At 41.8% G+C, this 72,089-nt stretch overlaps 1 protein-coding gene across 1 annotated transcript; it reads right to left on the reverse strand.

Moving 5' to 3' along the window:
- LOC109718688 (transcription repressor OFP13-like) lies at positions 22,341-23,319 on the reverse strand. The gene has a single exon (XM_020245044.1). The coding sequence runs from the start codon at positions 23,132-23,134 to the stop codon at positions 22,406-22,408; it is 729 nt and encodes a 242-aa protein (XP_020100633.1). The 5' UTR covers positions 23,135-23,319; the 3' UTR covers positions 22,341-22,405.

Genomic DNA, 72,089 nt, shown 5'->3' on the forward strand with positions numbered 1-72,089 from the left:
AATGTTGTTAAAGCTCAAAATTGGAATAAATCTAAATTTAAACTTAAAGTATCAAAGTTTTAATTTACTTTTAATTTAAAAGTCAAACTTCATGTAATTAAAATTTCTAACTTTTTAAAATCAAATTCATATTCAAAATCAAATTTAATTTACTTTTTTAATGTCCATAGATTTCTTTTATAATTACAACATTCAAATTAAAATTTATAACCTAAATTTAAAATTTAACTTTTTCTTTTTTATGTTCATGGATTCCTTGAATTAAATTTTAGACGAATTAAACTTGTATTTCAAAAATAAAAAAAGCGGACCTTTTTCTTATATACTACGTACTCAAACAATAACTTTTTCTCTGCTGTTAATTTTTTTTAATATATTTTAAAAATTATGAATTTTCTTTTCTTTGTCGGCTCTTTACTTAACAACTTAAAGTCATAAAATTAAATTTTGGCTTTAGAGCACTAATTATTAATTAGAAAATGTTGTCCATATTTAGGTGTATGTATTCACTGGTGTAGGCAATATTTTGTATTGCGTGACTAAACTTCATGGTAGAGATCTTAAAATTGAAATGTAATTCGTTAAAGATGTTTTAGACATTTATAAGGCATATATATATCAAAAGTAAAAGATTTTAGAATTTAAAATCCGATAATTATTAGATTTTAGAATTTTCTCTTTTAAGATTTAAGAGTTTAGAATTTTATAACGGATCTTTCTCTGCCATCAATTCTTATATTTGCTTTGGTGATTGGATTATAATTTTTTTTGTAAATAAATAAAATTTTCTATTTCGGCTTTTTAGAATACGATGTATATTATATTTAATAGAGTAGATGCATGGTGTATGGAATGTACATGTACACCCGGTGCAAGGAACAAGTTTTCATTTGATTCGGGGTAGAGGGCAATCCCACCAAATTGGTGCGTGCGCCGCCATTTCATCCGGGGAGAGCAATTCTCCGATTTTCCAAAGAATTTTTCTTTTCATTTTTCGTCATAACATACAGATCCAAATTCAAAATACGTATTTTAAGATATAATACAAATATATTAATTTATAATGTATGTATGTACCTACGTAAATATATAGTTTTGCGTTTGTGCGTACATATTAATGTTTAATATTTGGATCTCAATTTGATTCACCAACTAAATCCAAAAAACTGAACTACATAAATTATAACAGTTAAGGTGCCGTTTGGCTAGTATGAAAAGCGTAGATTTTTTTTTTTTCTAGAAAAAGAATTTTCATGGATATATATATATATATTTTTTAGTTTTTCCTCCGTTGCATTTCGAAAACCTACCGTTTGTGAAAATTGATTTTTCAAATTTCACGGCAAATTAATATTTTAGTTTTTCGAATTCTTTTTGGGAAAACAAAAATGCCAATTTTCTATAACGTTTGGAAAAAGCCGTTTTGGAAAAGTTAGTTTTCTTTGGTACTTGTTGATACCACCAAAATAATGCCACGTGGTAGACCCCGATACGCTGAGCGACTAGTTCATAAGGCCAATAGATAAGCAGCATGCGGTGCACTAAGAATAGAGTAAAATAAAATTAAAACCGAAAGACGGTTAATATTGATGCAGTTAGGATCGGCTGGTAGTGGCCCGCGGAATTACGGAAGTGGCCCATCATGTGTCTAACTAAATAACGTCAAGCGGAGTTATAAATAAACAAAAGATGCTTGATAAGGAGGTCTTTTTTCCTGGCGAACAGAAGACCATTTCAATGCTATGCATTTTTTTCTTATTTTTCTAGGAATAAACTACTTGTAACCTTTTTACTTTTCCGTATCTATTATCTTTTCTAGGAATAGTTGGTAGAATAGGTTTTCCTTTTGTCTTGTCTTGTAAACATTTTCTGAAATTTTAGTGATATAAGCCTCATTCGGCACTTTTGCCGAACTAGAAATCCCTGTGCGGTCCGTACACTCTACTGATCTAGCCGAACCGAATTTGTTGTTTTGAATCGAACTCGGTTTATCCGATCCCGCATCAACCGAATCACTTGATCTGTGGTGGGCACAAACTTCGAGGGTTATTATTCGTAGCCGTTTCATCTCCCCACACGTTTCTTGGAGGATCTTCGATCGGGTCAGCGGTTGGAGAATTCGGCTCGCAGCAGTACCAAACGAATGGAAAATTGAAAAAGGGATTTTTCTATGAAAAATTTTTATCGAAAAACTTTTTTGGCCAATTTGCATAAAAATATCACTATTTTTGAGATTTTGCAAAACTGAGCTACTTTTCAGATTTTGCAGATTCGGCTTGAATTTTTAGTAAACTAACCAAAATATCCTTATTTCTTTTTCTCTCTTCTTTTTTATTGTTTCTTTTTCTCCGCTTTTGGTCCGTCTTCCTTATCTTCAACGTTTCTTCCTCTCATTCTTTTTTCACTTTCTCTCTATTCTTCTTCTTCTCTACTACTCCAACATTGACGCCGCGCTCCACTCTCTTATCTCGTCCACACCTCCGCCGACGGTGGCTTAGATATGATATAGATTGTTGGGAATCCGGTACTCGCCCCGGTACCGGATCTCGTGAATTCGCAACCCGCTCCGATACCGACTGCTGTGGATCCAGTATCGATTGTTGGGATTCCGCAACGAAAACGTCAAATCGAATTTTTTACCATAAACCCGTCTCCTCAGCAAAAGCTGATACAATCATAAAAGAGAAAAATATGCAGGTAAAATAAGATTCATTAAATAAGAGAAGATTACACCTGACTTCTCTTCTGCAACTGAGTAGCTACAACCCGAGCCCTCTTCCTGAATCTTTTCTACCCTTCTCTCGTCTTTTATAAACCTAAAAGACAACCCATCTACGTGCACCCGTGCACTAGGTGCACTAAATAACTCTCTCTCTCTTTTTCTCTCTCTGGTACGGCACCCAAGCTTTAGCCGTACTCACCTCAAAAGCAAACCCACAAAGAGTTATTTATAAGGCTCCACTCGAACGTACCCCAATCCTAATATATTTAGAATTTCTACTCCAATTAATATCTAAATCTATCTTAATTAATCTCTAATAGATTTAAATATTAATCCTAATCTAGTTAGATTTTATCCTCTAATTAATATTTAAATCTTAATTTATCTCCAATAGATTTAAATATTAATTCTTATCTAACTAGGATTCAACTACAAATCTAACCAAATCCTAACATAGATCACAGAGACAAGCTTACAGCGGAGCACATGGCCGCGGATGACGACAATGACGAGGACACCGAAGAATTTACGGATGACAGGATAGAAGAGTGCGTCTGACGGGTGCGGTGGCTGCGACAGAGGGTGAGAAAGGGGCATGTGATAGCAAAAAAAGATACAAAGGTGAGAGAAGAAGAAGAAGAAGAAAAAAATATTAAGAAATAAAGAAAAATATTTTTTTCCTGAAAAGACCATTAAGTGTTGTTGCTGCTATAAAAAAAGTTAAGAACCAGAAAAGAAAGAAATAAGATGATAAAATTACACTATTAAGATGAAATTATATTATTTGAGACGATAATTGCACTCTTTGAGGCGAAAATTACACCGTGTGAGACGAAAGTTGCATTGATTGGGTGAAAGTTGCATTATTGAATGAAATTTGTACTGTTTTAGACGACACTTGTAATTTTTGAATGAAAGTTGTATTATTTGCGATGAAAATTATAATTTCTGAGTTAAAGTTGCAACATTAAAATTATTTGAGACTAAGTTGCACCACATAAAATAGAAATTACACTCTTTGAAACTAAATTGCAGTATTTGAGATTAAGTTATACATTTTAATGCTTACATCATTTAAAACTATTTGAAACTAAGTCCAACAGTGCAACTTAGTCTCAAATAGTTTTAGATGATATAATTTAGTCTAAAAAAGTATAATTCCTATTTTATATGGTACAATTTAGTCTCAAATATTTTTAAATGGTATGATTTTCGCTCAAAAATGCAACTTTTGCTCAAACATGCAACTTTCGCTCAAACAGTTAATTGTTGCTCAAAGAGTGTAATTTTTGCTCAAACAATGCAATTTTTTGTCTCAAACAATGTAATTTTCACTCAAACAGTATAATTTTCACTCGGACAATACAACTTTCGTCTAAAATAATATAATTTTCATCTCAAACATTGCAACTTTCGTCTTAAACTATGCAACTTTAATATAGTGCAACTTTATCATTTTCTTATTTCTTCTCTAATTTTTTATCTTTTTTGCAGCAGTGACGGCATATAATGATCACTTTAGGAGAAGAAATATTTTACTATTCTTTCGTCTTTTTTCTTTTCAATCCTCTGAATCTATTTTCTCTGTTGTGCCACCTCTCTTACCCTCTACTATGGCCATTGCCCCCGCCCAACATGCTTTCCCTCCCCGTCGTCCTTAAATCTTTCAGTATCCTCATCATGGTCGCCATTCGTGGCCATGCATTACGCCGCAAGCTCACTTGCGCAATCTATGTGTCACGCCCCGAGCCTGCCTATTTGGTCGGTTTCGGGCACACTAACAGACCGCCGAACGGATAGGATTTTTCTTGTGCCGCGGACAGAGTCTCCCCTGTACATTCAAGGCATTGCAATTAATACAATGTACGAAGTTCCAACTAGGAACACATTTCAATCAAAGATTGAATAAGGAAGTATCATAAACATAAATGCAACTAAGTTATTACAATCATTCAACTCACATATATTTACATATTATATCTTTCATTCTTTTTAGCTTCCAAATACAATCTAACTTTAACAATATTATTACAACTTGATTCTTTTCATTTTCTTACATCCCTAAGTAACCGACTCAGGGTATTGCTATCTCTAGTCTCGGTGGTGGGGCGCTATCTATGGAGCTACGCTCTCTCCTCGCGCCGCCGCGCCGCTCACGTGTGAACTTGTAACACCCCAAAACAACGTGGAGTGAAAACCAACTGCATGGTTCCCAATGGGTACGGCCACCCAAGGAAAAAGCTCGACCAATAGGTCCAAGGGAGGCAACTGCAACAAGTTAGTCCAATAACATATAACAGATATTTATACATTTACTCGATATTGAACTACATGTTATGCCTCGCGATATGCAATATGAAATCATGCAACTATATAAGTAGAATAAATGATTTTACTTTCTATCATGCTATCCATAGCTTTTCCATAATTTATATATCTTGTCACTTTACATCATTGGTTATTTGCTCCTAAGGTTTTCCTCTACCTTAGCCAAACTAACCACCCGACTCGATCTCGAGTCAATCATCTGCGGAATACCGCATGTATCTAGGCTCGAGGTGAAGGACGTCCCACATGCACCTCAGCCATAAATTCACTCAACTGGAATACCAAATCCATAGCTCATAATGCATACTTTCACACATTCACTTTGGCCTTTACCCAATCTTTCCAGGGTTTATCAAGTTCGCCCTAAGCTCACATCTCACATGTCCCATCTACCAGGATTGGCATTAGGAAATGCCCCGAGGGATCCATCCCGTCTACCGGGGAAGGTATAAGGCACTGTCACCCGAGGGATCTTCGTCGAGCACTCTCACCCGTGGTGTCTATACTCTGGAGTATACCACCTGTAGAGGAGCGACCTCGCACAAGCCGGAACCGATACATGTGAGTACGATCCCATCCTCAATTTGAGGAGGTATAGCCAACCTGTTCCATATCTCTATGCCTCAATGCCAAATGATAGGTTTTTACCTAATCATGAATATACCGCTAATACCAAGCCACAATGTCACTTTGGGTTAAACTTTGTTTAACTACTTTCTTTAACACTAGGTTCATGTCCAACCTATGTTCTTTAACGCTAGATTAAATGCCACGCATGATTCCAACCTATGTTCTTTAACACTAGGTTCAATGCCATTTGATATCCAACCTATGTATATTCACACTAGGTTCATATGTCCTTCATGTCCGACCTAGGTTTACTAACACTAGGTTCATATCATTCATGTTCAACCTATGTTCAAGATACTAGGTTTAATGCCACTCGATCTAATGTATATAGATTGTCCAAACTAGCATTCTTTACAACTTATCATTATACATTACACTAGTTTTCCAATGTCGAGTTCTCTAATCAACCTAGAGTTATCGACCCCAAGTTTAACATGTAAATGTCAACTAATATAATCCTCTATATGTCAACATGATATATACCACTAGCATCACATGATATGTCCTTTACTTAGCATTCTTATTTTAGCATCCCTAAAACATGCTTATCATACATGGACTTAGTATTTTTATCATGTCATCATCTATATTCTTAGCATTAACCACATGCTTGCATTTATTATTTTTATATCATGCTTATCACACCATTACTTAGCATTATCCACATGCATGCTTATCATGTATACTTTAGCATTAATCAATGCATTCATCTAGCACTATTTACATATATCAACATGAATTCACTTTGCTTAGACATACAGGCGACCTAGTCGCTTCGGTAAGCACTACCCACCTCAAGTTGCTTTCCGATTGCTTGTCGACACTTGCAATCGGCCTCCCGCGGCACCCGTAACCCGGTTCGGCCCGACTTTGCTAATACTCACCAACCGTGTGCCGAATCGAGGCACCGAAAATTATAGGTCTTCGGTTATGTGTCACGGTGCTCCAAATCCGTTTTCATGATTTTACGATGTCGCCTCGACCCTCCAGGCGGAAACGAAGCCTAAACGTCCGTTTCTTTAATAACTTCGCGTAGGCTTGACGAATTGACGAACCGACTTTGCCAACGCGTTCGTTTACCTAGCAATTTGATTTACAGAGGGTCAAATGAGATCAAACCCTACTATTTTACAAAACCCCATTCGGAGTCCTAATATGTAATTAACCTCTAAATAATCCAAATTAAATGAAGAGAGCATGTTTAGAATACTCTAGATACTACTAGAACATTATTCATGAATGATTTAAATAAAATCCCAAAAGCTTACCAAAATGTGAACGCCGCGACAAAAGCACGCCGCTCCAACGGCCGTACGAGAGCTCGAACCGACGCCTGCAACGCGTTCGCAAGCTCGCTCTCCGCCAACCCTCAAATTTTTAGAGAGAGATCTAGAGAAATGAGAAAGATATTTAGAGAGAGAAATGAAAGTTTCTCTCTCCTCCATTCCATGCGTGTGATGGTGGTGGTGTGGTCGGCTGTGGGAGAAGGAGAAAAGGCAAGCTTCCATACATAAATAGCCCCCCAACACTATTCACTTCGGGCAGTTCAAAATTTGATATCTTTCGCCGGAGCTTTCTGATCATCCGTTTGAGCTCAAATTTGACAGTCATGTTCAGTTTTACTTAACGAGTATAAAGAAATTTTAATATTTTAGTTTCGACCCCGTTTGATCACCGAAAACTGTACCGAATTACAATCTTTATCAGATAGCTGTCGGATTTTATTTTCCACCTTCCGGGTGTCAGAATGACATGAAACTTTAAATCTAGCCTCACAAAAATAATTCTAACTAATCCTCCGGTTTTTATAATTTTCTGACACTGTGCATTTTCTGCTAATTTATCTGTCCCGTTTCCAACAGAAAATTCTAAATCTTCTGTTTTCATTCCGATTTCAGTACAAGTCACTTCTGACTTATGTTTTACTTTTCTAAATCTAATAAAAATAGTATCTCACACTATTTTTATTTATTTTTATTTTTGTACCAAAATCTGGTTTGTTACACTATGCCACATCTCTTAAGAAAAATATTAATAACAATCTGTTAGATTTTATTGGGTTTTTTGGTAATTTAAAAACTATTAGGCCTCTTGGACAGCTCAATACTTAATGGAAATTAACTGGGAGCCCAACTAAAATTTTCACATATGAGGATTAGTCCCATACTGAAAACTAAAAGTATGTTGTTGTTATTTATATACTTCTTTATTCTCAAGCTAGTTACTTAGGAGAAAATGAAAATTATACTCTCGACTAAACGCACGTACTGTGACGCATTGGACCTTTGCAAATTGCGAGGTTCGAGTGTTTGATTTGTGTTCTGAGCCTTTCCACAGTTTTTGGAGGGTCGTAGATAGTGTTCCGACCCATGGCTCATATCTCGAGAATTGAGATTTTAACTTAGCACCAAAATTCAGAAGATTAGATTAAGTGGTCTACTCTCAAGTGGCCTCTGCAGGGTTGTGTACCGGTACAACCTTGATGGTTGTACCGGTACAGATATGGGTTATGGCCAACCCGAGCCTTGGGTTTGTGCATTCGTGGGATTTGTACCGGTACACTTTCCCGTGTACCGGTACACTTTGCCAGAATTGCAATTTCGCAGCTTTGAGGGGTGTAAAGCTTCTCTACCTATACCCCACGCCCCATTGATGGTTCCCTGAGCTTGGACATAGCAGGGATCAAGGTAAGAAGCCCTCCACTTCTTCCCTTTTGATTTCCTTGCCCTTTTGATTGGATCTTTAGAGATTAAACTTCTCTTTTGCTTCTTGGTGCATATTCCACCTTGGGAGAAGCTTGGACTTCGAGTTTGGAGCTTGATAGGAGAAAGATCTTCAATCCTAGCGGGTTTAGGGCTTGGTGTGAGGCTTCTAAAGAGGTTAGTTACATACTTCTCCTCTTTAGATCTTGAATTACTGGATTTTATGTGAAGAAACCCTAAATATGAAAACTTAGGGTTTATTTGGGCATTTTGGATTTAGGGCTTTTGGAGTTTTATCTCTTAGATTAGAACCTTCCTCTAGATTGGATTAGAAGGGTTCTAGTTCTCTTTTGGAGCTTGTGAAGGATTTTTACTCTATAGGTGAGTTTTTACCCTTTCTTGGCTTGTTTATTGTTCGGACTTGGTGTTGTTCGTAAAGTTCGCTTATCCCTCTTAGATTTACCTTTAGGGGACTAGGAGGCTAGAGGGCACCTTCGTCGGCGCAAACGAAGGAGATTTAGCGGAGCTTCAGTGGGTTTGATCTCACCAAGAATGAGAAAATCTCATTTTTGTTGATTTGAGGATCGTAAAATGGAAAATTATGCATTTTCATGTTAGATACATTATTTATGAATTTTAGAATACTTAAAATGCTTATATTGTGTACAATGCATTTTTGGACCTCTATGTAGTAGAGAGCTTGTATGTGGGGTTTATTCTTGAGTTTAGAATTCGCATTTGGGACTTGGAATCATATTTTATTTAGTGAAATTGACATTGTAATATGCCCTTGGACTTGCGAGAATTCATTAGGCCAAAAAGAGGCTTGAGATCTGAATAACTTGTAAATTAGTGTGCTAATGTCATAAAGCGACATTGAGCTTGGGTTATATATGAACCTAGTAAATAATGCCATAAAGAGGCATGAGAATTGAAATATGCTTGGATATAGTAATGTTGAAGTGTCTTAAAGAGGCACTAGACTTAGTGGATGTTGGAACTTCACCTTGTGATATAGAACTAGACCGTTGATTATTAGTGGCTATTACCATGTTAGAGACATGATGATTGGATACTTGAGACGGTGACTACGCTTGCTTGCCATTTGTGCTCATTCGCACATACTTGTGAGGGTCGCCCCCTACAAGCCGGCACTCCGGAGTTGGCCTAGCGACTTATGTTCGCTCGTGCGGTATCGAGAAACCTACGGGGTCGGGAAGGATAGACTCATTCCTAGAGTGGGAATGCTGGAGCTACCACCGATACTTAGGTGGCACAAGCTGTACTACACTTGTGTAGGTCTTAGAACAAGATTGAATAATGACAACAACCTATAATGATAATCACTACTAGATAGGATGTAGTAGTTCGGTTATCTTGACATGCTTATTGCATACTTGTGGACATTTGAGACATGTAGTATACTTAGTGATATTGTATTATAGTATACTTGCTTGCCATGTTGGATCATACTAGTTATGTATTGGACATACTTGACCATGGTAGAATGAATGTACCATACATTGTCATCATATTGCTTATGGCATAGTAGTTTAGCATTTATACATGCCTTCATATCTGCAGTTTATTTCTATTGCTTTTCGTATCTACCTTACTCTTTTGGGCCTAGTGGTGCATTGTGCTGAGGTTAGTAATTGCCCACTGAGAATTATAAATTATAGTTCTCACGCCCCCTATTTCTTGTTTCCTTTCNTCAACATTCTAGAACTAAACACATTGAAATTAGACATCATTTTATTAGAGATCATATTCAAAAAGAAGATGTCACTATAGAATTTGTGGACACTTATAATCAATTAGCGGACATTTTTACTAAACCACTTAATGAGGATATGTTCACTCAACTTAGAAGAGAATTGGGAATGATTGACTTATCTGTTTGATTTTCTCTTTTTGGTTGACTGTTATGATTGCCTTGCAATTTCTTTTGGATACACCTTTTTGCTTTGCGAAAATTCCGGACGAAAATTTTTGGGCGCCCGAAACATGCGTTGACCGCGGTGCCCCGTCTGATCGACTTAACGGGTTACCGGGTTCCGGATTCGGACGACCGACCCGACCCGCAACTCGCGCCCAAAAACCCGTTTTGACCGCCGCGCCGCTTTGACCGCCCTGGCGGGTTCCGGGTTGCTGATCCGGGCGACCACGTCGACTCGCACGAGCGCCTGAAACCTGCTAGCGGGCCCCCTTGTCGTCCCCAGCAGCCCGACAAGCCCCATTTTCCATTTTTTTTTCTTTCTTCTTCTTCCTCCTCCCAGTCCGGTCGCCCACAACCTGCGCCCAGGATGGTCCGGATCTGCCCCACACTCCTCCAAACCTCGGATCTCCTCTCTCTTTTTCCTGAATCAGTGGTATTTCCTCTTTTTTGTTTAATTTTTTTTCTTCTTCTTCTTCCTGTTAACCCTAAGCTTGCATTATTATTATTATTTTTTTAATCTTGTTTTTTTGCAGATCTCTTGTACTTCTTGCACCATAATCTCATCCTCTACCTAGATTTACATCTTAGCATCTTAGATCTTGCATTTTGTTCATCTTTAGCATAAACCCTTTTTTTTTTCTTTCTTTTTCTCCCTACTGTTAACCCCAACTATGTTCCTCATTTATTTATTTTTGTATTTTGTGCAACATAATCTTTTCCTCTACCATAATCTTTACCATTGCATCCTAGATCTTACATTTTGATTCTAATTTTTTATAAATCCTAGCTCTTAGTTTAATTAACACAAAAAAAAGCAAAACAAAAAAAAAACAAAAAAAAAAACAAAAATGCCTAGGACTAAAAATGCATCTAGAGGCTCTTCCTCACATAGAGATGATCAACATGAAGATTTTGATGCTTTTAACTTTGTATTTAGAGAAGCTCAAGATAAATATCTTTTAGGTCGTCCCGTTCAACCTTGCCGTCACATTCATCATTTAAATTTTGATTGTTATGAACTTTTGGATAAGCTCACACAAGTTGGATGGGATTTCTTTGTTCAAAATTCGCGACCATTTTATCCGGATCTAATTAGGACTTTTTATGCAAATGCCACTTTTAATCCCGAATTTACTAATATTACTTCCTACTACCGGGGACGTGTTTTTGCCATTACTCCTATCCTTCTTCATACAGTTTTAAACATTCCTAATGGCGGTGTTTGCTACTACCAAACCAACACTTGAAACTTTTTCGCATTTTCTGAGGCGCAACTCCGCAATCATTTTCTTTGTGAAGAATCTACTTCACGAGAAGATTGCTCTCATCTTTCCTTTCCTCATCGCCTCGCCCACTTTTTACTTACTAAGGTACTTCTTCCTCGAGACGGTCACCACACCGTTGTTCAAAAAATGGATCTTTTTCTACTTTATCATCTATTTGCGGGCATCCGGGTTAATTTGGGGTATATCATCATTCGCCACATGGCCGTCGCAATTTCTCATCCCTCGCACTCACTTCCATATGGCTCTTTGCTCACCGCTCTCCTTGAGTTCATGTCGTTTGACCTTTCCGACGTGCGGCCGATGAAGTACCCTTCCGCCATTTCTACCGCCACTTTTTCGACCCTAGGCTTCAAGAAAATCGTCATGGCATTTGGGTAAGAAAGCATGTTGTTGATTCGCCCAGCGAGCATGGTGATGACATTGACGACGCCGAGGATGATCCTTTGCCTTATGAGCCGCCACCTCGAGCACCTTCTCCACCGGTTGAGCCGCCGCCACGAGCATCTCCTCCACCATTTGAGCCACCCCCTGCTGTGCCTCCGCCCTATGCTCCTCCACCTATGGATTTTCAAAACCAGGTTTTTGATCGACTTGATAGGATGGAAAACCATATGCATGCTCTCCAGACGGATGTTTCCGGCATCAAGGCATACATNAGACGGTGACTACGCTTGCTTGCCATTTGTGCTCATTCGCACATACTTGTGAGGGTCGCCCCCTACAAGCCGGCACTCCGGAGTTGGCCTAGCGACTTATGTTCGCTCGTGCGGTATCGAGAAACCTACGGGGTCGGGAAGGATAGACTCATTCCTAGAGTGGGAATGCTGGAGCTACCACCGATACTTAGGTGGCACAAGCTGTACTACACTTGTGTAGGTCTTAGAACAAGATTGAATAATGACAACAACCTATAATGATAATCACTACTAGATAGGATGTAGTAGTTCGGTTATCTTGACATGCTTATTGCATACTTGTGGACATTTGAGACATGTAGTATACTTAGTGATATTGTATTATAGTATACTTGCTTGCCATGTTGGATCATACTAGTTATGTATTGGACATACTTGACCATGGTAGAATGAATGTACCATACATTGTCATCATATTGCTTATGGCATAGTAGTTTAGCATTTATACATGCCTTCATATCTGCAGTTTATTTCTATTGCTTTTCGTATCTACCTTACTCTTTTGGGCCTAGTGGTGCATTGTGCTGAGGTTAGTAATTGCCCACTGAGAATTATAAATTATAGTTCTCACGCCCCCTATTTCTTGTTTCCTTTCAGAGCCTTCCAAACCGGGCGAGGCTAGGGGCCGCGGAAAGGGCATCGCCTCGAGCTAGCTCTTTGGCGAGGGATGTATCGATAGGTGGTCTACCTCTCATGGGTTTTATTTTGGAGAGGTTTGTTGGCCTAGTGGCCCTAATCGTCTATTAGATTTTGATGATAACAAATAATCACGATTATTGGACTAATCTTTTATCTTGAGTCTTGTGTTTTAGATCTCTCTATCTTCAAAAAGGATTCAAGATGGGTAATATTCTAGCACCAAGCTTCACCACTTGAAGCTGTGTTTGCTTCTTTTGTCAAATAGACAAACTCACTCTCTCCATTCTTAATTGACTAATATTATGCTTATGATTAGAGTGAGAAACTTTGAGTTAAGTTTAAACTATTCATCTTATCACCTTATAGATCACTTAAACAAATTTCTAAATTTATGATTAGGTGAAAAGGACTTTTAAATATTCAAAAATTGCTCAAATTCTGTGTTCTGTAAAGTTGCAATTTCTGGACCCTGTTCTGGGCGCCCTAAAGTGGATCCGAATCTTTTGAGACCTTTTGGATCCTGCCTGTTTGCTGTTCGGGTGATCCAGAAACACCAAGACTATTTGACTTGACAGGTTGCGACAACAGGCGGCGCGAAATCTGGGCGCCCAGATTTTACGGAAGCAGCGGCGCACGCAATCTGGGCTGTCTGGCAAGAAAGTCAGCACGAGATCTGGGCGCCCACAACTTTTGATGGCTCGAATCCAGAAAAACGGCGCATGTCAGAAAAGTTGTTCCTCGAGATCTGGGCGCCCACAATTTCTGATGGCCCAAATCCAGAGGAAGCGGTGCGTGTCAGAAAAGCGGTTCCTCGTGTTCTTTGCGCCCACAACTTTTGACGGCCCAGAACTTACGAAGTCAAGAAAAGCTGCGCGTGTCAGAAAAGCTATCCCTCGAGATCGGGGCGCCCACAACTTTTGACGGCCCAAACATACAAAGTCAAGAAAAGCGGCGCACGTGATCCGACAGGCAGCTGGCGTGCACAAACTTCTGGGCGCCCGGAAATAGTTTTAGGGCGCCCGAATGTACAACCGACAGAGGCTGCCCGAGGCTATAACTAGATGGTATTGAGGCCTCTCTCATAAGCAACTTGATAGTTCATTTGAGCANTGTTATGGTTTATTATGCTGCTTATGTTTTATTATGTTAGGCTATGTGAATCTCGTTTATATTTTGACATTTGCCTACATGATTGCTTACTTCTTTTATTGTGATATATGCTATGCCTATAACAAGTGGTATCAGAGCCAGAGGTCACGGGTTCGATTCCTGCATACTGCAAATGTGTGCAGGTGGTGGAGGGGGGATTGTTGGCTTAAATGGGCCAGCATCCTGCCATGTGGGCCGAGTCATGTTCGAAATGGCGTGAGGCTGGGTTGGGCCGAGTCATGTTCGAAGTGGCGTGAGGCCAGGTGGGCCGAGTCACAATCGAGACCCGTGGGTGCTGTTTCTGTACGCTTTAAGTGAATTGGTTGCGTATTTCTAACAGCTCGAGCTTTTGGGATTAATGGTTAGCGCCAACGATCCGACAAGGTTGAGAGTTGTACCATGTATAGAGACAACCGATTTTGTAATTTGAGACAGTTGATGTTTTTACCTTACATTAGTGGATTAGTTTACTTTTTTTCTACTTGTTGTTAGTATTTAGCTGCTAGTTGCTCTGATATCTATTGTTGTCTTACTTTTCCTTACTTTCATATCTCTTTTGTTATAGACGCCTTATATGTGTAGGCATATGGCAGGTCTGGGCACGCACCGGGTGGGCCTACGCAGTGTTCCAGGGTGTGACACCAGGAGGCTAGAGGGCACCTTCGTCGGCGCAAACGAAAGAGATTTAGCGGAGCTTCGGTGGGTTTGACCTCACCAAGAATGAGAAAATCTCATTTTTGTTGATTTGAGTATCGTAAAATAGAAAATCATGCATTTTCATGTTAGATGCATTTTTTATGAATTTTAGAATACTTAAAATGCTTATGTTGTATACAATACATTTTTGGACCATTATGAAGTAGAGAGCTTGTATGTGGGGTTTATGCTTGAGTTTAGAATTTGCATTTGGGACTTGGAATCATATTTCATTTAGTGAAATTGACATTGTAATATGCCCTTGGACTTGCGAGAATTCATTAGGCTATAAAGAGGCTTGAGATCTGAATAACTTGTAAATTAGTGAGCTAATGTCATAAAGCGACATTGAGCTTCGGACATGTATGAACCTAGTAAATAATGCCATAAAGAGGCATGAGAATTGGAATATGTTTGGATATAGCAATGTTGAAGTGTCATAAAGCGGCACTAGACTTAGTGGATGTTGAAACTTCACCTTGTGATATAGAACTAGACCGTTGGGTTACTAGTGGCTATTACCATGTTAGAGACATGATGATTGGATACTTGAGACGGTGACTACGCCTGGTTGCTATTTGTGCTTATTCGCACATACTTGTGAGGGTCGCTCCCTACAAGCCGGCACTCCGAAGTTGGCCTATGCGATTTATGTTCGCTTGTGCGGTATCGAGAAACCTACGGGGTCGGTAGGGATAGACTCATTCCTAGAGTGGGAATGCTGGAGCTACCACCGGCACTTAGGTGGCACAAGCTGGACTACACTTGTGTATGTCCTAGAACAAGATTGAACAATGACAACAATCTATAATGATAATCACTACTAGATAGGATGTAGTAGTTGGGTTATCTTGACATGCTTATTGCTTACTTGTGGACATTTGAGACATGTAGTATACTTGCTTACCATGTGGGATCATACTAGTTATGTATTGGACATACTTGACCATGATAGAATGAATGTACCATATATTGTCATCATATTGCTTATGGCATAGTAGTTTAGCATTTATATATGCCTTCATATCTGCAGTTTATTTATATTGCTTTTCGTATCTACCTTACTCTTTTGGGCCTAGTGGTGCATTGTGCTGAGGTTAGTAATTGCCCACTGGGAACTATAAATTATAGTTCTCACGCCCCCTATTTCTTGTTTACTTTCAGAGCCTTCCAAACCGGGCGAGGTTAGGGACCACGGAAAGGGCATCGCCTCGAGCTAGCTCTTTGGCGAGGGATGTATCGATAGGTGGTCTACCTCTCATGGGTTTTATTTTGGAGAGGTTGAGAGTTGTACCATGTATAGAGACCACCCATTTTGTATTCTGAGACAATTGATGTTTTTACCTTATATTTTATATTAGTAGATTAGTTTACTTTTTCTCTACTTGTTAATATTTAGCTGCTAGTTGCTCTGATATCTATAGTTGTCTTATTTTTTCTTGCTTTCATATCTCTTTTGTTGTAGACGCTTTATATGTGCAGGCATATGGCGGGTCTGGGCACGCACCGGGCGGGCCTACGCCGGGTCCCGGGGCGTGACGCCAGGAGGCTAGAGGTCACCTTCGTCGGTGCAAACGAAGACCTTCGGCGGGTTTGACCTCACCAAGAATGAGAAAGTCTCATTTTTGTTGATTTGAATATCGTAAAATGAAAAATCATGCATTTTCATGTTAGATGCATTATTTATGAATTTTAGAATGCTTAAAATACTTATGTTGTATACAATACATTTTTGTGGGGTTTATGCTTGAGTTTAGAATTCGCATTTGGGACTTGGAATCATATTTCATTTAGTGAAATTGACATTGTAATATGCCCTTGGACTTGCGAAAATTCATTAGGCCATAAAGAGGCTTGAGATCTGAATAACTTGTAAATTAGTGAGCTAATGTCATAAAAGGACATTGAGCTTAGGTTATATATGAACTTAGTAAATAATGCCATAAAGAGGCATGAAAATTGGAACATGCTTGGATATAGTAATGTTCTAGTGTCCTAAAGAGGCACTAGACTTAGTGGATGTTCGAACTTCACCTTGTGATATAGAACTAGACCGTTAGGATACTAGTGGCTATTACTATATTAGAGACATGATGATTGGATACTTGAGATGGTGACTATGCTTGCTTGCCCTTTGTGCTCATTCGCACATGCTTGTGAGGGTCGCTCCCTACAAGCCGGCACTCTGGAGTTGGCCTACGCGACTTATATTCGCTCGTGCGGTATCGAGAATCCTACGGGGTCGGGAGGGATTGACTCATTCCTATAGTGGGAATGCTGGAGCTACCACCGGTACTTAGGTGGCACAAGCTGGACTACACTTGTGTAGGTTCTACCTTACTCTTTTGGGCCTAGTGGTGCATTGTGCTGAGCTTAGTAATTGCCTACTGGGAACTATAAATTATAGTTCTCACGCCCCCTGTTTCTTATTTCCTTTCAGAGCCTTTCACACCGGGTGAGGCTAGGGACCACGGAAAGGGTATTGCCTCGAGCTAGCTCTTTGGCGAGGGACGTATCGATAGGTGGTCTACCTCTCATGGGTTTTATTTTGAAGAGGTTGAGAGTTGTACCATGTATAGAGACCACCCATTTTGTATTCTGAGATAGTTGATGTTTTTACCTTATGTTTTACATTAGTGGATTAGTTTACTTTTTCTCTACTTGTTATAAACGAGCCGAACACGAGCTGGGGTCAGCTCGGTCGTGTTTAACTTGATAACAACTCAAATACATATTTTTTATATTTATATTATTTATTTAATTTATATTTATATATAAATAAATAATTATATATATAATATATATTTTTATTATTTAATTTTTAGCAAAATAAAAAATATAAAGCGAGCTTAATTATAAAAAGACTAATTTATAAGTAAAGTTTCAATTATTAGATCAAAGTCTAATAGATAAAATTTTATAAATTTATTTTTTATATATATTCAATCTAATCCTTTTAACTTATTATTCGTTGGCCAGCTCGTGAGCCAGCTCGTGTTCGGCTCGTTTATTAACGAGCCGAACATGAGCTAAATTTTTCAGCTCGATATTTTAACGAGCTAGCTCGTGTTCGACTCGTTTATTAAACGAGTCGAACACGAGCTGGCCTCGGCTCGATCATGTTCGGCTCGTTTACACCCCTAGATGTAGGGATTGGATTGCAAAAAAAAAAAAAACTGGGGACCAAAGTAAAAAAAGTGCAACGGTTGAGATTTAGGATTTATCATATTCTAATAATTCTTCATAATTTTTGTTAAAATATTTAAATCATTATCACTTAATTAACTAAAGTTGGGCGGGTGTAAAAGGTATTAGTATAAAATAGTGAACTCATTCTAGATTTCTTTGTAGAAATATAAGATTAAAAGTAGGCCCCTCCTGGGGTTTCGTAGTTTCTTACTTTGCACCCCTGTAGTTTAAAATGTATCAATTTTCCCCCCTATGATTTTGTTTTTATCTTTTTCTTATCAATTTCATTATTTTTTTTCTTAAATCAGTGATAAAGTTAAAATTAAAGGGTAATAAAGTGAATATTTGATAAATCTAGATGGGTATCTGAAGCTTTTTGTATATAATTTAATGAAATATTAACGAAAAAGCTACGGAAAAGATAAAAACGAAACCACGTGGGGGCAAATTGATATATTTTAAATCACAGGGGGGCAAAATGAGAAACTACGAGACCACAGAGGGGGTTTTTGAAGTTTTCCCTTAAAAGTATAAGATTATCATAACTAAGATGCATTCTGATCTCCATTCTTATATGAAAATCATTAATAGTACGTCTATTAAGAAGAGTATAATAATTTTTAACAATCTCTTAATTCATAGATAATATTTTTGAAATATTACGAATCTAGAACCAAATGGTCTCGTAATATCTTAATATATTTTATCTAAACCCACACACAAGATCCAGCTAAGCGATGGATATTTAATTTAAGCAAGAACTAGCTATTATAAGGATAGGTATAAGTATGGAGATAAGAAAAATAGTGTTTGGATGAAAATTAGATTGTTTCCGAAGATAAGAAAAATAACGTTTGGATAGATAATATGGAATAAAAAAAATAGTAGATAGTTATATATAAAAAATGAAAGTGTTGGTGAAAATAATTATACCAGTTTATTTCAGGTAGCCGAGAATTACTATTCTCGGATAAAAAATTTACGTTTGGATATAAAAGGGGATAAGGGATAATCCCTCCCCTTATCCCTAATCCAAACGGGCCTAAGATGAGATTCTTACAAAATCAGGACCACTCGTTTATTACCATCATTACGCTGTATTTTTAAACCATATACTTCGCTGGCATATATGTACCCTGTGAATCCTCCGGTACTAATAATGCTAGCCAATTTGTGCACCAGAAACTGACAAGATGGCTGTTAAAGGGCTCAAAAGGAAGTTATTGTAGTTTCATTTTTTTTACCATAGATTTCATTTTACTTTTCCAATTAATTTTTTTTTTTGTAAAAATTATCCCTAGGCATTTGAAAATTGTTTATTAGTAAAAACGAGCACTTGTCTATATATTCTTGTATAACGTTCGTGACGTTATATCTACCATCAAAATCATCTGGCTTCAAAATAAGGATAGATATATACGAGAAAGAGAAGTTTTCAGAGATATATTTGAAAAGACGAAATTAGAACTCGATTATAAGGGAGGCCAAACTACAGATAAATCAAAACTTTAGCAAATAAATGAGATTTATATAATTAAATTTTTGATGAGGAAATATGTTGATAAATAATTAGTGTAAAAAAAATATTACCCTTTTTTTAATTTATACTTATTTAACTTCTAATTATTTTATTTTAATTATTTAACTCAAATAATTTTGCAATTTACTAAATCTAATAATATTCAGTTAATGATTTAATTTCTTAATTTTTAGTAAATAAAATTATGACAATTAGTGGCTATTATTTGATAGAGCTATTAAATTTAATGTAATCTTTAATTTAATTAAATAAAAAAATTATCTAAAATATTTAGAAATTATGAAGGTATTAAACAAACAAGATAAAAATAAATTTAGAGTTGAGAGAGCACTATATTAGCGCTAATTAAGAGCTTTCTTAAAAGAGTTGTCTGTTGATATACTTTTGAGATTGTATAGACAATTTATGCAAATTATGAAAAGTTGGGAAGGCATGCACTACAACAAATCTTCCTCTCCTTCTTTCTCTTCCCTCTTCTTCATCGTCGACGAACCCGACCTCGCGCCGCCACCGTCGTCCTCTTCGACGGCCCAAAGAGAAAGGGAAAGAGAAGGGGAAGAGGAATATTTTGGAGGGATATATTTGTGCGGGCAAAAATGTCATTTTATAATAAAACTGTTAAAAAATAAACAGTTCACTCACGGATGTTAACCAGAGGGACATATCTGCATAACTTATGACTTTTGCAGGGATAACTTATGAAATTTTTGTTTTGCAGGGATATTTCCGCAATTCACTATGTTTACAGGGATGTGTATGCAAATAACCCTTTATGCAAATTATGAAAAGTTTGGAAGGCATGGCCTCCCTCAGTCTATCTATACGTACGTACGTAGCTCCGCCCCTGGAAAGGAAAGGTAAATAAAAAGTTATAAGAACACAGAAATAATATTTATTAAAAAAAATTATAATAAATCCATGTGAACTTTATATAATCCAACTGGACTCGAAAAGAAAATGTTGAATTAGTCGTTTTCCTCCAATCCTAAGATCAATATAGAGATGTTAAGTTATTTTATTTTTGGGCAATTGCTTATTAAAAGTTTCTGACTTTTTTATTTATCCATTTCAGAAGGTTAATATTAAAAATATTCTTTTTACGTTTCAACTTATTTCAAATATACCTTAGAGTTAAATTATGTTAATAAACTGTTAGCGATGGCTGTTATCTATATGAAATTACTATTTTGCTTTTTCAAATATATCCTTCCATCATCAACGACTTTTCTTATTTGCTCCTAAATTAGGGGCACAAAAAATATTTGATTTTTGATCTTTCAAATATATCCTTCTACCATCACCAACATTTCTTATTTGTCTTTAAGTTAATGGCAAAAGAGGTATTTTGATTTCTTTTTTAACTTTAATAAATATTTAACTTATATTTAACCAAGTTAATATAACGGATAGTAACTGTATGGGTATTTTGGAATATAGAGAAATATATGAGAGGTATATTGAAAAAAAAAAAATAGGAGTAAATGAGATATTTCTGAAGTTTTGAGGGGTATATAAGTAATTATTTCTTGATTTATTTGTATGACGGTAAATATAAATTAGGTAAAATGACTGAAAGTTTATTTAGCAATTTTGAATTATTTGAAATCACGATGGCTAAGTGTGATTGTATCAAAATTCAGCGATATTAATTATGCACTAGTAAAATAACCTGTGTGATGCGACGGATAGATAATTAAAAAAGACTAAATTACAAAAAAACCCCTGTCAAACCCGATTTTTCATTTTTTCACCTGTCATTTAAAAACTACACTTTACCCCTTTGTAAAATGAAAAATGTTCACAGGGGATACGGTGTGAACTGTAATGATAAAATAACCATTTTGTCCCTCACCATATTCATAGGAGAAAAGGCTGAGGGCATTTTTAGCATAAAAAAAAAATATAATAATGTTTAATAAACGGAACCCTAACGGATTACTAACGGTAGGGGGTGAAATGAACATTTTTTATTTTACAAGGGTGAAATGTGTAGCTTTTAAATGACAGAGATGAAAGTGAAAAATCAGATTTTGACAGGAATGTTTTATATAATTTAGCTTTAAAAAAAGTTATAAAAATATTAAAATATAGATATTTCATAATTATTAAGAATAGTACAGCCGGTGACGGCACTGAGAATCATCCTTATCAAGAACACATGAGGAGCAACCAATGAAGGCCGAAGGGCTCCGAACGATGAGCGACAATAGAGGAGAAAGAAAAAGAAAAATCTAAAATCATACGTTGAGAGGGAGAGATATCTTTATTGGTTCGGAAGATAAAAAAAAACAGAGATGGACGGAAAAGAAAGGAGAAAGAAAGAGGATTGAAAAAAGTGATTGTGATTGAGAAAATTGTTTTGCTAAAATAAAAGAGAATAAAAAAATTAAAAATAATAGTCGGTCCCACCACCCTCAAATAAAGATGGTACATCTATATGGATTTAGAATTCAATATATAGGTATAAATAATTTTTTCAAAAAATAGCTTTTTTGAATTTTAGAAAAAAAAATATTAGCGTCTTCATGCAGCACAATAAATTAAAGCTCTCCAAACTGAAATTTCTAGTTTGGAAAATAAAAATCATAATTTTGCTTTCTGCTGTACCTGAAGCTTACAGACTTTTCTGGTGAAAAACAGGAGTAAGGCGCACAGCACGAACTTTAAATGTAAGACAAATTTTAAAAGTTGTCGCACGTTTAATTACCACCAGTTTGATCAGTCACTTGAGCACAAAAAGTAAACATGACACATCATTACTACATATACGAGTAAAAGAGGAGAGAGATTAGAGCGAGAAAACATGTATTTATATTATAAGAATTAATGCTTACTTAAGAAACTTAAGAGGTACCATGTACATCACTTAATTCAATTACGTTTTCTAGGGCTACTCATCTCTCTTCTTATTTTTTGCAACATCACCCCTCAAGGAACCAGAATTTTCATTTGCGTTCTCCATCTCAAATGAGAAGGACGAAGAAGAGGACGACGACGACGACGACGACGACGAAGAAGAAGCGTCGGTGGAGCTCGCACTGATCGCCACGAGCAGATCCAGGAAGGCGCCCACGATCACGCCATGTGTCGCCTTCCCATTGGCCCTGAGGTACCACGTCAGCATCTCCTCCAGCCAATCCCAGCCCTTCACGCCGTGCGCCGCGACCATCGCCTCCATCGACGCGCGGAAGTCCGCGTACAGGTCCTCCGAGTCCACCGCGACCGCCACTCCCCCCTCGAACCGGTCCGGTTCGGGCTCGACCGGGTCCGCCGGCTTCTTAGCTATCGAGCTCGAGCCGGAGCCCGGTTCGAAGAAGAGCCGGTTCGGGTCGGGCCGGAGCCCGCGGATTACGGCCTCGACGGCGTCGTCGGCCGCGCCATTTTGTCCCACGGAAGCTTCGGAGATCGTCGAGAGGCTCTTCTCCGACTCGCCCGAGGAGGAGCTGCTGAAGCACGACTCGGCCGAGTCGAACCGGGCCGAGTTGACCCGGTTGGCTCTGGAGGAGCGGGTCTCGGGGTGTTTGCAAGAGGGCCATGGAAGTGGAGGGGGAGCAGTACTGTTGCTGTTCTTGTGTAAGAGTACTGTGGTTGAGCTAAGTTCCCTAGCCATTTGGTTCATGGTTTGAGTGAGTACTTAAAACTTTTTCCTTTTTCTTTGCCCCCCCCCCTCCCTCTATGGAGAAGAGAGTGGAGTGAGTACTATGGAGAGCGAAAAACTATCATATATGGGGCTAGGTTAAAGGGTGTATGTGGGTATTGGTGAGGCTTTAAAAGGAGCTGGGATTTAGTTGCCCTTGGGCGCTTGGTTTTAAAGAGAGAGAGAGAGAGAGAGAGAGAGAGAGAGAGGAGGGAAAGACAGGAGAAATTATTGCTTGGACTTGGTTCACAGCATCAGTTTTGGACAGCTTAGTGAATCTACTAGACCTGCTGCAATGTCTTATATCAATTCTATCTTTAAATTTATTTTGACAGTCGTAAGTTATTTTATTTAAGAACGTACTATGTAAATGGAAAAGTTGAAATTAAAGTGGACTTCAAAGAAACGAGTGAACACGCAAACATCTAATTGGCTTGCTAGAAGAATTTGGGATGCCGTTATGTCGTCCACTGGCATTTTGTTTTCTTTCAATGGCGATTGGATTACTGAGTGGATTGATGAGGGTAAAAGTCTGGCGGTGGTCCAGCAACAATTTATCCGCGCCTTGATAGCCAACACTTTTTGGCAAATCTGGAAGGAACGAAATGCCAGACAATTCTCTAACAATTCCTCTTCGATCCAGGTCATATTGCGCCATATCATGCATATGACTTTGGATTATATTTCTAAAGTCCCTTCGCACACTATTGAACACTCGAACGCCAACAAATGGTGTCCGCCACCAGATGGTTGGATTAAAATTAACACCGATGCGTCCTTCAAGTCTGAAGAAGGCACTGCCGCTATTGGTTATATAGCTCGTACTAATTTAGGCCATGTTGTATTTGCTGCAGGTAGACAGATTGAGGCAACTTCAGTACTGGAAGCTGAGGCAAAGGCAATGAAGGAAGCTATTGCGGAGGCGCATCAACATGGACTTCAACAAGTATGTTTAGAAAGTGATTCCTCTCTTCTTATTCAGTGCCTGCGACATGCCCAATCACCTCCATGGCCTCTGAGAGCTCTTGTGCTTGGCATATCTAGCACCATGAAGAAGTTTGCTGCTACTCAAGTCCTTTTTGTTGAAAGGGAGGCAAACATGGTAGCCGATTGGCTGGCTACTATAGCTAACTTGCCTCAATCTTCTGTATTTACTAATGCAAATCGACATCCAGAGTTATGTCGCATGTTAGATAAGGATATAGAGCCTTTTTTACTTTTTCGTTGACAAAGATGTATTTTTTTTTGAACTCTGCTTTGAACGCCGATACTTTGGTATCCTGTTTTGTTTGGCTTCTTGCCATATTTTGGTAATGAAAATTTAGTTTTCTTTGAAAAAAAAAAAAAAACATCTAATTGGCTTTAATTAGTTTTAATTCTGCTCTCATCATCTATCAGTAACTTGAGATGAATGTTTGATAATTAAATATTCTAATATCCTATAGAGTGCGCCGTTGTTAATTAATTAAGCACCTCAATGAGAACTCCTTAAACCATGTGATTTATTATGTGTTCAAATCTGAGAGTTCTATTAATTCAACATAAACGTTTTCTATCTGAACCTAAAGATCCTAATAGTGGACTTGGTGCGGGGGGCCGATGTAGAAGAATGAGGTGCTGGTCATCAAGTTTCTTTCCATTCTATAGCTTTTGTTTTGGTCAAAACTGAAAAAAAAAAAAAAAATCTGCTGAATCTACGAAGCAAAAGTTTTGATTTAGTGCTTCTAATTAAGTTTGCTATTGAATTTAACAGTTATTGAAAATACCACAATGTAATGACTTTCTTAATTGATGGCAAGTACTCAATCAAACAGATCTAAACTCAACCACAGAATCAAACATATATATCTTACATCACAAAGTGGTGCATGGCTGAGGTGGTGGAGCATGTCCACCACTAAAGTAATTAATTTTTCAAAGGAGAGGAAGGAGTGCTTCTGCAGTGCAGTGGGAGTAACACATGCATGGTGTGGGCATTAAATACAGGTTGGAGTGGGGGAAGGACAGTATTGAATACACCATTTTTTTTTTTTTTTTTTTTTTTTTTTGAGAGAACAGTATTGAATACACCATTGGAGGGTGGTCGCTATTTGAAAGAGATATATGCATATTTGGTGTGGTGTTGTGAAATAGGGCTAGTTGTAGTTTGTTTGCTAAGCATGTGTAAGGATGCAACTCAAGATATATACACATTTTGTCATGAACATATATGCAGTGTGTGTTTGATTGCTTTTTTTTTTTTTTTTTTTTTTTTTTTTTTTTTTTTTTTTTTTTTTTTTTTTTTTTTTTTTTTTTTTTTTTTCTTTCATGGATTCATGTTAGCTTGGCCTCATGGCCTGTTTTGGTAGGGAGTAGCTGGGGCACGGAGAGTGAGAGAGTAGGGACTTTGAGGGGTAATTTGGTAAATGAAATCAAGATATATTTTTTTTCAAAAAAATTTAGGGTTTACTATATATATAGCACAATATAGTCGCAACCATAAAAAGAATAAATTAGTTGGTTAGTCATGGGTTTAAATCCCCTTTAATATTGATCTTGGATTTAAATCATACTTCATGCATTTGATGCGCGTAAATGTATTCTCTATAAATATTATCTGTGAATAGTTTTTTTTACCCCTTAAGCTGTTCATTTTGTTTGCATGTGTACATCCATGAATGCGTCTAAAGTACAAATTTTAAAGATCGCTTATCTGAACTATTAGTTTCTCACCACTTTCATATTATTGTTAACAAATATAAAATTTTAGACAGAAGTGAATTAACTTTACTGAGAAGCACATATTTGTGTACATATATTATTGGCAGCCGATTCTCCTAATCCCTGACCCGGTCAAAGATTCTCCTCGGAAAGCGCGTCAGGGTGAGGAACGGCTGCGAATAGTGACCCTCGAAGTTTCCACCCTTCGACTGGATCAAACGATTCGGCTGATGAGGGATCGAATCAGCCGGGTCCGAAAATCTTCACTATAAAACTGGTTCGGCTGGAGGAGCCGAATGTACAAACTGTATAGGGATCAATGTTGGCAGAAGAGCCGAATGGAAGAAGTAGTCGGCTGAAAGAGCCGAATAAATAAAATACACAATGATTGGTCGGCTGAAAGAGCCGAATGCGTAAATATATATATTAATAAAACAGAGTGTGCCCGAAGGGCATACAGACTCTGCAAATATTTAGTTTACAACGGAGTGATGCCCGTGGGGCAGACAAACTCTAGGGTTCTACTTAAAAACTACTCCTAGAAAAGCAGTAAATGCGAAAAAGAAAAGATTACATTTAGACTACTCCTAAAAAGCAATAAATGCAGGAAAGGAAAGATATGAAAATGCGGTGGTCTTCTCGTTCAGGGGAGAGAAAGACCCCTATTGCAGGCTTCGAAATTACTATTTATAGCAATATCAACCCACAGTATTGGTTGGTTGAAAGTAGTGGGGGGAGTGGTTGTAACCATGATCGTGGAAGTTACGCCCACTCCTCATGAAAGTTACGCCCCATCGTGGAAGTTACGTCCCACTTCTCAACCGTTACCACCTAAAACCTTAAAGCGCCTTATTGCCGACTCCTGGTGTACCACGTGTCCTTATTGGCTCATACGTGGGTTAGGTCGGCATATTAATTTCAATTTTGGCATCAACATACATATACATCTCAATGATATAATTCTCATGCATAAAAAATTAATTAGGATTATAGTTTTAATTTATATTCTTAATTTTTAAAAATTTTATTGATATTAATATGAAAGAAAAATCTAAAAATTAGAGACATGGTTTCAAAAGTTTCAAATAAGAATTAGTTTATATTTGTACTATTTCTCAAAAAAAAGTATATATTTGTACTAGAAAATTTTTCTTTTTTTTTTTTGAGAAAAATGTAGCAAGTTATTGGCTTCATTCATTAAGTAAAATGAACTGAGCGTACATGATGGAAGCAGCTTAAGCCTCTGAATAAAATATGCAAAGGAAGGTTAGGAAAAGAAGCGCGAGACAGTAAAGAAAGAGGGGGCGAGGGGAAGGCAGACTAGTGTAGTCTTCTTATAGCAGCGTAGTTCAGTTGCTTATCAGGAGGTTGACACGTTCTAGTGATCGGTAAGCGTTGACCGGAATTTCCTGAAAAACGAAGTTGTTTCTATCCCTCCAGACCACCCACCATATTGCCGCTAGAAGGGTCAGGCATTTAGATCTCAACGATTCAACATAAATGTCGGAGATTCTATCCCAGATATTCAGAACATCGCTCGGGGTGTCACTAGGAGCGATCAATCCTTCCACTAATCTATCACGCCCCGGGACCCGGCGTAGGCCCGCCGGGTGGGTGTCCAGATCCGCCATATGCCTGCATATATAAGGCGTTTACAACAAAAGCGATAAATAAACTTGATACAAACATCTAGAGATATCAGAGCGAGTATATAACTAGGTTCTATCAACAAGTAGAATCAAAAAAGACTAAACCACTAAAGTAAAAAGTAAGATAATACAATCCAAGTCTCATGATAATATAATGGGTGGTTTCAACAAAATGGTACAAGTCTCTCAATCTCTCCAAAAAGAAAGACCACCTATCGACAAATCCCTCGCTAGCTAGTCCGAGGCGATTCCTTTCCCGCAATCCCGAGCCTCTCCCGGAGTGGAAGGCTCTGTAAGAAAACATAAAACAGGGGGCGTGAGAACTATAATTTATAGTTCCCAGTGGGCAATTACTGATCTTAGCAAAATGCACCACTAGGTCGAAATTAATAGCAGATATGGATAATAGAATGTAAGTGCGGAAATGGAAGCATATAATAAAATGCTATACTTCTATGCCACAAGTACACGAGATGTTAACATAGAGTACATCTACTCTATCATGATCCAATATGGCAAAACATGTCTAGTATGCTTTATCACGGCATCCAAGTATGCTAAAATGCAATAAGCAATACTATCAAGTATAGTAAATGTCCAAGTATCCAATACACATCTAGTATGCACTATCATGGCAACCAATTATACTATATGTCCTAATGTCCACTGAACCCAACTACGATATACTATCAAGTAGTGATTATTACATATATGACTCCGTGTCGATTTTCATTTCCAATTAAGGATCTACACAAGGTAGTCCGGCTTGTGCCGCCTAAGTGCCAGTGGTAACTCCAGCATTCCCCCTCGAGGAATGAGTCTAACCCTCCAGGCCCCCTAGGCTTCTCAATACCGCACGAGCGATCATAAGTCGCGTAGGCTAACTCCGGAGTGCCGGCTTGTAGGGAGCGACCCTCACAAGTATGTGCGAATGAGCACAGATGGTAAGCAAGCATAGTCATCTTCACAACGATCTGGTCATCATGACTCAACTATGGAAATGATCGCTAGCAACCCATAGGTCTAGTCCAATGTCCCAAGTGAAGGTTTAACCATTCATTATGTCAATCCCCCTTTATGGCATTATGTCTCACTATGCCCAAGTCTTGTTCCAATACTAATGCCACTTCATGACATTAGATTTACTAAGTCCGTACATATTTCAAGCCTAATGCCTCTTTATGACATTAGCTTGCTAAGTCCAATTCCGAGCCCAATGTCTCTTTATGACATTAGCTTACTATACCAATTCCGAGCCCAATGTCTCTTTATGACATTAGCTTATTATACCAATTATGAGTCTAAGTCCAAGAATGCATTGCACTTGTCATTTTTACTATATGAAACATGATCCAAATCCACACATAGGAGTGCTATCCATAGGCCCAAGCCCAACATGCAAACTCACTACTATATATAGGTCTAAAAATACATTATACATAATATGTGCATTTTAAGTATTCTAAAATTCTCGAATATTCTATCTAGCATGAATATGCATACATTTTCATTTTACGATAAGTAAAAACCATCATAAGGATGATTTATCTCGTTTGGTGAGGTCAAACCCACCAAGGCTCCTCGCAACTCTTTGTTTGCGCCGACGAAGGTGCCCATAAGCCTCCTAGCTCTCTAAAGGTTAAACTAGGAGTGTTACACGAACGTTACGAACAACGAATAGGTTAAACATTAACCAACTCAATAAAAGGGCCAAAACTCACCTATAGTGTAGAAAGTCCCTCACAAGCTCCAAATGGGAGCTAGATCCCTTTCAATCCAATCTAGAGGAATGTTCTAATCCAACCAATTGAGCTTCAAAAGCCCTAGTTCAAAAATTTCCAAATCACACCCTAATTCACATTTCTAGGGTTTCATCTAGCATAAACCGACAAAACACGAATCTAAGCTTGAAACATGTTACTAGTCTTTTAAAAGCATCAAATAAGGTCCACAATCAGCTAGGGTTGATGATCAATCCTCAAGCAAGCTCCAATCTGAGCTTCAAGTCTTCTCCTATGGTGGAAATGTCACCAAAGCAATAAGAAGACAAAAAGAGATGTTTAATCTCTAAGAAAATCCAAGCAAAAGCAAAGAAATAAAAAGGGAAGGTGTGGAGAGCTCCCTACCTCCTTCTCCTTTATTTCCAAGCTCAAGGAAACACCTATGGGGCGTGGGGTGATATAAAGAGAAGCAACAATGCAAAAACACCTCCGAAAAACTGCCAGTTTTCAGTCTGGCAAAGTGTACCGGTACACGGAAAAGTGTACCGGTACAAAACCCTGTACGCGCCAACCCGAGGCTCGGGTTGGCTGAGAAATCGCATTTGTACTGGTATAACCATCAAGTTGTCACCGGTACACTTTCTGTACCGGTACAACCATCAAGGTGTACCAGTACACAGCCCAGCAAAATATAACCCGAGAGCAGCCTAAGTCCATCAATTTGGTGGCCTTAGCGCTACTTTAAATACTACAATTCTCGGGATACGAGCCATAGGTCGGAACACTGTCAACGACCCTCCAGAATATCTGAAAAAATTCGGAACACTGATCAAACACTCGAACCTCGCAATTTGCAAAGGTCCAGTGTGTTACATTCTCCCCTCCTAAAAAGAAGTTTCGCCCGCGAAACTGTGGGTCAACCACGAAACAGACCCATCCGAAGAGGATGGAAGAAGCGCTCCAGTAGCGCACCAAACAGACCATGAAGGTCTCAAGCATGCCGGAATGCTCCACGGCACAACACAACAAAATCCCGCGACTCTAAGGATTTGGCATATCGCAAGCCAAACCCATAAAAGCTCCTCGAACTCAAGTCTGCACCGGGAAGATCCATCTCAAATCCACGCTTAATCAAAAAGCCGATCAGTTGGTCCTCACAAACCCAAGTGCTCGCCAAGACTAAATTTCAGTTCTCACTTTCCTCATCCAAGCTGAGGGCAAAGCCTAGCTCTGCTTCGCTTTACTCATAATATAGAATTCCATCATATATCCTCTTGAAGCGGATTCAACGACGCTGTCCTTAGCAAGAATCCGGGGGTTACACCCGTTACCCCATCCATCCAAAACTCTATCGGAGTACTCACATGATATCAATCACCAGAGAGAGGCGATGCAACAACTAATCACCGACTTAATCCCAACGGTGATCTCATAACTCAAAATCAAATCCCGTCACGAAATTGCACAACTAGGTGCCACTCTATTCCATAATTAAGTATGGTGTAATTCCACGTAGCTACCATTCCAAATTTCTTGGCACGAATGGCTCTACAATCAACATCCACGGCAACAATCCTTCCTATAGCAACGGAAATCGACGAAACGTCCAAATTTGCTCACCAGAGGTGATTATTTGATTCCTCAATCGGCATTGCATCACAATGCCTCCAGATCAATCTTAAATCCTCTTCTAAAAACATGGTCGTGGACCAAAGTTCAGTAACATCCTCAATCCACTAAGGTCATCCCATTAGTCTCATCTCGATGTTCTCAATAAAACTCTTCGTAAGCCTAAGCGAAGGGCTTATCTTCGATAGAATGTCTCGCACATTAACTGTTCGGTTGCTCAAGGAGAATCACTCAAAATTTCTCATTCGCAATGCTTTCCTTAGCATCGGATGCTCCAGGTGTCCATAGCCACCGAGCTCAACTCAAGTGATAGAGAGAATTCCATCCACAATTCAAAAATAGCTCTCTATTAACGTCACCATAACGCGACCAGCAGCCAAACGTCCATCCAAACAGCTCTTTCACGCAGTTCCCAATTCCAAGATCTGGATTCCTGGTGCATAAATCGGACAAGGAAAAATAGCAACTTGGTACTTTTCCTTCTCGAGTTTTTCAACCACTCGATCCAACAGCAAGAGTTTCACACCTCGATCACGACAATCTATCTCTGCAGTCAATCCTCACAAATCTTCATCGGAATGGTCGTGGCTACCCACGACCGACTCCACAAATCCATCCAGAGGTCTTGGAATTATCATTTAGCAAGTCCCTAATACTGGTGGAGTACCACGGGCTTAGGCAATATCACAATAATTCTCGTGATGTTCCAACCCAGCATCAACATCCGTTTGAGGTACAGCCTCAAACTCCAACTCATACGGTAGTGCTCAGATTGCATCATAATCTTATCGAGTACCCCTATAGCTCAAGGCTAATTAAGAAGATCAATAAGCCTCAACAATGGTCCAAACACCCAATCATGATTCAATTTAGATCACGATAGTCGACATGTAGTCGAAACGACCCATCCGGTCCCACAACAAGTGAGGGTGCTTCTCCACAAAGCAAAACACTAGGTACGAACCTCCCCGCCAATTGAGCTCACGCTTCGTGTCTCAATCGGGAAAACAACAACAACTCGAAAGATATCCTCCATTACGAGGATTCTCGATCAACAAATGCTAACAGCCAACTAGGCCCCAAATCCTCTCCAATTACCCGATTTAAGGTAGGGAGACAGCCATCGCAACTAGCGGAACTAGATCCTCAAATCGCACTATTTCGTGCACAAAACCTCAAGGCGAGTCAAGTCAGCTCGCAGGACTAAAGGTACCAGGTATCCACGATAACTCCACACTAAGTAAGGCCAATCCATTCGTTGGCGCACAAAACCCTCTCACAAGGTAGGGTGTCCAAAACGACACACCGGATCATCCGATCGTCCTACATGCATCAAAAAAGATCAATGCTAGCATCCTCGGGTTGGGTCACCACCCACTCGGTGTATCCTCGATCTCACGATCCAATGCGTGGCATTCCACGCTCCAAGGTCTAAGCTCGGACTACCGTTCTGGCCAAACTCTGCCCTACCCGTAGGTACCAGGCCGCCGTCACTCACAGCTGTCTGCGCCTGCCCAAAGGGCCCAAGCTACACAGTCCACAAACGGTCGAAGCACGGTCGTCTCCAAGCACCATCCGGCAAACAGCCGATCAAGGGATGCAAATAATGCAATCATCGTGAGATCTACAAGGCATAGCAAAACATGCTACCCACAAACCTGCAAATCAACCGCTTAGCTCGAGAGGAGCTACTCGTCATCGCAAAGAGCGAACTAACGGGATGCCATGCAACTCGGCAAATAGCCGATCAAAGAATGGATGCAATGCACCAGAAACCAACGAAACACGAGCTCAAAGGCCACACAAAACATAATGATACCTGCAACCCCAATCTCGGCTGCTGTCGTCTCCTTAGTCTGGTCCGCATACATCCGCCTGCTCGGGACCTGTCGTGACCCCTCCGTCTGTCTCGGATAGGTCGTCTCTCGGCCTGGTAGCGAGCAGAAGGTGTCCCCTTGCTGGGACCCGGTGAAGCTGGTGCTGATGCCGATGATGGCGCTGGCGCTAGTCCCCTCGGGCAGTCCGACTGGAAGTGGCCCTCCTGCCCACACAAGCAACACCTACCTCGACTGCGTGGGCACTGCCGTAGTTGATAAGGACCACTGCAGATCACGCAGCGCGGAGCCTGTCGACGGTCTGATCCCCCATGCTGAGTAGATGAGCTACGTCCTCGCGACTGGCTTCGGCTCCTCGGGTGTCTCAGCGGCCTCCTAGAGTGCGTCTGGCTCACACCCTCAGCTGCGGGCCTTTTGCCCCTACCCTTATCCAAGCCCTCACGTCGCTCCTGCAAATCCGCCGCGCTGCTCTCCACAATGAGTGCACGGTTTACCACATCTTGGTAAGTCTAAAGATTGGAAGATTGCACCAACCGAAAGATCGATGGTCGAAGTCCTCGCTCAAAAATGCGGGCTTTGTCCTCGTTGTCCCGCACAACAAAGGGCACACAGTGCAAAAGCCGAGAGAACTCCCTCTCGTACTCGGCCACAGTCCGATCCTCCTAGCCTATACTGCGCAAATCCTGCTCCATCTTCCTCTTGACACTGTCGGGGAAGCAATGCTCCAACAAGAATTCCTTGAACCTCTTCCAAGAAATCGCTGCAAGGTCGGTGTTGGGATTATCCTGGATACCTAACCACCAACTATAGGCCTCGCCGTCCAAGTGGTAAGTGGCGAGCCAAACTCTGTCCCTCTCCTCCACGAAAGTGTCACGGAATAACTTCTCTATATGCATCAACCACTTCTCTATGATCCAGTGGTCGGCTTTCTCTCCATCAAAGATCCTAGGGCTACACCTCGTGAACTCGTTGAGGCGATTCATGAGCCGCTCCCGCTCCCCTCCCTCAACCTTCACGGGAAAAACCGTCGCCGCTACAGGCACCTGAACTGGTGGTGCCGCAAATACCTCCTCCCAAGGCGCTACCGTAGGTGCCGTCCGCGAAGTGTCGAGTGTAGGGGACGACCCCCTGGGTGCAACCACCTCTACCGGTGCGGGGGGGTATAGGGACCTGAGCCTCTCTAGCAGCAGCCTGCTATAGTAGAAGATCCTTTAGGCGCAGCATCCGTGCCTCCTGCCGACGCGCTGTATCTGCCTGCTGCTGAGCCGCCACCGCCTGCTGCGTCACCAAGTCAGTGAGGGCTGCAAGCTGGCTCCTTAACTCATGGACCTCGCTGGATTCGGAGGTAGCGGATGTCTCCACTTCCTCAAAAGTCGCCGCGTTGTCTGCTCTAACAGACTTAGAGCGTGTTGTCGGCATTAGCACTACAACATCATAAAAGTGTAAGTTAATAAAACTCACGCTATCGCAACCCCACTCAAATAACTAACATCCAAATCATGCGAAAGTAAGGAAGTGTCCTTTACTACTAACCCCCAATGTTACGTTGTCGGCCGCCAACGTAACCTTCCGCGAAGTTAGAAGCCATACACTTCGATCAACTCCAATATTTTTAGAGTTATCACAAAATCCAATCATGATACTTTCGCTTAAAAATCAAATAGATCTCGTCTCTCACGAGCCTTTTTCCTATAGTCCAACCGGCCTAAGGTTTACTAGGTCCACTAAGACTCAACCCTAGGCTATGATACCAAAATTAATCTGTCACGCCCCGAGACCCGACGTAGGCCCGCCCGGTGCGTGCCCAGATCCGCCATATGCCTACACATATAAGGCGTCTACAACAAAAGTGATAAATAAACTTGATACAAACATCTATAGATATCAGAGCGAGTATATAACTAGATTATATCAACAAATAGAATCAAAAGAGACTAAACCACCAAAGTATAAAGTAAGATAATACAACTCAAGTCTCATGATACATATAATGGATAGTCTCTACAAAATGGTACAAGTCTCTCAATCTCTCCAAAAAGAAACAAAAGAGAGGTAGACCACCTATCGACAAATCCCTCGCTAGGTAGTTCGAGGCGATTCCTTTCCCGCGATCCCGAGCCTCTCCTGGAGTGGAAGGCTCTGTAAGAAAACATAAAACAAGGGGCGTGAGAACTATAATTTATAGTTTCCAGTAGGCAATTAATGACCTTAGCAAAATGAACCACTAGGCCCAAAACAATAACAGATATAGATAATAGAATGTAACTGCGGAAAAGGAAGCATATAATAAAATGCTATACTACTATGCCACAAGTATACGTGATGTCAACATGGAGTACATCTACTTTATCATGATCCAATATGCCAAAACATGTCTAGTATGCTCTATCACGGCATCCAAGTATGCTAAAATACAATAAGCAATACTATCAAGTATACTATATGTCCAAGTGTCCAATACACATCTAGTATGCACTATCATGGCAACCAAGTATATTATATGCCCCAATGTCCACTGAATCCAACTATGATATACTATCAAGTAGTGATTATTACATATATGACTCCGTGTCGATTTTCATTTCCAATTAAGGATCTACACAAGGTAGTCCGGCTTGTGCCGCCTAAGTGCCAGTGGTAGCTCCAGCAATCCCCCTCGAGGAATGAGTCTAACCCTCCAGGCCCTCGTAGGCTTCTCAATAACGCACGAGCGATCATAAGTCGCGTAGGCTAACTCCAGAGTGCCGGCTTGTAGGGAGCGACCCTCACAAGCATGTGCGAATGAGCACAAATGGCAAGCAAGCATAGTCATCTTCACAACGATCCGGTCATCATGGCTCAACTATGAAAATGATCACTAGCAACCCATAGGTCTAGTCCAATGTCCCAAGTGAATGTTTAACCATTCATTATGTCCAATGCCCCTTTATGGCATTATGTCTCACTATGCCCAAGTCTTGTTCCAACACTAATGTTACTTCATGACATTAGGTTTACTAAGTCCGAACATATTCCAAGCCTAATGCCCCTTTATGACATTTGCTTGCTAAATCCAATTCCGAGCCCAATGTCTCTTTACGACATTAGCTTACTATACCAATTCCGAGCCTAATGTCTCTTTGTGACATTAACTTATTATACCAATTATGAGTCTAAGTCCAAGAATGCATTGCACTTGTCATTTTTATTATAGGAAACATGATCCAAATCCACACATAGGAGTACTATCCATAGGCCCAAGCCCAACATGCAAACTCTCTACTACATAGAGGCCTAAAAATACATTATACATAACATGTGCATTTTAAGCATTCTAAAATTCTCGAATATTCTATCTAGCATGAATATGCATGCATTTTCATTTTACGATAAGTAAAAACCATCATAGGGATGATTTATCCCGTTTTGGTGAGACCAAACCCACCAAGTCTCCTCGCAACCCTTCGTTTGTGCCGACGAAGGTGCCCACAAGCCTCCTAGCTCCTTAAAGGTTAAATTAGGAGCGTTACACGAATGTTACGAACAACGAATAGGTTAAATATTACCCAACTCAATAAAAGAGCCAAACTTACCTATAGTGTAGAAAGTCCCTCACAAGCTCCAAATGGGAGCTAGAACCCTTTTAATCCAATCTAGAGGAATGTTCTAATCCAACCAATTGAGCTCCAAAAGCCCTAGTTCAAAAATTCCCAAATCACACCCTATTTCACATTTCTAGGATTTCATCTAGCATAAACCAACAAAACACGAATCTAAAGCTAGAAACATGTTACTAACCTTTTAGAAGCCTCAAATAAGGTCCACAATCAGCTAGGGTTGATAATCAATCCTCAAGCAAGCTCCAATCCGAGCTTCAAGTCTTCTCCTATAGTGGAAATGTCACCAAAGAAATAAGAAGACAAAAAGAGATGTTTAATCTCTAAGAAAATCCAAGCAAAAGCAAAGAAATAAAAAGGGAAGGTGTGGAGAGCTCCCTACCTCCCTCTCCTCTGTTTCCAAGCTCAGGGAAACACCTATGGGGCATGGGGTGATATAAAGAGAAGCATCAATGCAAAAACACCCCCAAAAAACTGCCAGTTTTCAGTCTAGCAAAGTGTACCAGTACAGGGAAAAGTGTACTGGTACAAAACCCTCTAAGCGCAAACCCGAGGCTCGGGTTGACTAAGAAATCGTATTTGTACCGGTACAACCATTGAGTTGTCACCGGTACACTTTTTGTACCGGTACAACCATCAAGGTGTACCGGTACACAGCCCAGCAAAATGTAACCCGAGAGCAGTCTAAGTCCATCACTTTGGTAATCTTAGCACTAGTTTAAATATTACAATTCTCGGGATACGAGCCACAGGTCGGAACACTGTCAATGACCCTCCAGAATATTTAGAAAAACTCGAAACACTGATCAAATACTCGAGCCTCGCAATTTGCAAAGGTCCAGTATGTTACACATTGTGAATTAGGTATCTGACAAATACACAGTTATAGAAAAGATGATCGTAGCTTTCCGTTAGAACAGCGCAGAAGACATAGTGTTGGTCAACGAGCATGCCCCGATTGAGCAGTCTGTTGGCGGTGAGTAATCTCTTCCGGAGCAACAGCTAGATGAAGATTTTAATTTTGATAAGAATTTTCATCCTCCAAATGTGCTGGTTCGTCGGGTTTCGCTATCCGACATCAGTGATGAACTGGTTAAGGGATTTGACTATGAATGTTTGGTTTGCTGTCCACCGCCATTTGCACGAGTCCAGACTGTTGCTAGGGGAGTGGTGGAGGGGCAGGTGTTTAAGCATCATCAGCTGTGTACGGTTTTCAGCAGAATGGGACGCCACAAAACCACGGCAAATGAACCGCCATCGCCATCCATTTGCTTTCTAGCACTGAGATAGACGGACATCCTTGTTTGAGATTTTCGTAACAATATCCGGGAAGAGGGTGCGGACTGGGGTTTCTCCAATCCAAATATCGGACCACATCTTGGTATTATGTCCGTCACCTAGCTCGTAGGTTACTCCACAGATGAATACCTCGTGGCATCGGACCACGCCTTTCCACCATTGCGAGTAGGGTACAAAGGCTTGACCCTCATGTAGTGGCCTTCTTCTGACATAGTATAGAGATCTAATTAATTTACACCAGAGCATGCGTGGCTCATTAAAGAAACCCCACCACTATTTGGTAAAGAGGGCTAGATTCACGGATTCCATATCTTTGATCCCTAATCCTCATTCTCTCTTACTTTTGCACAGAGATTTCCAGTTGACCAGGCATGCGCCAATAGGAATTTTGGAGCCCTTTTTCCAAAAAAAGGCCCGTCTCAGTGCTTCAATCCGATGCAGTACCCACTGCGGCGCTTTGAAGATGGAGAAGAAGAGTAGCAGCAGGTTAGAAAGTATCGAGTTGACGAAGGTAAGTCTTGCCCCAAAGGAGAGGAGTTTAGCTTTCCATCCTTCAATTCTCTCCTCTATACGATTGATGACCAAACCACAGTCCTCCTTATGGAGTTGTTTGTTGTGGAGCGGAAGTCCCAGGCAGCGAAAAGGTCGATTGCCGACTTTGCATCCTAAGATACTAGCTAGTCTTTTTGCTTTGCGTGAGTTGGGCCCGATGTAGTATAATGCCGATTTGTCCTTATTGATCCTGAGATCAGAGGCCTACTCGAAAATATTCGAAACAAACAGCAGGTTGTGCATAAAACATTTTCTTGGCTCGTAGAAGAAAATTTGTCGTCAGCGTATTGGATAAGCACCGTTTGGCAGTCTACGGATGGTCCAATTCTGCATTGCAGGTTGTTGCCCCTCGCAGCTTCAGTCAGCCTGGCAAGACAGTCTGCTACCAGTAAAAAGAGGCAAGAGGAGAGAGGTTCTCCCTGTCTGAGCCCCTTCCTTGCTTTCATCCACCTAGTCAGGGTGTTATTCACTAGGGTGGCCACTTTGGCGTTGCAGATGCATTGTTCAATCCAAGCCCATCACTTATCACTGAATCCTAGCCATTGTAGTATACATTTTAAGAAAGACCATTTGACGTTGTTGAAGGTTTTCTCAAAATCAACCTTGATGCTTGCACAGTCCCTACCAGATTTGGAGCACCAGTTAACTAATTCACTTGTAGTGACAAACGAATCATCCAACAGTCGATCTTTAATGAAGGACGATTGCATTGAAGAGATGATGGATGGTAGAGAGAGTGCGAGTCTATTGGCAAGGACTTTGGAGATAATTTTCTGAATTCCATTAATGAGGCTAATGGGTCGAAAGTCGTTAGTCTTGCGCGCTCCTTCTTTTTTAGGGATGAGGCACACAAAAGAGTAGTCTATCAGTCCAGTGAAAAGTTTGTCGTCCTGGAGCTCGGTAAAGATCTGGAAGATATCTTCCTTGACCGATTTTCAGAAGGTTTGGAAGAAGAGAAGTGAAAAACCATCCAGGCCGGGGGCCTTGTCACTGCCTAGTTGAAAGGTGGCAGTCTTGACTTCTTCGAGGGTAAATAGTACCGTCGGAGAGTCGGGATTAAGCAATCTGTTAGAGTGGTAGAGCCCACTCCAGTCTCTAAAAGACGGTGGGTAATCCTCTGCTCGCCCGAACACTCGCTTAAAAGATTGGAAGAAGTAGGATATCTTAAGCTCTTCATTGGAGATTTGCTTGCTAGCATCATCCTCGATAACTTCGATCGTGTTGTTACGTTTGCGAGTGTTAGCGATGGCAAGGAAAAACTTGGTGTTGTTGTCGCTTTCCTGTAACCAGAGCTGTTTAACCCTGGTCTTCCATAAAATTTCTTCCTCTTCTAAGATTAGCAATAGTTGTGACTTGAGCTCGGCCCGTTTTTGAAGAGTTTCCTGGGATAAGTTCTGTTGTTCCTCAAGTTGGTCTATAGTTTGGAGTTCCATCAGTAAGTGCTTCGTGGTTTTAGAGATACTATGGAAGTTCGTCCTGCACCATTCCTTAATCCGGACTCTACAGTGTTTAAGCTTGGCAGTTAAAGTGAGGATAGCTGAGCTCTTGCAGGCATTTTTGTTCCACCAAAGTGGAACTTTGGAAAGAAGGTCCTCATTAGTGAGCCAAACCCTTTCAAATTGAAATCTGCGCGGCGCAAGAGGAAGACCCGTTGATAGAACAATTGGGGTGTGATCGGAAGTGATCCTAGGAAGAGCTTTAACCTTGCAGAGATGGAAAGAATGGTCCTAATCCGTTGAAATGAGAAATCTGTCAAGCGTGGCCAGAGTGGGTTCCAGTTGCATATTCGACCATTTGAAACTCTGGTTAGACATGGGGACATAGGAAGGTCAATGACCGCAAGATTGTTGATGAGGTCCGCGAACATGGCCATAGCTTTAACACTCCACAGATTTCCTATTCTTTCAAGCTGGTTTTTGGTGAAGTTAAAATCTCCGCAGATTACCCAGATGGAAAAGCATATGGCATTTAGAGATAGGAGTTCTGAGCAAAATTCGTCTTTGCCATTCCATGTTGGAGGCCCGTAGACGTTCGTGATGTAGGACTTCCCACTAGCGAGGTGAGTCAAGTACAGAGTCAGCAAGAACTTTCGCACTAAAACCTCCTCGCACCGAAAAAATTTGAAACTCCAACAAGTGATAATACCAGCAGAGGCCCCTATTGCAGGAATAAAGTGGCACCTGTCGAAGCTAGAGCCGCAACAAGAGCGAAGGAAGGATCAGGAGATGGAATCCACTTTAGATTCTTGAAAACAGACGACGGAACAGAAGAACTTAGAGACTACACACCTGACACATCGACGCTTGGAGAGGTCATTAAGACCGCGAACATTCCAACATAAAATGTTAAACATCAAGAAAGATGACACACACCAAAAAGAACAATACAGGAAAGGACATCACAAACACCAGGAACTTCCGGGACCTATGCAGCTGCACGGAGGAACTTGCGGAGATCCTTTGCTTCAACGTTAAAGAGGTTGACCCCCCAGAGGAAGCTTTTCGATTTAACTTGCTTTTTTGTCCATTTGCGTGCCGAAGAGCAGGTACCCAGCGACTTACCCTCGAGTAATCGTGCTTTCCTGCACATCGCCCTGCTGAGCGTGGAGTCCGGCCCCTAGTTGGTTAGCCTCACGCTCGCCCTGGGCAGTGTGGAGTTGTCGCAGATGTCGCTCGGGGCAGACACAGAAGAGTCAGGTAGGACCGCGGCAAGTAAGGTCGGTCCAACATTGTCAGGCAGTAGGCGAGGGAAGTACAGGCCATCAGCGTGAAATCGAGAAAGACAGAGGAGATTGGATTCAAATTAAAAGATGGTGGGTTGGTTGGGCGGCCTGGTGAGTGCGGGCAGCCTGGTGAGTGCGGGCCCAACCTATCAAAGACCAAGTTGGGCAGAGCTCAAGGTCCCCTAGTACTGGAAGGGATAGTGGGCCCGAGCCCACCGAAACTCGGTTGGGCGGTACGCCAAGGCCGCTTAGCGCATGGAGCAGGAGGAAGGTGGGCCACGTTTGATTAGGAAGGTTGGGGGCGGTCCAAAGGATAGCTGTACTCAACCCGGAGAGAGAGCGCGAGGGGCCCAAGAAGGTCGATCCATAATTAATGCTCCACAGGTTCGCTCAAAGAATAAGAAACCCCTTTATACCATTCTTTGCGATGATAGCAGTGAGAGGATCCTGAACGTTGACTTGGCAGCGTACCACTTCGGGTAAGGTAGCAATAATGACGTTGTTTGGGCAGAGAGCTTTTGGGGTTGGCGAGGGAGGGAGAGAGCCTCTTGATGGTTTAGTACAATTGCCGGCAGAGTTGGCAGATAGCGAGGAAAAGGAAACCCCAGCCGGCGAAAAATTTGAATCTGAACTGGGTGCATGCCAACCGACCGCGGCGCCGCCGACCGGAGAGATAACGGCAGGAGGCCCCTTCCTCGGCGGCGGAGCAACATGTGGGGCAGAGCGAACGAGGCTTCCTGTCAGGGTGGAGTTGCGCCTATGATCGCGTATTTCCGAGGAGTTCCAAGAGGCATCAGAATCGGATGCATCACCGTCTGAGGAGCGTCTCCCTCTGTTCGCACCAGCAGAGCGACGATCGACGACGGGGTGTCTCTCAAGAGGATTGTGTTGATCCGAGCGCTCGTTGTGGGGATGCCCACGTCCATCATCGCCATCAGCGTGGGCCCATCTTTGTAGTTGGATGAGCACCGAGATTGTCGAGCCACCAAAAATAATCTCTAAGTTTTCTGGTATATCGGAAAGGTGGTTCACGGCGATGAGGCACCTGTAGCTGGAGAGGTCCACCATGCGGACACTGAAGTCGTCTGCACTAATGAACTGACCCAATTCGCCTACAAGTGATGCCACCATTCAAGACGACTAGCATTGAAAAGGTAGGCTGACAAGCCTAATCCACGCATTGGAGGTCAAAGCTGGCTGTCTGCCGCTGCGGTAAGGATCCCATGCGAAACAGCGTAGGTCGCATTGCACCCAATCGGGAAAGAAAATGACGAAGTCCCGCTCGCTGTACCGAGCAACGTGAAAGTCGAATGAGTATCCGCCGAACTGATTCGCGAGTCCATTGGAGATGGTCTCTTGAGGAAAATGTCCGAGGGGCGTTGGGGGAACCACATCGACCAGAATGGCGTTGCGGCAGTGATTTTGATTGTCGAAGAAGTCCTCAAAAAGTGGAACGAAAGTGCTAAGGTAGGCAGGGCGGGCGCGCATGGCCCTATAGACGTTAAGCGGTAGTCGGTTCATGCAGTATCTCGCCTTGTGGCCCTCCTTGAAACACCTAGCTCACCGAAGGGGGTCGCGGTAGTGAGAGGCTCTGTCGTCTCTACCCAGACACCTGAAGTACCGGCCCTTGAAAGAAAAATGGCCAGAGCTTGATGGAAGCAAGGTGGGAGCCCTCTGCGGAGCGCGGGTGCGGGGCCGGGGCAAGGAGGTAGAGACGGGAGTGAGGAGAGCCTCTCTGTATGTTTTCTTTAAAGGGGGTGGTGGGAATAAGGTTGCAGGTTGATTGCTCCTGTGCTGTCTGTTGGTCTGATGCTTGTCCCCGAGTTGCAGTTTATCTTGGGTCCGAGGTATGGAGGTGTTTAATGATCCTTTGACGGAATGGGTGTCATCATGTTTGAAGTAGATGGTGTGAGTTAATGCGTTGCCTTCTATGTGTGCCCAAAGGACTTTCTTGGCAGGGGGCGTGCTTCGAAACTAGAGGGTCGAAGGTAGCTAGCCTCAGTAACTCCATTCCTTGAGCAACATTCGGTTCCGGTAGTTCTAGAATCCGGAACATGGTTCGTACTGCCTGCGAAGGAGCTGCAAGAGTATCCACGCCGAGCTCCAGGCCTGCTTCGTGATGCTGACTTCAAGTTTCTCGGTCGCAGGGGTTTTGCCGCCCTCACTTCAGACCACTTCCCCTCTGGATGCACCAGCTTTTCCTTTCCTTTTCCCTCTAGCTGCTCCAGCTTCTTTTCAAAACCGTCCAGGTGTGCGAATAGCTTCTCCTTTCCTTTCCCCTCTATTTTCGTCGGTAAGGAAATGTACGTTTAAAAAAGAAAGTCCTAGCCGTGATGGTAGTTTGACGAGCTTGTCACCGCTCGATCGATGGAGGCGGCGGCCGGCTTGGGGCTTGGAGATGGGGGTGGCTAGGGCTTCGCGGCGAGGCGGAGGCGGTGTGAGGCGGCTTGGGGCGTGGAGGCGGCGGCGGCTAGGGCTTCGGCGTGAGGCGGCGGCGGCTAGGGTGGTGGTCCGATGAGCTCGCTTGATTTGAGGGAGCTCGCTCGATGGTGGTGGTCCGACGAGCTCGTCGCCGCTCGATCGATGGAGGCGGCGGCCGGCTTGGGCGTGGAGGCGGCGGCAGATAAGTTTTTAATTTTGTAAAATTTTGATATTTGATTTTGGGGATTTAGATGTTTTTAACTTTATTATAAATAGGGCCGGCAGGTTTTTGTAGATGGAGAGTTTTTGAAGTTTCTTAATTTTTATTTCCTCACAATACAAAATTTTTTATCCTCTCTCTCGCTCCTTGTTCTTCTTCATTTTAACAACATAACTTTTACAACTACATCAAATTGTAACCTACAGTATTAGAATTAAATAGCAAATATATATGTGAGGCTCTAAAATTTCAAGAGCTTTATCAGTTCGGGAAAAAAAATCGGTAGAAAATCACACTATTTATATCTATTACGGCAAATAATCTCATTATCATAAGAGCTCTCATAGTTGTGATTACTACCATAGATACTCTCACTCCACTTTCCATATTCTCCTTAATTATGCACCATTAGTGTAGTAACCCGTGCGATGCAACGAAAGTTAATTGGAGAAAAAATAGAAAACGACGACAAAGAAAAACAAAACGGCATGGAAGAAGTGATGATAAAGGGTGGAATTCATCTTGCCGATAAATGAGGGTAATAGCCGAAGGAAGAGGAAGAGAAACAGTTCGGCCTAATATAGAGGTATGATTCGGTTCAATTCAAGCAGAAAAAAAAAAAAAAAATCCCATTCGGTTCAAGCAAAAGAAGAGAAAAACTTGAATCATTTTGGGATGGAGCTCACACTCGGCAGTGATCAGTTCGATGCAAGCACAAAAAAAAAAAAAGAAGAAAAAAAGATTCAAAGATGGAAACATGTGGAGCAGTTAGGCTGGTTTGGCCCAATGCAATAGGTTGACCCGGTTCGTAATAGGATTTTGGTTAGGTTTGTAGTTGATTTTCTAGTTGTATAAGAATTAATATTTAAATCTATTGGAGATAAATTAAGATTTAAATATTAATTAGAGTATAATAACTAGATTATGATAAATATCTAAATTTATTGGAGATAAATTAAACATAGATTTAAATATTATTTGGAGTATGAATCCTAATTATCCTAGGATTTGGGTACATCTTGGGTTAAGCCTTATATATAGCTCTAAGTATGCAAATTGGTGAATTGTGCCTAGGTGGTGTACGGATGAGAGAGAGCTTTTTATGGTAGTGACCGCACCGTGGAGAATCCTAGGCCCAGTTGTATGCACCTAGGGCACGGGTGCATATGAGAGAGAAAAAGAGAGAGTTGTCTTCTTGTGGATTTATAGAAGATGAGAGAAGGGTAAGACAGATTCAAAAAGAGAGCTAGGGTTGTAGCTACTTTGTTACAGAAGAAGAGTCAGATGTAATCTTCTCTTATTCATTGAATTATATTTTACTCGCATATTTTCTATTTGGCTTTTTCTCATTTTTATGATTGTATTAGTTTTTGCTAAGGAAATAGAATTATGGTAGAAATCGGATTCGACGCTCCTATTACAGAATCCCAACATCTGGTACCGGATCAACAGCAGTCGGTATCAGAGCGGATTGCGGATTCTCAAGATCCGGTACCAGAGCGAGTACCGGATTCCCAACAATTCTGTTCAAGCAAAGAAAGAGAGAAACCAGATTCGGTTCAAGTTAAAAAACAGAAAAATATGGGAAGACTTGAGTAGAATTGGAAGAACTCGCACTTAACAATGGTCGATTCAGTTCAAGCAAAGAAAGAGAAAAATTCGGTTCGGTTCAAGCAAAAAATTAAAGAGAGAAATCTGTGGAGGACTTGAGCTGGTTCGGGATGAAGTCCATACTCAATAATGAAGAAAACGTTGTCATGTGGCAAATTTAGGAAGAATAATGTATAGGTATTGATATTGATCATTTATTCTTTTTCTTTTTGGGTTGATTGATTTGATATTCAAATACTTATACGTGTAGACTTTACACTTTTATTATATAAATAGTGAAAACGGCCTCTCATGAACAAGATATCAATTAAGCCCAATCCCACTTTTTCTTAGTCATTATTATGGTATAAAGGCAAGTGTACTCCAATTACTTATCTTTTTCTCATGAGAAGTTTTTTGAAAGGAAAAGGTCTTCGAAAATATATTATGGGAGAATACAAATGTGATGAATGCTCCTATGTTGCTATTGAAAAGTAAAAGATTAATAACAATAAAATATTAATTTGGATTGCTAATTAATACCATTAGTCCTACTATTAGTATGCAGTTCAGAAAGTTTCATAGTGCAAAAAAGGTTTGGGATTTTTTATCGCCTCGTTATAATCAAACCAATTTTGTACACAAATACAAGCTTGAAATGGGATCAATAGAGTGCTTTTAGGATTTTTATCTATGTCGCGATCTCTTTAAATTTATGGAAAAAAAAGGTAATCGAACGATTTTTTCAATAGAGAAAGCTAATTGGACAGTGACAGATTGAGGGATTGGTTTGGGAAACGAAAATCCTAAACCTAATTTTTCTTTTTTTTTTTATTTTAATCTCGAATTCTTACTGCGTATCCATTTAGAATTTAATTTATTTGTATTATTTTTGATATGGTGGTTGTATCAATCAGGGATTTAATTTATAAGCATTATTTTGATTAATTTAGAGGTTAATTTTAATTTCATAATTGATGTGGCAGTTCTGGTCTGCAACTTCTTACCACCGCATGCCCAAAATGTTAGTTTATAAGCTTGTTTTATTTGTTTATTTTTATTTGAAGAGTTGTATTTCTTATGAAAGGGTGTGTCCTTTTGTAAGGGATGTCTCTTTCGGTTTAGGGTCATGTCCTTTAGTGAAAGGTTGTATTTTTTCGTGAAGAGTTGCGTCGTTTCATACTCTATAAGTAGAAAGCATGTAATTTGTTATGTAGAGTTGTGAAGTGTGGATCAAATTGTATTATTCAGTTGTAGTGTACTGAAGTTTATTTATATTAATAAAGTTTGTTATTTTAGTGATAAAAACTTTTGTAATTCATTTATATATTTGCCTGCCAACATTTGGTATAAGGGCCAAAACAAAACTCTATTAAAAAATGGCCACACAACTTGTCACGCCCCGGAGCCGCCAATTTGGTCGGTTCGGGTACGTCAACAGACGCCGAACGGACAGCACCTCCCCTGTCCGCCTAAGGCTCCAACAACAAGTATAATACAAGCAATTCAATACAAGATAAATGCAATTATACAAGATTTGCTCGAGGGCAAACAACAACCATGAGTAGTGAAAGCTCTAAGCTACTACACTAAACATACATCCATATACATGTCATTTGATTATATTTTAACCAAACACAAGTAAACTACACATTTTACATTCATTCATGCACATCAATTACATCCAACCCAAAATATAAGGTTTACATCTTTTTACATTTCTAGTTCAACATACAAAAGTTGAATATTTACATAGGGAATGCCTACAACTCCGATGGCCGCTAACTACGGCGCTAGACCCTTGCCTCGATCCTCCGCCGCCCTACTCACGGCAGGGTTAGTTGTGGTGTGAGAACTAAAAGAAGTTTCCAGTGGGTTCGGCCGCCGACCTCGCCAACTCGTCCACTAGGTCTATTCAGGCATATGTATTTCAAGAAAAAGTAGATAGCAAACCAACTAATGCTACTAATACAATGCCTGCAAGAAAGCTGTCAACAGATAGATAATCATGTATATGATAATTATGCAGGCATGGTTTTCCTCATTCTCTTTGGCCTTTACCCAATCATCCCGGGGTGCTCCTGGTTTACCCCAAACTCACAATCCAAATTCCCGTCTACCAGGGAGGCACCTAGTATAACCACCAGAGGGAATGATGACGGGGCACTCTCCCCGTGGTGTCTACACTCCGGAGTACACCGCTTGAGGAGGAGCTGCCTCCCTCAAGCCAAAACCAATATGAGTACGATCCAATCCTCAATTTAAGGGCATAGAGCCACACTTGCCATAATCCACGATGCCACAATGCCCATGATAGGTTGCTACCTTATCATATATACCATTCATTAAGCCACAAATGTCATGATGCCACAATAGGTTAAACCTTGTTTAGCCATTCTCATTCTCGGTGTCAATCTCGTCGCTAATGTCAATGTCACCTTTGTTTACCATTGTCATAGTCTCTTTCATACATTCACACACATAAGGGTTTTCACATTCATAGTTCACATGGTTCTATGTCAATTCATATGTTCTCTAGTCATATAATTGAATCTCAACCAATAATGTACATCACACTACCCTATATGCATGAATGCTACAATTTCAATATGCTCAAATAAAGGTAACACAGACATAGGAGGAAATTCAGTAATTTCGAGTAGCACCCCCCACCTTGTAGGAATGCTAGGATGCCACGATCCAATTCTCATGATTTTAGACATCTACGCCGCGAGCTGCGGCAATCTGTACCGAAAAAGTCTTTTTCTTCAATTTCTTCGCGCACACTCGTCAGATTGTCAAACCGAGCGCACCAACGTGTTAGAACACCTACCAATTAGGGTAATAAGAGATCATTCCCAAGATTAGACCTCACTTTAACCAAACCCTAATATTAGGTCCTTATACAATGTCATCTTCCCCCAATCAAGTCCCTAGACATGAGAACATGGGGAAATCTACCATACACACCTCCTAGAAGCATGCTAGAAGGAATTAAACCGAAACCCTAACTCAAAACCATGGAAACTCACCTTAGAGTCCCAAGCTTTCCTCCAAAAGCTCTTGTACAAGCTAGCCACCACCTTGACAAGCTTCTTCTCCAAGCTTAACTCCTCCAAAGCTTTCCTCGTCCAAGCTCTAAAGAGAGAGGAAGAGAGAAAGAGAGGAATTTTTTTAGAGAGAGAGAGGGAGAAGTTCTAATGGTATAGGTGTGAGAAATGAGCCCTAACATTAAGCCCTCACACATAAAACCACTCACTATGTCACATATGCACAAAGCCCCCTCAACTTTCCACAATTCATGGCAGCCCAACTTGGGCAAATTTCGCATATGGGGACCGATCCCTCCTCACAGGGACCGGACCCCGAGTGCACGATTTCTAGGACTTAGCCAATTTTTCACAAATTTGGCAGAGCAAGAAGAAGCTGCATTAATTATAGCCCGACGAAACGATTTGAAGGATTTAAGAAAAAAGGACAAAAAGGCGATCTTCTATCTTTACCAAGCAGTAGACGAGTCGACATTTGAGAAAATTGCCGAAGCAACTTCGAGCAAAGCAGCATGGGATATTCTTGCCACCATCTTTATAGGAGATGACAAAGTAAAGCAGATTCGTCTACAAAAGCTTCAAGCGAAATTCGAAGCAATCCGAATGAAGGAGTCCGAAAGTGTCGTGGACTATGTTTCTAGTATTTTGGTAATTGCCAACCAAATGAAGCGAAATGGAGAAGAACTAAATGATGAACGAGTTGTAGAAAAGGTTCTTCATTCCCACACATCAAAGTTTGAGTATATTGTTGTCACCATAGAAGAGTCAAAAGATATCAATACTCTTTCTATTGACCAATTGACAAGATCCCTCCAAGTGCATGAGCAAAGACTATAAAAGGTGTCTAAAGAAGAGTCGACTGAGCAGGCTCTCAAGTCAAAATTGAAACTTGATAATAGAAAAGGCAAAAATCATGGAGAAAATAATTATAATAGATATAAGAATCAAAAGAGATATAACAATGACCAGCAGAATAGCAACAACATTGGTCGCTATTCACGACATGTATATGGACCAAAGAGAGCGGACTAAATAACAATTGCCTAGGGTCTTATGATGGTGCAAGATCAAATATACAATGCTATAATTGTAAAAAATATGGTCACTACAGCAAAGATTGCTGGTATAAGAAGACTGAAGGAGTGAATCACTACATCGACAGTACAATAGAAGATTAAGTTGCAGAAACATCATTGTTACTTGCATGTCAAGATGAAGTTAAAGATCTAGAATATGTATGGTTTCTGGATTCCGGTGCTTCAAATCATATGTGTGGAAGGAGAGAACTATTTGTTGAAATGGATGAAAATGTTGATGGCAATGTGAAGTTTGGTGATTCATCCAAAGTACCTGTTAAAGGAAAAGGAAAATTTATGTTTAAATAAAAAAATGCTGAAGAAGAATTCATCTCCAATATATATTATGTGCCCGAATTAAAGAGCAACATACTGAGTATCGGACAATTTGTGGAGAAAGAATATATCGTTCATATATAAGGCTCTCTACTCTGACTTTGAAGGATAAGAAAGGCAAAATGATTGTAAATGCGCATATGTCGAAGAATTGAATGTTTCCTATAAACATAAAGTCAGAAATTGAAAGGTGCCACTACTCTGAATTTAAAGAAGAATCAGAATTATGGCATTTGAGGTATGGGCATTTAAATTACAATAGTTTAAAATTATTATCATCTAAAAGAATGGTACATGGTCTTCCCGTTATCAAACATTCAAATGCAATATGTGAAGGCTGTATAATTGGAAAACAAACAAAACTTCCTTTTATGAGTAGCAAAACAAAATTTGCAACGAAACCTCTGAATTTAGTGCATATTGATATATGTGGTTCTCTTCCTGAGTCTCGTGGAGGAAATAAGTATTTTATTAGTTTTATTGATGATTGCACTAGAAAGATATGGATTTACTTTACTAAAGAGAAATCTGCTGCATTTTTTACTTTCAAAAAATATAAGGCTTTGGTAGAAAGGAAAAGTGGAAACAAAATAAAAATATTAAGATCTGACAGAGGAGGAGAATACACTTCAAATGAATTTAAAGATTATTGTAATACAACAGCAATTCACTACAGCATATAGTCCACAACAGAATGGTATAGCCGAGCGAAAAATAGAACAATTTTAGATATGACAAGAAGCATGCTTAAAGAAAAACCTTTGCCTAAGTCATTTTGGGCCGAAGCAGTTGCATGCGCAACATATTTAATTAATAGAAGTCCAACGAAGAGTCTAAAGAATATGACACCGGAAGAAGGGTGGAGTGGATATAAACCTGGAGTTAAACATCTCAAGATATTTGGATGCATTGCTTACGCACAAATTCCCATGGAGAAAAGAAAGAAGTTACATGATCGAGGCGAAAAATGTATCTTTACTGGTTATAGTGAGCATTCTAAAGCTTACAAACTCTATAATCCAATTACCAATAAAGTAATTATAAGTAATGATGTTATATTCGACGAAAATGGTACATGGAATTGGAATACAGAAGAAAAAGGAAAAAGATTAATAGATCAGGAAATTGAAGAAACTGACAATATGCCAACTGATAATGACACTCCATCACCAACGACTCCAGCGTTAGCATTACCTGGTCCTTCATCATCCACTCCTTCAAGTTTCTCTAGTCCAGTCAGATTAAGATGACTTGAAGATATATGCAATGAAACAGATGTGATTGATAGTGAGAATGTACTTTGTTTACATCTCAACGAAGAACCTTTAGCTGTTGAAGAGGCTTTACAAAAGGATGTTTAGCGCACTGCAATGAATGAAGAAATTAAGGCAATAGAGAAAAATAAGACGTGGGAACTAACTTCACTTCCTATAGGACATAAAGCTATTGGAGTAAGGTGGATATATAAGATCAAACACAGTGCTGATGGAAAAGTAATACAATATAAGGCACGACTAGTCGCAAAGGGATATAAACAAGAAAAAGGTGTAGAGTATGAAGAAGTATTTGCACCAGTAGCTCGACTTGATATAGTGCGACTTATTCTTGCAATAGCTGCTTATCATGGTTGGCAGGTACATCAAATGGATGTAAAATCGGCATTTTTAAATGGTTTTCTTGAGGAAGAAGTTTATGTTGAACAACCTCCTTGCTACAAAATAAAAGGTGCGGAAGATAAAGTTTACCGTTTGAACAAAGCTTTGTATGGCTTAAAACAGACTCCACGAGTTTGGAATACTCGTCTTGATAATTATCTTCAAAATAGTGGATTTTGTAAATGTCCTTATGAGTATGCGACATATATCAAGGAAAACAAAAATAAAAAAGGAGATATTTTGATTATATGTAATGTCTGTGGATGACCTACTAATCACAGGATGTAGCAAAAAGGTGATAAATGATTTTAAGAGTATCATGATAAAAGAATTTGAAATGACAGATTCGGGACTTATGTCATATTTTCTCGGTATTGAGATGAAACAAGATAAAAATGGAATCTTTATCACTCAAAAGAGATATGCTGAAAATATTTTGAAAAAATTCAAAATGAAAAATAGTAAAGAAATTAATACACCGATTGTACGTGGAACCAAACTCAGCAAAAATGATACTGGAAAGAAAGTTAATTCTACTCTATTCAAAAGCCTAGTAGGAAGTCTTCGATATTTAATAGTGAGTAGACCAGATATTATGTATGGAGTCGGATTAATCTGCCGATATATGGAAAATCCAATGGAATCACACTGGCAAGTTGCAAAACGGATTTTGAGATATGTAAAAGGTACCATTAGTCATGGATTATATTATACAAAGTCAAAAAGAATTAAAATTACTTGGGTATAAAGATAGTGATTGGGCTGGAGATCAAGATAAAAGAAAGAGCACTGTGGGGTATGTTTTCTTTATGGGTTCTACAGCTTTCACATTGAGTTCTAAAAAACAGCAAATTGTCGCCTTATCAACATGTGAGGCTAAATATGTTGCTGCGGCATCTGGAGTTTGTGAAGCAATATGGTTAAGAAACGTACTATAAGAATTGGGCTATACTCAAAATTCTCCTACCCCAATATATATTGATATTCGTCGAGCTAAGAAGGCAGAGTTCGTACACTTGGAACAGAGTAATCGCACGGTTATCGAGTACGAGCTCGAATTTACTCGGTTAGAGCGCTTTGCTCCTAAACTGGTGGAGTTTGAACTGGAGCGAGCTCAAAAATTTGAAGAAGGTCTGAGGCCAGACATTAGGCAACTTGTTGTTGGTTACGAGCTGCCGACTCTAAAAGATGTTGTAAACAAGGCATTGCTATTAGAAAAAGAATTACAAAGGACACATAGTGCATCGGCTATTTCTGAGCCGAGTCGAACTCAGTAGGAATGGCGGCGCATCCGGGCGTCGAGACAATCGGAAGAGTAGGAATGGCGGCGCGAGACAAAAAGATGGAGGTCAACCCCCACGACCGCAACCTAAAGATATGAAGTGTGACTATTGTGGCGGACCGCATCGTACAAATAGATGCCGGTGGGAGTCGGCGCCTGTTTTGAGTGTGGTTCATTTGAACATAAAATTGCCAACTGCCCAGTCAAGAAACAAAAGCGAAATGCAAACCACCAGGAAGGTGCGGGAGCATCAACAAGCGGGATGACCCCACAGGGTCCGCATGCGCAAAGGTCGATACAAAACTGGAGAGACTCGAGTTGCTTGGGTGAGGCAAGCCAGGCATGAGCTTATGCTATGACACAGCAGGATGGATCAGGAGGCGCGGACGTCCTGACAGGTATATTACATTTCTCAGCCATTTATGCATATACCTTATTTGATTCTGGTGCAACGCATTCTTTCATATCTAGTAAGGTTGTCTTAAATTATGGTTTGACACATTTACCGTTGGGTTGTGATTTGTGGGTTGACACGCATGTGGGAGGTGTTAGGGTTTGCCGAGTGTGCAAATCTTGTCCAATAGAAGTCAACGGTCATGTGTTGCCAGCTGACCTTATCGTCATCGATATGAAAGAGTTTGATGTCATCCTCGGGATGGATTGGCTAACGACCCATGGAGCCACTATCGATTGCTCTGGTCGAAAGGTGGTGTTTCATACTTCCTACGGATCAGAGTTTATCTTTGTCGGTGATCGAAGCCGCTCTCCCCCGAGAATTATCTCAGCCTTGAAGGCTTCACTGTTTATAGTGATGCATCCCTACGAGGTTTAGGTTGTGTCTTGATGCAAAATGATCGAGTGATTGCTTATGCTTCTAGACAGCTAAAGCCATATAAGCAAAACTACCATACTCATGACCTAGAGCTTGACGCAGTAGTGTTTGCTCTTAAGATTTGGCGTCAATATCTTTATGGGGAGCAATGTGAATTCTACACCGATCATAAAAGCTTAAAATATCTTTTCACGCAGAAAGAGCTAAATATGTGACAGCGTAGATGGCTTGAACTTATGAAGGATTATGACTTGACAATCTTGTATCATCCCGGGAAAGCAAATGTGGTAGCGGATGCGCTAAGCCGTAAGGCCACTAGAAATTTGGCTACACTAATTACTGAGCAAAAGTATCTTTTAGAGGATCTACGAAAGATAGACTTAGAGGTGACTATTCACGAGTCGGGAGCTCGATTGGCTCAATTTCGAATTCGACCCACATTATTGGATCAAATTAAGTTGGCCCAGTCATCCGATGCTGCTCTTCAGAAGATCCGAGCGGCCGTGGGGGCAGGTTCTCAGATAGAATTTCATATCCACGAGGATGGATCGTTAAGGTACGGTAATCGACTATGTGTTCCCAACGATGAGGCCTTAAAGAGAAAAATTGTGAGATCCCTAGTGTTCTGCTGTGGAGGCTTGCCGACAGCTCTGGAGAGTGTCGGGACAAGTCCGAGTCGCGTTGGCGTCAAATAGACGTAAAACGGACTCCGTGCGACGCGAGGGCAGCTTATAGCGAAGAAATTTGCAAAACTGCAGATTTCTCTGCTTGCTGTACCGATACAACCAGCGTGGCTGTACCGGTACAACCATCGCGCAGAGGCTTAATAGCTCTCGGGTTGGCTCTTGTACCGGTACAAGAGCCCGTGTACCGGTACAAGGGGGTAGATAGAGGGCTAAATGAGTAATTTTTCTCTCCCTCGTTTGTATCAATCCTTTTCTCTCCCTCTATATAGCTTGGTGTAGAGCAGAGAGGGAATGTTCTGCTTCTTCTCCTCTCTCTCTCTAGCGGTGTCCTTGCGCACGGTGGAGCTCGGTGGGAGTTTCGTCGCCGACGTCGCGCCGCGGGATCGTTCGAGCACGTATTTGACGCCGGGGCATTGCGAGGAGACCGGGCGAGCGTGCGACTTCGCTGTTCTTGACGTCGCGCCGGTGCTAGTCGCTGTCGAGGTGAGTAATTCAGCCTTTCCTTGGATTTTGGGGAAGTTCTTACTACTTCAACTTGGAGAGAAATTGTTTACTGAATTTCTTCGTCGACTGTTAGTATTTCAGCTCATTCTCGACGTAGGAGCATCAGATTTCGACGAGGCTTGGTTCGTTGGATTCGGGACTGCGAGAGGAATCTGCGAAGCCCTTTCTCGCTGGATTTGGTGAAGGTTAGCTTGGTCGAATTCTTGTTGTACTCCACTGCTGCGAAAACTGGACTGAAACGGTGAATTGTTGGGTGTAGAGCTTGGAGTTAGCGCGATTCTTGGGTTCGAAGGGCTACGATCGACCCAGCAGGTGGCGCCACAGCTATGAGAGTGTACCGCTGCTAGGGGATAGCTTTCGAGGTGGGTTTACATCGGTTTATTCCTAAGTACTGTAGTCGTCAACATGTATGATTTTTAGTTCGGTAATCATGTTGTAGCTTGATATTCGTGATGCTATCCTGGATATAATCAGTATTGAGAATATGACTAGTAAATCTTAAATGTATATGTTGGACTGGATTTGACTTAGGAGAAAACACGATTGGAATCGTCATATGCTTAAACTACCAGATTTAGCTCTAGAAGCCGTGATTCGATTGTATCATTGCAGTATCGTTGCGATGGATACCTGGGGTAGTTTAGAAGGCATTTACGCTCGTGCTGAGATGCCGAGCTTATTTTTCAGCAGAGTTTAGGCTGTTTCGAATCGTTGGGTGCCGTTTGGGTTAGCGGTGGACCCAGATTCTTGTTTTGGTCACAGATTGTGCCGAGGGCACGTGGGTTTGGTTGTAGACCTGTTTTGACCCTGTTCCCTTGACGTTGGCTAGTTGGAGCCTGATTGAGTTCGACAGAGATACGCTGCATACTCGGTTGGGTAGCGCCCACGAGTACCAATCCGGAGTCAGGCTTTGTGCTTTCGCGTTGGTGTCGCTCTTGCCAGTTGGACTTGCTCTCCACGGACCAGTTAGTGTGGATAGAGCCTGATAGTCGCAACAGGGCAGGGACGGGTGTATTCACAGTCCCGGGGACGGGTATGCTTACAGTCCCGATTGGGTTGGGTCAGAGTGGACATTTCCTACAGTTGGTTAGTGTAGAGCATGATAGTGTAGTGATCGGTAGCGGTAGAGTTATTTTTCCTGCTTTTCTGACTACTCTTGCTCCCTTCTGTAAACTTAGTGGGTGGACCGATGTTGTTTTCGGCGGTACCCACTGAGGACTACTTATTTTTACAGTAGTTCTCACGCCCAGTTGTTACCTATGTTTTTGCAGAGCCACAGGCTTCGGCTGCTGCGCCTTCCGCGGATCAGGATCGAGGCAAGGGCGTCGCGAGCTAGAGCCCTACCCGACTTACAGAGCTAGAGGCACCCTACCACAGGTGATTGTTTTACTTCGAGCTTATGTACATAGTACTTAACTCGCCAATGCGAGTAACGCTGTCTTTTGGTTTCTGAACTATGTATATGAATCTCAGTTGGTTTAGCTTTTGTTTATTGAACAGCTCTATGCTACTGTTTGTAGTATTGCATATCTACTTGTACTTTTGACGCTTCGTATACAGGAAAAATTTCTTGTATACGGCGGATTTGTCGGCGTGCCCGGGGAACGAGACATCCGGGTATAAGTTGGTATCAGAGCTTTGCTATAGGTCGTTGGGACCTAGGAAACCTAAGTTTGGCAAACCTTAGGGAAGCAAGACGCGAGAGGCGTAATTAAATTGCGGAAGTCAATGATTGTTTGTTCTAACTCCTCCTAGAGTGGAGTGAGTGACTGAAGGAGTTTCTGTTTTGGCCTGAGAAATTATGTTGGCTGCAGACGACATAATTTTGGAGGAAAACAGGGACCGCCTTTCAGACTTTCGTTGATTGGGTCAAGAGTGTTTGTTTTTCAACTAACCACGATCTGTTCCTTTCAGCTATGTACCGTCGCCGAGGCCAACCGTCGTTGCGGGAGCGTGCGCAGTTGGCGCAGGATCGTGCTAGATCTCCTGAGATGCCTGAGCAGATGGAGCTGGGTGACAGACCGGAGGCGAGTGCATCCCCTGTTGTGGAGCCGAGTGCGCAACCGTTGGCTTGCGCAACGAGAGGCTAGCGCATCCCCTGATCTGAGTGCACAGTTGGCTGCCCTGACTGAGGTGACGAGGCAGCAGGGGGAGTTATTGCAGAGGTTGTGTAAGAGGATAGCTTAGCCACCGAGTTTAGCACCGAGAGTACCAGAGTCGCCAGTTCCACGCCTGACTACTCCAGTGACCCCACCAGCTGCAGCAGTTCTTCCGTCGACAGCAGTTCCAGTAGCGCCAGTTGCGCCTGCTAGAGGGCCAGTACCGTTGACTGAGGCCGAGCAGGAGCGGTGGACGGAGAGGTTAGCTCGTTTTTGTCGATTTGACCCACCGATCTTCGATGGCAGAGGCACTGAGGCCTGGATTGTTGAGGGATGGGTCAGTGCGATGGAAAAGTTATTCGAGGATCTGTTCGTTCCAGAGTGGGAGCAGGTACCTTTGGGAGTACACTGTCTATCAGGTGATGCACATGATTGGTGGCGGAGAGCGAGGCGAGACCAGGGACTGGTGGCGACATAGTTGAGGTGGGATGAGTTCTGTGGAATGCTGTATGGGATGTATTTCCCAAACAGCATGAAACAGAAGATCGAGGAGGACTTGAAGAGGATCCAGCAGGGTGAGCGGACAGTTCAGGAGTATGTTCCGGAGTTTACTAGGCTCCTGAACTGTGTTCCGTTCGTGGCCAGAGACGAGGCACATAGGGTCTACTTGTTTGAGCAGGGTTTGAGACCCGATCTATTCAGGTTTGTTAGGGCGCAGAGGTCGAGGACTTTGGATGCGTCTATTGAGCAGGCATTATAGGAGGAGAGAGGAGAGGTGTCGTTGCGGGAGAGAGCTCAGGGGCCGGGACAGAGTCAGGACAGGAAGCGCCCAGCTCCAGACGACGGAGGTCAGTCGAGTAGCAGGCGTCCACCGAGGCCTCCACGATCGCGTTCACAGGGTCGTGGGTTCTCGGGGCGTCAGCGATCCAGGGACTCTCGTCAGAGGGGGCAGCCAGAGAGGACACCGCAGTGTGTGATCTGCGGAGGACCACACTAGCCCAGACAGTGTGAGCAGAGGGAGGGCCGGTGCTACGGGTGTGGTCAGCCGGGACACATGAGGGCAGCTTGTCCCCGAGCAGCATCTCCAGCACCATCGTCAGCTTCAGCTCTACCAGCACCTCAGCAGACTTACATAGCAGCACCAAGTTACCGCCAGGAGGATAGGTCGTCCATGCCGCGACAGGGTGAGTGGCGACAGCAGGCTCCGAGTGGCAGAGTCTATGCAGCACAGGTGGAGGACTCTACGGCAGCCGACCGAGTGGTGGCAGGTATCACTTTGATTTCTGGCATTCGTACTCGTACTCTTTTTGATACTGGAGCCTCGCATTCTTTTGTTAGCCGAGCATTTGCATTGTTACATGGTCTAGAGTTAGGGGCATTGTCACAGGCACGAGAGGTGCAGATCCCGGACCATGTTTTACAGGTTGCAGAGTGTTGTTGGTCATGTCCGGTGCAGTTGGATTCGTGGGTTATGCCCGCAGACCTGTTGGTGCTAGGGCAACTGCAGGACTTCGACGTTGTGCTCGGTATGGATTGGCTGGCGCGGTACTACGCTACGATCGACTGTGGAGCGAGGACGGTGACATTCCGCGAGCCAGGCCAGGAGGAGTTTACTTTTAGAGGCTGCAGGAGCACGCTGTTTGTCACCTGGATATCTTCGGCGAGGGTTCGACAGATACTGAGTAGCGGGTGTATTGCTTTCTTAGCGATAGTTGTGGAGGTACCTACGGCGGCGCCGGGACTCGAGGATATTCCTGTCGTCCACGAGTTTTCGGATGTGTTTCCCCCTGAGTTGACGACGTTGCCGCCGGAGAGGAAGATTGAGTTTGTGATTGATGTAGTTCCTGGAACTGCACCAATCTCAAAGGTACCTTATCGGATGGCGCCGGCAGAGCTGAGAGAGCTAAAGGCACAGCTTCAGGATTTGATGGATAGAGGGTTTGTGAGACCCAGTGTGTCGCCTTGGGGAACGCCAGTGTTGTCCATCAAGAATAAGTATCCCTTGCCGCGCATTGATGATTTGTTTGATCAGCTGCAGGGATCTTATGTCTTCTCGAAGATTGATCTCCAGTCGGGTTTCCACCAGCTGAGGGTGAGGGCCGAGGATGTTCCCAAGACGGCTTTTCGGACTCGGTACGGGCATTATGAGTTCACAGTGATGCCTTTTGGATTGACGAATGCCCCTGCCGCATTTATGGATTTGATGAACAGAGTGTTCAAGCCGTTCTTGGATAGATTTGTGGTAGTCTTCATAGACGATATCTTGACATACTCTCGGAGTGATGCTGAGCATGAGCACTTGAGGATGGTGCTACAGCTTCTGCGAGAGAAGAAACTGTATGCCAAGTTGAAGAAGTGCGAGTTCTGGCTACAGGAGGTTGCTTTCTTGGGCCACGTGATTTCAGCCGAGGGCGTAGTAGTGGACCCGAAGAAGATTGAGGCAATTCGAGATTGGCCTAGACCGACGAAGGTTACTGAGGTATGGAGCTTCCTGGGATTGGCAGGTTATTACCGTCAGTTTGTGGAAGGCTTTGCGAAGCTTTCCACACCCCTCACACACTTGACACGGAAGGGGATTCGTTTTGTCTGGAGCGACGACTGTCAGAGGAGTTTTGACGAGTTGAGACTGAGGTTGACGTCGGCTCCTATCCTTGCCCTGCCTGTTATGGGCGAAGGATTTGTGATCTACAGTGATGCATCGCACAGTGGACTTGGTTGCGTGCTGATGCAGCATGGTAGGGTGATTGCTTATGCTTCACGGCAATTAAAGGATTATGAGAAGAATTATCCTACGCATGACTTGGAGCTTGCCGCAGTGGTTTTTGCTTTGAAGGTCTGGCGGCATTATTTGTATGGCGAGCACTGCGAGGTCTTCATCGATCATAAAAGTCTCAAGTATCTGTTCACATAGAGAGAGCTGAACCTGAGGCAGCGCCGGTGGTTGGAGTTACTGAAGAACTATGACATTAGTATTCAGTATCATCCCGGCAGAGCGAATGTTGTGGCAGATGCGTTGAGCAGGAAGACAGTGCAGAGCCTGAGTTTGAGGATCACTGAGCAGAGACCTCTACTCGAGGAGCTGCAGCGGCTGGGACTCGAGATAGTACCCCCTGGGTCTACGGCGAGGCTGACGTCTCTAGTGTTGCAGCCCACTCTGTTGGATAGGATCCGAGAGAAACAGAGTGGAGATCCGTATTTGTTGAGGATTAGAGAGCAGCTGGACAGGGGGCAGGCTGAGGGATTTGCTTTGGACAGTTCGGGAGTACTACGGTATAGGGACCGACTGTGTGTGCCTGTGGATCCTGAGATTCGAGCGGATATTCTGAGAGAGGCTCATTGTTCCCCTTATACGGTTCACCCTGGGGGAACCAAGATGTATAAGGATCTTAAGGCACGGTTCTGGTGGCCTGGAATGAAAAGAGACATTGGCAGATTTGTAGCTCAGTGTTTAACTTGCCAATAGGTGAAGGCCGAGCATCAGGTACCTGCTGGCAAGCTTCAGAGTCTGCCAGTGCCCGAGTGGAAGTGGGAGTACATCACTATGGACTTTGTTGTTGGATTGCCTAGAGCGCAGGGTGGCTACGACGCGATTTGGGTGATAGTGGACAGACTGACCAAGTCTGCTCACTTCCTACCGGTTCAGACTACCTGGTCCAGAGAGAGACTCGCGCAGCTATACTTAGATGAGATCGTTAGGCTGCACGGCGTGCCAGTGTCGATTATATCAGACAGAGACCCGAGGTTTGTATCACATTTCTGGAGGAGTTTGCAGACAGCCTTGGGTACACAGCTGCATTTTAGCACGACATTCCACCACAGACAGATGGTCAGTCAGAGCGGACCATACAGACTCTAGAGGACATGCTGAGGGCATGCGTCCTGGATTTTGGAGGAGGGTGGTATCGACATGTGAGACTGGTTGAGTTTGCGTACAACAACAGCTATCAAACGAGCATTCAGATGGCTCCGTTTGAGGCGTTGTATGGACGCAGATGTCGATCCCCCCTGTTTTGGAGTGATGTGGGTGAGCGGAGGACACTTGGACCGGAGATTTTACTTGAGGCTGAGGAGAAGGTGAGAGTCGTTCGACGACACCTTTTGACAGCACAGAGCCGACAGAGGAGCTACGCCGATACCAGGAGACGAGACTTGGAGTTTCAGGTCGGAGATCATGTTTTTTTCAAAGTCTCGCCGTCCAGAGGGATACGCCAATTTGGAGTACGTGGAAAGTTTAGTCCACGGTTTGTTGGCCCTTTCGAGGTATTGGAGCGTATCGGACCAGTTGCTTACAGGATAGCTCTACCCCCACGACTTGCTGGCATCCATGATGTTTTCCACGTCTCAGCACTGAGGAGATACGTTTTCGACCCCTCTCACGTGATTAACTTCGCTCCACTCGAGATTAGCGAGGATCTGAGATACGAGGAGCGACCGTTGCGGATTCTTGCTCGAGAGACGAAAGAATTGCGCAACCGGGTCATCCCGTATGTGGAAGTGTAGTGGAGCCATCACGAGGACCGAGAGGCGACTTGGGACCCTGAGACGGTGATGAGGGAAGCTTACCCCAACCTGTTTGATGCATGAGCAGAGGTATGTTTCTGTTTCGCGGACGAAACCTTTTGTAGAGAGGGAGGATGTGAGATCCCTAGTTTTCAGCTGTGGAGGCTTGCCGACAGCTCTGGAGAGTGTCGGGACAAGTCCGAGTCGCGTTGGCGTCAAATAGACGTAAAACGGACTCCGTGCGACGCGAGGGCAGCTTATAGCGAAGAAATTTGCAAAACTGCAGATTTCTCTGCTTGCTGTACCGGTACAACCAGCGTGGCTATACCGGTACAACTATCGCGCAGAGGCTTAACAGCTCTCGGGTTGGCTCTTGTACCGGTACAAGAGCCCGTGTACCGGTACAAGGGGATAGGTAGAGGGCTAAATGAGTAATTTTTCTCTCCCTCGTTTGTATCAATCCTTTTCTCTCCCTCTATATAGCTTGGTGTAGAGCAGAGAGGGAATGTTCTGCTTCTTCTCCTCTCTCTCTCTAGCGGTGTCCTTGCACACGGTGGAGCTCGGTGGGAGTTTCGTCGCCGACGTCGCGCCGCGGGATCGTTCGAGCACGTATTTGACGCCGGGGCATTGCGAGGAGACCGGGCGAGCGTGCGACTTCGCTGTTCTTGACGTCGCGCCGGTGCTAGTCGCTGTCGAGGTGAGTAATTCAGCCTTTCCTTGGATTTTGGGCAAGTTCTTACTACTTCAACTCGGAGAGATGTTGTTTGCTGAATTTCTTCGTCGACTGTTAGTATTTCAGCTCGTTCTCGACGTAGGAGCATCGGATTTCGACGAGGCTTGGCTCGTTGGATTCGGGACTGCGAGAGGAATCCGCGAAGCCCTTTCTTACTGGATTTGGTGAAGGTTAGCTTTGTCGAATCCTTGTTGTACTCCACTACTGCAAAAACTGGACTGAAACGGTGAATTGTTGGGTATAGAGCTTGGAGTTAGCGCGATTCTTGGGTTCGAAGGGCTACGATCGACCCAGCAGGTGGCGCCACAGCTGTGAGAGTGTACCGCTGCCAGGGTATAGCTTTCGAGGTGAGTTTATATCGGTTTATTCCTAAGTACCGTAGTCGTCGACATGTATGATTTTTAGTTCGGTAATTATGTTGTAGCTTGATATTCGTGATGCTATCCTGGATATAATCAGTATTGAGAACATGACTAGTAAATCTTAAATGTACATGTTGGACTGGATTTGATTTAGGAGAAAACACGATTGGAATCGTCATATGCTTAAACTACCAGATTTAGCTCTAGGAGCCGTGATTCGATTGTATCATTGCAGTATCGTTGCGATGGATACCTGGGGTAGTTTAGAAGGCATTTACGCTCGTGCTGAGATGCCGAGCTTATTTTTCAGCAGAGTTTAGGCTGTTTCGGGTCGTTGGGTGCCGTTCGGGTTAGCGGTGGACCCAAATTCTTGTTTTGGTCACAGATTGTGCCGAAGGCACGTGGGTTTGGTTGTAGACCTGTTTTGACCCTGTTCCCTTGACGTTGGCTAGTTGGAGCCTGATTGAGCTTGACAGAGATACGCTGCATACTTGGTTGGATAGCGCCCACGAGTGCCACTCCGGAGTCAGGCTTTGTACTTTCGCGTTGGTGTCGCTCATGCCAGTTTGACTTGCTCTCCACGGACTAGTTAGTGTGGATAGAGCCTGATAGTCGCAACGGGGCAGGGACGGGTGTATTCACAGTCCCGGGGACGGGTATACTTACAGTCCCGATTGGGTTGGGTTAGAGTGGACATTTCCTACAGTTGGTTAGTGTAGAGCATGATAGTGTAGTGATCGGTAGCGGTAGAGTTATTTTTCCTGCTTTTCTGACTACTCTTGCTCCCTTCTGTAGACTTAGTGGGTGGACCGATGTTGTTTTGGGCTGTACCCATTGAGGACTACTTGTTTTTACAGTAGTTCTCACGCCCAGTTGTTACCTATATTTTTGCAGAGCCACAGGCTTCGGCTGCTGCGCCTTCCGCGGATCAGGATCGAGGCAAGGGCGTCGCGAGCTAGAGCCCTACCCGACTGACACAGCTAGAGGCACCCTACCGCAGGTGATTGTTTTACTTCGAGCTTATGTACATAGTACTTAACTCGCCAGTGCGAGTAACACTGTATTTTAGTTTTTGAACTATGTATATGAAGCTCAATTGGTTTAGCTTTTGTTTATTGAACAGCTCTATGCTACTGTTTGTAGTATTGCATATCTACAGATACTTTTGACGCTTCGTATACAGGGAAAATTTTTTGTATATGGCGGATTTGTCGGCGTGCCCGGGGAACGAGACATCCGGGGCGTGACAAAAATCTTGGAGGAGGCTCATTCGTCAGCTTACACCATACATCTAGGTAGCACAAAGATGTATCGTGACATAAGAGAAATTTTCTGGTGGGCCGACATGAAACGAGACATTGCTCGATTTGTTTCACAGTGTCTTGTATGCCAGCGGGTCAAAGCTGAGCACCAGAGGACGGCGGGATTATTGCAGCCGTTGCCGATACCCGAGTAGAAATTGGAGAAGATTATTATGGATTTTGTGGTAGGGTTACCACGTACACAGTTAGGGTCCGATGCGATTTGGGTGGTCGTCGACCGGCTGACTAAGTCTACGCACTTCATACCTATTAAGGTGAGCTATCCTTTGGAGAAACTTGCGGAATTATATATCAAAGATGTGGTGAGACTACATGGTGTCCCGGTATCCATCGTTTCGGATCGAGATCCACGATTCGTGTCGCGATTTTGGCATAGCTTGCATGAGGCTTTGGGGACTCGCTTGGATATAAGTACGGCATATCATCTGCAGAACGATGGTCAGTCAGAGCGCACGATACAGATCTTAGAAGATATATTGCGAGCATGCGTGATTGACTGGGGTGGGTCGTTGGACCGGCACTTACCGTTGGCGGAGTTTGCGTACAATAATAGTTATCAAGCCATCATACAGATGCCCTTTTTTGAAGCTCTCTATGGAAAAAAGTGTAGATCGCCTATCCACTGGGATGATGTTGGCGAAAGGCAGATTCTAGGGCCTGAGCTGGTTCAGCAAGCTAATGAAAAAGTGCGGGTTGTGCGAAAACGTATACAAGCCGCACAGAATAGACATAAGAGCTATAGTGATAATTATCGGCGAATGTTAGAATTCATAGTTGGTGATCACGTGTTCCTGAAGGTGTCGCCAACCACGGGGGTAATACGGTTTGGGCTTCGAGGAAAGCTGAATCCACGTTACATTGGACCTTTTGAAATACTGGAACGAGTCAACAACGTGGCGTACCGAGTAGCATTACCACCTTCTCTTGCTGGGGTGCATAATGTGTTCCATGTGTCGATGCTGCGAAAGTATGTTCAAGATCCAAAACACGTCATCGACTATTCTCCAATTCAGCTGAGAGAGGACCTATCATACGAGGAGCAGCCTATCCGGATCTTGGATCGAAGGGAAAAGGTTTTGCGAAAAAGGACGGTTCAGCTGGTACGTGAGCTGTGGAGGCATCACGCGGAGAATGAGGCGACGTGGGAGCCAGAAGAGGGGATACGTAGCAAGTATCCTCAGCTCTTTCCAGATTCTGTTAAGTAAATTTCGGGGACGAAATTTTTTTTAAGGGGGGTAAGATGTAATACCTGTATCTAATTAATTTAAATTAGAATTTAAATATGTGGCCATGATTGTAGTTTGTGATAAACCCGTTATTAAATATTTTTGATTTATTTGTGCTGTCGGATTAAGCTGATTCGGTTGGATTTAATTTTCGGATTAATTATACTCTAATACTGGTTAGAGTAGGATTGAGATTTAGCCCTAATTAATCACCTATAAATAGGTAATTTAGGGAGGGTGTACGGCCAAAAAAAATATTATATAATAAATATTGTTGCCGGATTCTTTGTGCAAGCGTGGCCGCCGGCGATAGCAAGATCCGACAATCGTGGGGGAGAGGAAAAAGATCGAGAGCGAGGTGAGTCTCCCATAATTAGTTTTCTCGATTTTTTTTCTCTCTTTTCTTTCTTCTTCTATCTCCCAATCTTATCCTCTCTCCTCGTTGTACCGCCGCCGCCGTCGCCAGAGTGGTCGCCGGCCACCTACGGACGGGTTGGGGTCAACCCCATATGGGGTAACCATAGTTGGCCATGAGAGGGGTATGAGAGAGCTTCTTTGTTTGAGTTGGGAAGAAGAAGAGAGGAGATGAGATTATTTTGGATCTGGCTAGATTCGGTTCATGGTGGATCACGTTAATTTTTTGCATGGTTTACTTTTACATTTAGGTTTCAATTTATCGTAGCGATATTAGACGTGATTAAGTTGTTAATTAGAGTGTTTTGCCTCTATCGGTTGAATTATATTTAATCGGAAAAGCTTCTGTTGCACATTGCTGATGCTGGATCGGATGCAGCGAAATTTTGGTGCTTATAATGGCTTAAAAGATCAGCCAGGGACCAATCTGTAAATAGCAGTTTTGGTTTTGGGGACTGATCCGTAAAAGAGGCATAACTTTTTGCCCGTAAGGCGGAATTTTGTGATTCAAGTGCTATAGGACTCGTCTTGAAAATACGGATAAGATCGTGTGGTCTAATTATCCTGATTTAATGTATAATTTTCGCAAAATTTTTAATAGTTAAAGGGCTTGTTTGAAAATATATTTTATTTGGGTCTTTTCGTCGTTGTAGGTGCTGAAACGGCCGTAAAACCTCAATCTTAGAACGTGACGAATTTGTGAGTACTAATAGAGGCAAGTAAATAGCTACTTTCTGCAAACGGTAGAAAATATGCGGATCCAAGTGGGTTCGGGACATAATTATTATCTGTTTTGTTTACTAATTGTTGATACATCCGAGTGGATTTTATAGTTATTATTGACAGACATGGTTTATTTATTTTGCACATTATTATTATCATGTTCTATTATTGGATATGACTGTTACGGTCGGATTCCTCGGAGGATAGGGATTTATCCGGTACGCGATTTCCGAGGAGAAACGGCGCGTAATTGTAGCTCTCGCGGTTAGAGCGACGGAGTGGAGATGCTCTAAATTATGACCTTTGTGGTTTCAAATTTAAATTATTGTTATTCTTGAAGTAGATTTCTTGTTAAGCATTGCGCTTACTTTTGTTGTCTACTGTTTCAAGTACCGAGAGTTGGGGCGTGTGAGATAATTAGCCAGCGAGAACTCGTTAGATAGATTTCCAATTTTGGGGATATGATTTATTTTGACATGAGATTGATTATATGGACATTTAGGAGTTATTGTTTAGTTTCGTTTTAATTAATAAATTATTTAGTTTTTAACCGAGATGGTAGCTTTGGATCAATTTAAGGCCTTCCGTTTTCGGAGGTTCTTCCTCTGAATTCATGGCCAGTTGTTGCGGTTCAGATCCGAGCAGTCGGATCTGGGGCGTGACAATGTTATTCTTAATCTATTCTTAATTTTTTGTACACATGGGCCCGTCTTGGGTCCCACCTGTAGTTGTTTCATGTTGAACCCATCTGGTGCTTTTTATTCCTTTGACCGGTTCTTCATTTATCTTTTTGTACACATGGACCCGTCTTGGGTCCCACTTGCCCTTTCATAATAACAACAGATAATGGACCACCATTTACAGCTGAATACAACACTAGCTTTATCGAAGGTGTGATTGAAGAATAAGGTGGGCCGAAATGAATTGGGCCCAAAGGCCCATGTAAAGCAGGCAAAGAAGGTAGGGAAATCATAGAAAGAATGATATCATAATCTCTAAGGAATAACCGTTCTAGGGTTGCAGCAGAGAATATCAACCCGGTATTTTCTTTTCCTCTTCAAAATGAGTTTTTCAGAAGCTAAACTAATTACAGAATTTGCTTCACTTTGAGAGCGATCGATCTCTAAATTGACGTCATGGTAAAGTTTGTCAGATTCTTTATTTATTTATTTTTTAAAACAGGTTCTTCGCTTTTTCTTTTTTTTTTTTATAAACAGTTTCTATTGGTATGGCTTCTAATACCCTCTCCTGAGTTCCATGTATGCATCCCATCGCTGCTTCGATCCCTGCTACCCCCGTCACTTCGATAAGTCTATTACTCCCTTCAACGCTTCGATCTTGTCGGTTGCTCCCCCCTACTACCTGAAAAATGGATTTGGTTTATGCTCGCTCCATCATCCTTCGTCGCCTCGATTTTGTTTTTCTGTTGCTTCGATCCCATCTATTAGTCCCTCGGCTTCTTCAATCCCATCGATTGCTCCCCTCCACTGAAGAAAAAACAGGTTTGGTTCATATTCGTTTCCCCTTTCTTCGCCGGCTCGATTTTCTTTACGCATTGCTTACGAAGGGTTGTTTTGTGCCATTTCCCTTACCTATCGGAGCCTATATAATGAGCCATCTATCATTTCCCCCATGCTGCCACGATCATCTACTCCCATAAGAGAACTTTGCACTATTTTGTTTGTTTTTTATTATGTACTCCAAAATTATTTTAACATCTTTCATTTATTTAAATGTTTTCCACGCACAATCAACTAAGTTTTTGATCATTTAAATTCATTTAACTCTTTTCTCTTTTTGTAATCGGTGATGATGACAACATGAAGCTGTTATAATTAAATATCAACAAAGTTTTTACATTGTAGAACAACTTGGATGGCAATTGCAGAACAATTGCAATCTTTGAGCTACCCCTAAGTCATTTCGATCATATCTATTGCTCTCCCTACTGACAAAAAAAAAGGTCCTGGTTTTTAATCATCCTTTGCTGCCTCGGTTTTGTTTTCCTATTACTTATAAAGGATTGTTTAATGTCGTTTTCCATACCTATCGAAGCCTATATAATGGGTGCCTATCATTCGCCCCTATATTGCCGTGAGCATATGCTGCTATAAGTTGATTATTGATAATACTCATAGAATGTCTGAGCCGATATTAATTTTCGATTTTTAATAGTCTCCTAATTTTTCTTTTACTATTAGTTTCACTTCTTTTTGTTTTCATGTACATAAATTGTAAATATTTTTCTAACTACATAAGTTTACATATATGTCTCTTCAAGAAATTGTTAAATTTTTAGATTCTTCTATTATTTTTGTTATTCTCCTGTTGCTACCGGTTATGTTTATTCTTCCTTTTTCATAAGTATTTCCAAATAGACTCAGCCTCATCTATCCTTCCTTCCATATTGAAGGCCAGTAGGAGTGTATCATATGTTTCCAATGTGAGTACTTGGCCTTTGCTCAATAACCACTTTGTAACCTAGAAACAATGCATAAAGAGAGATCAGTATGTTCTCCATCAACAAATATGTTGATTTTCTTTCAGCTCTTTTCAATGCCTCATACTAATAAACCTATTTGTAATTTTCGATAAAAGGCTATTAAACCTCTTTATGGCTTAAATAATGATGGTTATTCATTCTGTTGAAACAGAACAATTGATTAACCTCAAAACAAAAAATTTCACACCTGGATGATCCGCAACCATTGATTTCGTCTTCTCAAGATTTCTAAAGCTTTTGCAGCAGCAATAACAGGAAACTCAGTCTCCGAAGCAGTCCACCTATCCAATGCTCCATAGATTACTTCTTTGTCATTTGGAAGTTTTGAAACCTAGCATAAACATTTTCAAAACTGCTTTAGAAAGATAAGTTGATTTATTTCGTTCCTTTTCCTAAGAAACTTATCGTTGATGTTAAAAACCAGCTGCAACAAAACATAATGAAACCAAGGCTACAGTTGTATAAAGCAGGAGAAAGGCAACTTTCTCTCTAAGAAGCTTTTGGAAGATAAGATAGCAATAATGTCTGCTATTCATGTCTATGTTGGGCAGAGCACCTCTTTGCTGGTGATTTTCCTGCTGTATTTTAGATTTTCTGCTTAATAGTTTAAACGAGGCAATTTCTACAATCCTTAATCTTTCTAGGAGTCTATTTTATATTATGAAATAATGGTGAATGAGTATATTACTAGCTAAACATTTCTTTTCACAGTTTTCACTCAACATCTTCAGTTTGCTTTGTGTTTTGCCCGCCGCATCGCGTGGATTACTAATATTATGGACGCATCCTGTTGAATGTAATGATTGGAGAGTCGACTTATTGACCGACAGTAGTTATGAAATATATGGTGTGGACTTGTTGACCATTGCATGAAGTAGTTAACATAATTAACTACTTTTTGAAAAGACATGTCTCTTGGGTTTAAAAAAAAAAGATACTTGAAATATAAAAAGACATGTCTCTTTGTTTAAAAAGATATTTCAAATTAAAAGGACGTGTCTCTTGAATTTCGACACTTTAAAGGGATGTGTCATTTGGTTGTTTTTGAAAGTTTTTCATGCCTATAAATAGTGAATGAATAGTTGATTTTTCTTAAAACAACTTAACATTAAAGAAAAGAGAAACATGGAGAATAAAGTGATAGTAAGAGTGTCCTACAAAAATCTACTTTAAGAATACTATTAAAAGATGAAGGTGTCGCTGCCACAATATCGCACTTATCAAGAAGGACCTATTCACATTTCAGAATTTTATTTGTTTGTCGAATTCGGAAATTTCACTTATATGGGCAATGTAAAAAAATCAAAGAAGGATGCGGAACAAGATGCGGCACATTTTGCTTTTATGAGTACCACATGTATGGTTTCTCTTGATCAAAGAAATTTGTATTTAGAGAAACTTGCAAAAAATTTGGAAAAAGAAAATATGGCATTGAATTTGGAGAATAAATTCCTGGAGAACGCAACCAACGAGCAGGCCTCCAAAATTAGGAGTTTGATTTCAGACAAGATAGTCTTATAGGAAAAACTCCAAGATTATGAAGACCCAATCGAAGAAGACGTCGATAGTTTTGCATAAACAAGCTTAAGGGAGGATGTTAGTTTATAAGATTGTTTTATTTGTTTATTTTTATTTGAAGAGTTGTGTTTCTTATGAAGGGGTGTGTCCTTTTATAAGGGTTGTGTCTTTTGGTTTAGGGTCATGTCCTTAGTGAAAGGTTGTGTTTTTTCGTGAAGAGTTGCGTCGTTTCATGCTATATAAATAGAGAGCATGTAATTTGTTGTGTAGAGTTGTGAAGTGTGGATCAAATTGTATTATTCAGTTGTAGTGTACTGAAGTTTATTTATATTAATAAAGTTTGTTATTCTAGTGATAAAAACTTTTGTAATTCATTTATATATTTGCCCACCAACACAAATGGGTGCAAAATCATGCAAACTTTTATGAGATTTTCATCGCCATCGTTGTCATCATCGCAACATTATCATCTCTATTTTCATACGACCTTTGTAGGTTTTTTCTTTGAATGGTGATTATGGGCAGTTATCAATTTTCAATGATCATATTGGTTAGTTCAATTATACATTTCCCTACCCAAAAAATAAAACACACTAGAGTTTTTATTTTCCAAACTCCTTTCTTCTTCCTCTTCAATATTTTTTTTTTCTTCTATTATTTATCCGTCGCATCCCGCGCGTTACTACACTAGCAGTGAATTAATATCAAATAAAAGAGCTCATTATCTTCGTCGCGATAATGAGTATTAATGCGAAATATCGATGCAACAAATCCGTTTGCCGATAACTAGTTTGTATGATGTAGCAATTGAAGCCGTATTAGATTTTCACTCTCAGATATCTTTCATTTGGAACCAATTAGCTTTAACTAAGCCCAAGTGGACAGCTGATGCTGATCTTTACTATCAATACTGTGAAGAAACTCAACTTATCCGATTTCTCATGGCTTTGCAAGATGATTACGAATATGTGTGAATCTCTATTCTTTATCGCACACTGCTCTCCATTGTTGTTGCAGCTCTTTCAGAGTATGCAAAGATACTGTCAATTTTTATTCTTAGACTGTTCCTCAGTTCTGCCCACTTTTGCCTCCTTCCTCGTTATACAAAGCCATTTTTTGATGTACATCATAACTTGCGATCAAACCCTACTGCAACAACCTCACGTCCACTGCATGACTTGTGACAAGTGCATGCAATGCAACTACTGCAAATAGTTTGAACATACTGCTAAATTTCTACACGTTCTGTGAAGGAGTCAGCATGAAATAGTGGGAATCGGAGCACTTACGTGCAAAATATATAGCATCTTTGTATATATGCCAACCTAGGGCTTTCATGATCCGAAACCCTAACCCTAACCCCATTGTACTCAGGTGAGACCCCAGCCGTCTCCTCTCCCTCTTCCGCGTGCGCCGTGCACTTCCTAGCCGCCAGTGACCATGCTCCAACTGGCTAAACGCTGCCAGCAGCCTCCTCGCGTCCTTCTCTTTCTTTTCTACCACCCATCCACCTTCTTTTCGGCCAAGGTTAGGTCAGGGAGCATCCTCTGCTCTCAGGCTCCCCTCTGGCATCATCCCAGACCTCCGGCGAGTCTCTTCCGTCGATTGCAGCTGCCCCTGAGTGCCACCGCCGCGGCTGCTGCAAGCCTGCTGCCAGCCAGGGCTGGTGCGGCCGCACCGAGCCACGCCGCTTTCCCAGCCGCCAGCAGCCATCGTCCTCCTTTTCTCTCAGACCCAGGGGAAGCCCGTGACCCTTCCCCAGCGTTCCCAGCCGTCGTTGTGACCGGAGAAGGGATCCTGAGCATGAGCTCTCTTGTGTGGGCTCAATTTTGTCCCGCCCCGCCACCGCCACCTCCCACCGCCGACTAGGGTGAGCGCCGACCCTCTCCCGTCGGTCGCACCCCCTGCCACCAGCGCACTCGCCGCCAAGCCGCCGTCTGCCAGGTTCAGCCCCTTTCCTCCCAGTCTGCCCGATTAGCGATGTTTTAGGGTGGTTTTCACTATTTCGGCAACCCGAGACGATTCTGACGCCTCCAGACATGAGCACGATGACCCCTGGTCAATGCTGATCACAGTGCTCACCTCATTTGCTCTCGGCGAGGCTTGAATCAACTTGTTCGGCCTAGTTGCTCTCCGTGTGCATCATTCGCTGACGTTCGGCTCAGTCTTGCGCATCCCAAAA

This window comes from Ananas comosus, linkage group 1 (genome assembly GCF_001540865.1).
Source record: "Ananas comosus cultivar F153 linkage group 1, ASM154086v1, whole genome shotgun sequence".
Classification (NCBI taxonomy): domain Eukaryota; kingdom Viridiplantae; phylum Streptophyta; class Magnoliopsida; order Poales; family Bromeliaceae; genus Ananas; species Ananas comosus.

Coding starts and splice junctions, on each gene's coding strand:
- LOC109718688 (XM_020245044.1), bottom strand. CDS start 23,134: ATGAACCAAATGGCTAGGGAACTTAGCTCAACCACAGTACTCTTACAC.